The sequence below is a fragment of the Nicotiana tabacum genome, chromosome 8 (genome assembly GCF_000715075.1).
Source record: "Nicotiana tabacum cultivar K326 chromosome 8, ASM71507v2, whole genome shotgun sequence".
Classification (NCBI taxonomy): Eukaryota; Viridiplantae; Streptophyta; class Magnoliopsida; order Solanales; family Solanaceae; genus Nicotiana; species Nicotiana tabacum.
This window is the reverse complement of record NC_134087.1, coordinates 157,960,286-158,032,374: the sequence shown is the minus strand read 5'-3', so window position 1 is coordinate 158,032,374 and position 72,089 is coordinate 157,960,286. Positions and strand designations below refer to the sequence as shown.

At 38.3% G+C, this 72,089-nt stretch overlaps 1 protein-coding gene and 1 pseudogene across 1 annotated transcript; both read right to left on the bottom strand.

Annotated features, from left to right (window-relative positions):
* Nucleotides 1-23,799: 23,799 nt before the first annotated feature.
* On the bottom strand, nucleotides 23,800-32,360 carry LOC107828799 (putative late blight resistance protein homolog R1B-17; annotated as a pseudogene).
* A 1,938-nt stretch (nucleotides 32,361-34,298) lies between these two features.
* On the bottom strand, nucleotides 34,299-42,572 carry LOC142162842 (protein BUNDLE SHEATH DEFECTIVE 2, chloroplastic-like). Its single transcript, XM_075219819.1, has 5 exons — nucleotides 42,355-42,572; nucleotides 41,309-41,398; nucleotides 35,369-35,432; nucleotides 34,669-34,765; nucleotides 34,299-34,535 (listed from the first exon to the last, which is right to left on the bottom strand). Exons 2-5 carry the CDS (start codon nucleotides 41,381-41,383, stop codon nucleotides 34,457-34,459), a joined length of 315 nt encoding a protein of 104 aa, XP_075075920.1. The 5' UTR covers nucleotides 41,384-41,398; nucleotides 42,355-42,572; the 3' UTR covers nucleotides 34,299-34,456.
* Nucleotides 42,573-72,089: the final 29,517 nt, after the last annotated feature.

Below are 72,089 nucleotides of genomic sequence, written 5' to 3'. Positions count from 1 at the left end.
ACTAGCAACTCCAACTCCAATACTACCAACTCCACCACTAGTAGGTGTAGGTGGTATCTCATCTTCTATTCCAATTTCATTATCTTCTATTCCAAAATCTTCTTGTAATTGTTCATAATCTATATCTACATTATCATTAGGCGATGATTCAGAAACATGTGTTAATGGGTCATTACTATTACTATCAGAAGCTCCAGGACTACCTCTTTTTTTATTTTCACCCCTACCAGTAACTTTTCTACACGCTCTTTTAGCAGCACTAAACATATTGTAAAAATTAAAGTATAAGCTAAAATTAAATATGCAATTAAAATATTAAATAAGAGAAAGAGTTGGAGGGAGTGCACCGAATTCGACAATAAATTGAGGACTTGATTACGCAATTCCGGTGTTACCACGAACAAACATCAAGCAAGTATATCAATTTTGAACTTCAAACTTCAAATTTCTGAATGACAACTTCCGATAAATTAAATTCAAGAAAAGAGAGTCAAATAAAAATTATAAAATTAGAAGATGAAATCTTGCAAATTGAAGGGAAGAGAGAAATTGAGAAATTGAGAATTTGAGAATTGAGATTGAGATAAGATTTTTGAGTGAAAAAATGAAGAGGGGGGGGGGGTATTTATAGATTTTTAAAAGGGTTAATTTTGTAAAGTACTAAATACAAAAAATTAAAAAAAAAAATGGCCATTTATGCAACAAATCCATTGGCCAACGGATATGTGATAAAAAATCCGATTTTCCAACGGATAGTGGGCCCCACGCTGCAGGAAAGTACAAAACAAATAAAATAAAAAAAAATTCTGACAGTTAACCGGTCCGGGTTAACCGGTTCGGGCACTGTTCATGCCAACCGGGTTACCCGGGCCCGGTTAACCGCTTGCCCAAACGAACCCCTCCGTCCCCGGCCTAACCCCCTACCCAGCCCACCCGGCCCCCTATGAACCGGGCCGGTCCGGTTCAGGTTTAAACCGGTCTGGGCCGGTCCGGTTCCGGTCCAACCCGGCCCGTTAGCCACCTTTACTCTAAATACAGTATTATCAAAAGGCGAAAAGCACAAAAAAACTCTAAGGTCTATTGGGGCTTTAAGCGTAAAGCGCAAATAAAGCGTGAGTTTTAATGAAAAAGGGCGCAACTAGAGAAAAAATAAAAATATGTATATGTAGTCCAAGACTAATAATTATAAACATGAATAACAAATATATGGACAAAGAAATTAAAAAAAATTATGATAAAGTGAAATATCAATTGCTTAATGTCGTCTTTCATATATATATATATATATATATATATATATATATACTTGAAAGTGTAATTTATGGGTGGGAGGAAGAGAAAAAGAAATAAAAACGAATATAAGCTGAGAAAACTTTTTCCAGCTAAAATTTAAATGCATCATTTTTTCCCGGCGTGGGAAGGTTTTCTGATAATGAACTTTTCCCCCCAAATTTGAGTATATTTTGCTTTGCTTATGAATAGAACTTTTTGAGAGTTTAATTTGTGTGTGAAAAGAAAAAAATGAAAGAAAAATGGTTAGACAAAGTCGCCGGTGAATGAATATCCGCCGGAATTAGAGAAAAAACAAAAAAAAAAGTAAAAGAAAAAAGACAAAGAAAAAGGAAAAGGAAAAGGAAAAGGAAAAAAAGGTAAGAAAAATAGTAAAAAAGAATAAAAATTAATCTGAAAATCATTTTTTCTTGCAGTGAAATATACACACTCTACCACATCAGCGTTAAGGGTGCAAATAATTTCATTTAAAATAAGTTTAAGGGGGTAATAAGATTCCCGCAAAGAAAAAGTGTGTAGTTGGGTATCCGGGTAGGTTATTATACTTTTTCCCTAATTTTCAAGTTAAAATGCACAATTATGCACAATTTAAATGGATTGCCTTATATTTAAAATGAAATATTCCTCGGTAAAGGAGTCATGAAAAGTATAAAGTGACTTTTTCACAAAGTACAAAAGAATATTTGGGCTCCTTTTATTTCCTTTTAAAACTTATGAAACTGACTTTTAGTCATATTTTAAATCTATTATCATGACCGTGCGAAGCGCGGATAAATATATTAGTATATTATAAAAGAGGAGCAAAAAGTGTTGACATGGCACCTCTCAAAATCCTGGATTCATATTTATGTTTTTCAGATTTTTTTGCTTTTTCATTCATTTTTTTTATTTATCTGCTAATCCCTCCGTCTCAAATTATCGGTCATATTTCTCTTTTACATGACCCTTAAGAAACATTAATTATAAGGGATTTTTGACTATCTACCCTTATTTATGTCTTGATATGTAATCTATTCTTATTGAATATTTATTCTAAAATAACGAATAATTTGAGACTAACTATGTTTAGAAACCACAATGGATAATTTGAGAAAGAGTGAGTACATAAATAATAAACTGAAAAGTTGTCACAATTAATTCGTATGTGTTATGACCTTTCCATCTTCTTGTAGCGGTTATCATTCCATGGAAGAGTCTATTTAAAAGTTCTTCATTATTACCGAAGTTCATGACCCAAGTTTTCAAATTGAGCATGACGATTCTTCTTTTACTTAGCCAATATTTTTTGGATCTCAGGAATCTGACATTCAAAGCCTATGAGTGTTCAAATGAATCCAAACTTCAACGCCTATGAGTGTTCAAGTTCTTAGTTTCTCATTACTTTGTATTTACATTAATAACTGGAGTATTCCATATGTACTATAGGCTTAATTGATGCTTTTATATTTCATTTTTTGTTTCTCAAAATCCCCAATCTTCCTTCTATTTACCTTCTATCATTGTGCTCAATGTACTATAGGAATGTTTTCTCAAAATCATATCACTGAATGCAAAGCTTTAAAGAATTAGATTAATATTATCCATCTGCTTTAATTTAGTTTAACTGGATACGCAATTTAAGAAAGTAGGAAAGTAAAATTTTTGAAACTTGTGATCTTGCACGTACCATAATATTTGAGTGGATATAAAAGTTTATCATTAAAAATAAAATAAAATATTCATGTTTATTAAGCTTCTCCAATCCTAGAAGCACTTTTTTTTGTCTCAACTTAAAGTGTTTGGCCAAGCTTTTTGGGAGAAAAAAAATGCTTTCCGGAAGAAGAGGAAGCAGTTTCTGAGAAGCATAAAAAAGTATAAGCAGAAGCAGTTTTGACATTTCTTCTTAATTACCAAAAATATCCTTAACAATATATAGTATAGACCAATATAACCTTACTTATTTTAAAAATAATACTTAGGATATTAACGTATAAGTATTTCTTTTTTTCAAATTAAAAGTATTGTTAATTTTTAAACGAACTAAAAAAAATAGTGTTATTCTTTTTGGAATGAAGAGAGTATAAAAAATATATTTGAACTCAAAAAAGAAAGAAAACTTGCACCACAAAAGTTCTCAGATGCTAATAGTTTAGTTAATTAAAAATAATTTTACTCATGTGATGAATTTGAAAAAAAAAATTAATTTAATTTTTTGCTAATTAGTTAATGTAAAGATTTAGTTGTTTCTTTTTCAACATTAAAGGTAACTTAATTTAAACACTTGATTATATTTTCCTCAACATTAAATGTAATAACTTAAGTTTCATTATTTAAATTTTAAATATTAGCTCATTACAATTTTTTATAATTTTAACTGCAATTATTATTTTTTCTACTAAGCATGCTACTCTCAAAGAATAAAAAATTTGATTTGACATTTTTCTTTTGAATCTTTATTTTTATTGACTCTTGCCAATAACGTTTTTTTCTCTTTTTCTCTCTAACAAATTTCATCGATTTGTTGATTTCCTGCTAATTCAACTAATTTCATCTTTTAGTAATAAATGAAATAAGTTAATTCTAAAGTTATAATACTAAAAAAATTTAATGCGGAAGGGTTCAAATAAGGCAAGGTTACAGGTAAGTTGAAATGTTTTACAAATTTTAAGGTACTAAATTGTAGAACGCTTATGAGCTATAAAATTAAAAAATATGGAGCTTGGCTGTTCTAATGTGAAATTTTCCCTTCTTACAGTGCTACTTTCTTACTAAGAAATAAAGTCCTGGCTGTGTAAGGGAAAAATCGCCTTACCTTTTTCTTTCTTTCTTTTTCTCTCTTCTAAATACGTAATCTATATATATATTAAAGCAAGAAAGTTACCATATATAATTGACATTATGGTTAAGCCAAGTGGCAAGCTAATAAATGTCAATAGTATATGGTAACTTTATTCTATATTTGACTATTTTAGTTAAATACAAATATTTTATATATATATACGAAATATAAATTAAAAGATAATTTTGAATTTGTAGATAAAGTTCTATGGAATTTAAATTAAAAGATAATTTTGAATTTATAGATAAAGTTCTAAAATTTGAATTTAAATTAAAAATAAAATTTATCTTTTTTTATCATGTTATCATACTTAATTTGGTTAATGATCATATGCAATCATGTTAGGAACTTTTGTTATTTTTTCTAATTATTTAAATACTACTTTGCCTCTACCAAAAAAAAAATACTCCATATAATTATAAAACTCTTTCATATTTAAAATCCTATAAGTATAGTTCTTTGAAACACTGTAGCTAGATTTGAATAAAATGAAATTCGTTTAAAATAAATGTAATATATAGGCTACACGTCTATGTTTATCTAAATAACAAAAAAGAGTTTACAAAACCAAATAAAAACTTACTTACATATATAACAAAGTAAACATACATGCTGGAGAAAGAAACATCACAAAATCAGTCAATATTAAAAATAAAAAAAAAAAAGGTTATTTCTTTTTTCTTCTTGAAGAATATTTGTTTGAAAAGTCAATTTGCATAAATGGACTTCAAACAAATAACAAAATTTTGGTTATACAATTGCTATCATTAATTTCAATTTAGCACATTCAAGGAATTGAAAGGTATAAGTTGAAACCCCTTCATTTAGCTATAGTCAAGCCAATATTGCAAGGGTATAATATTTTTTTGGTCAAAGAATATTAGTTTTGAATCTTTAGATTATGTGAAAGTTTTTTTTTCAAACTCAACAAGAGATAAATTAGTTTATAATTGATAGTTTCTATAGTGACTTTTAAATGTAACAAAGAGTATATATAAAGAAAAAATTGGTATGACGTGAAATATTTTTTTTAAATGTAAATAAATTATTTCGGAAAAACTCTTTACTTTTTTTAATTCAAAGATAATAAAAAGATAAGATATTTTTGAACATTAGTAGAGAGTTTTAAAATTATTATAATAGAAGTTATATAATAAATAAACTCAAAAAATCGAAATCTTATGGAATATTTACATAATATCCGGTCATATTTATTGTTTACTTTTTATAGCTAATATAAACAGATAATATACTGACAATACACGATTATACACATTATATATGGATTATATAAAAATTACACATCATTCAATTTTTAAATTTAAGTGGTTAGGCTGATTAGATAAAGCCAAAAGAAAAATATGAAATAATTTCAACCAAAGACTAAAAATGTAATTAAAGTTCATACGTAGACAATTTTTATTAAAACTGATCCTTTTATAGTGAAATAAATTAATTTTTTGTAACAAAAGAAATAATGACATAAAAAATAAGATAAAAGAAAATATATATTGAAAAAATGTTAGAAAAATCTAAAATCGAGAAATAAAAGATGACAACAAATTTCTTCTTATGTTTCATCTTTGTTGAGTATAAAAATTTTGAAAGTTAATCTCATCGATTTCAAATATTTTTTTCAACTCAAATACATAGATTATAAGATAAAATATCCTAAAATATTTTTTTAATTTACATTATGTGTCGTTTTTAAAAAATCACTATTACTAACAAACTGATATGATATTCGAATTTGAATTGGAATGCAATTTGAGTAGTTTGTATTGAGGTTAAGCCAAGTATGGTGTCGAAAAATAAACTACTTGACAATTTTAAGACAATACATGTAATATTTTATAATAATAATAATAATCAACTAATTTAACGTTTAATGATTTGAGAACTGGGTCCAAGTCAGTGAAGCAGCCTCGTCTGAACTGTCTAACTCATAGGTGTGCCACCACTCATAGGCGGCTCCCCAAAGTTGGAAAGCAGTGAAAGAAACTCCGCTCGATCCGATAATACCCATAGTACGAAGAATACGGTGGCAACCCTATAGAAATCCCAAGGCATCATCTGTCGCTAGTCCACTGAAAACCGGAGGATCATACTTCTTGAACCTCTCGAGTCTCCGCTGCTCATCCTCAGAAGCAGCTGCCCCATCCTCGGGCTGAACTAGAACTGTAGTCTGTACAGGAATGATCTCTGGGACCTGCTCAACCTGCACTCGCTGCTCAGGAGTGCGGGCGGCGGGAGTCTGTGCCCCTCCCCCGGCCTGGGATGTGGCTGCAGCAAGGGGAAGCAACCCTGCCTGAGCCAGCGTGGTGTACATACTCATAAACAGTGCCAATGTCTCCTGAAAGGCTGGAGTAGTAGTGGTTGTAGGCGTGTTGGGTGCCTGAACTCCGGCTGGATCTGCTGGCGGTACCTCAGCGGCAGCTCGTGCAGGTACTCTGGCTGCACCCCGTGCACGTCCATGGCCTCTGCCCCGACCCCTACCTTTGACGGCTGCAGGAGGGGGTGCGGGTGCCAGATCGTCCCGAGTAGCACGTGTCCTTACCATCTGTGAGAGAATAGAAGACAGAAGTTTAGAATTGATGTCAAAAATATCGCACGACAAGGAGATCAATGAAGTGAAGAATTTTTTCCTAAACAGTTACATAGACTCTCGTAGATAAGTACAGACGTCTCCGTACCAATCAACGAGACTCTAATAATCCGGCCTGTGTTCCGTGACTCCTATGAACCTAGAGCTCTGATACCAACTTGTCACGACCCTAGTTTACCAACCGTGAACATGTCATAACGGCACCTGGTCTCCGTGACCATGTAAGCCTAACACTTACAGAAAAACATAATAATTGTAGAAAAATAGAATACCATATCTAAATAAATAAATAAAAAGAAATTGTATAGAATGCCTCTCGGCATGAACAACTCAATATCTCAAGACTAAAACAATCCCAAAACCCAGAAACTCACGGGAAACACAGGCTACAGAATATGTATAGAGAGGCTCCAAACTCCAGAATATCTAACAAACGGAAGGAAAGAGAACTAAATACTAAAGATGGAATAAAGAGGGAGACTCGTCGGTCTGCGGACGCAGCAGGTCTACCTCAAAGTCTCCGTAGTCCTCCTACCTCACTGATAGTGCACCTGAGTAGAGGTACCTGGATCTGCACATGAAAACATGCGCAGAAGAGGCGTGAGTACACCACAACGGTACTCAGTAAGTGTCAAGCCTAACCTCGGTTGGGTAGTGACGAGGAAGGTCAGGGCCCTACTGAGGTTAAATAAAATATAAAGATGACAGGATAAGATAAACAGTGGAATTGAGAATCTACAATAAGAATCTATACAGGATAATAAGAGTACAATAACGGAAACAGAGGTGAAAGCAAACCATAAGGGAAGTAACCGGGGATCTCTAAGTATCCCGAGGATCTCTTAGTATCCTCAACATGTACTAGGGATCTCTTGGTATCCCGAGGATCTCTTGGTATCCTCAATATATGCCAGGGATCTCTTGGTATCCCGAGGATCTCTCGGTATCCTCAATTTACACCAGGGATCTCTTGGTATCCCGAGGATCTCTTGGTATCCTTAATATATATGCGAGGGGATCTCCCGGGAATCTAGCCCGTAGTCCCAAAGTAAAAGTGCAGGGGAAATCTCCCGGGATATCGTCTCGTAGTCCCAATTTAAAACACAGAGCAGCAACACAAGAATATTAAATTAAATGCTAATTCCGTACCAAGTAAACATTTACTTCTAGCCTAACATGCTTCACGTAATGCAATTCAGGAAATTTAAGCAAATAGGCAATTAAGTCAACTAAACATGCCTTCCTAAACTAGCAACATGCTAAATTCACAAGTAGAATAAAACAGGGAAAAAAAAGAACTCAATTGAAATACTTAAGGAAAAACTGGATTTTCAACAATTAGCTCAAGTACGCGCTCGTCACCTCACGTACAGGGCATTTCAATTATCAAATATAGCACATCCTAAGGGGAAAGGTCCCCCACACAAGGTTAGACAAGCCACTTACCTCGAATGCTCCAAACTCAACTCACGCTTCTAGAATAGCTTTACCCCTCGAATTCACCACCCCACCGCTCGAATCTAGTCACAAATTACTTAAATGCATTAATGAATACTATTGGAACTAACCCCAATGCATAAAATAGTTTTTACAAGGTTTTCCCCCAAAAAAGGTCGAAAATACCCCCGGACCCACATAGTCAAAACTCGAGGTTCGGACCAAAACCCGGTTACCCATTCCCCCATGAATCTAAATATATGCTTAGTGTTGAAATCGGACCTCAATTTGAGGTCCAACTTCCCAAATTTAAGAAAACCTAAGTTCTAACCAAAACCCCCAATTCCCATTTATGAAAATCCTTGATTCAAGTTGAAATCATGTTAAAAGATGTCAAGGAATAAAGAAATTAAGTTAGAAATCACTTACCAAATCATTTTGGAGAAGAAATGTTGTTTAGAAAATCGCCTCTTAGGTTTTGGGTTTTTGAAAAGTGGAAAAATGACTGAAAACCCCGAGTTTATATACTTTGCCGAGGGTTGGCGCAGACCGCACAGAAATGTACCGCGGCCGCGCCGAGGGAGGGAAAAAGTGGGCTCTCTCTGAACCCACCCAGCGCGGACCCCACTGATTTGGTGTGCGGCCACGCTGGTCGACCTAGCTACCGACCCCTCTGAACCCCACCACGCATACCGCACAGAAAAACACAGCGGCCGCGTGGCTGCCAGCGCGGACCGCGCGGAAATGGCCGCAGCCGCATTGGGGCCTGCAACACCTGAACCTGCAATCTTTTTTAAGTCTAAGACCTCCCGGGCCCCACTCAAAACTCACTCGAGCCCTCGGGGCTCCAAACCAAACATACATATGATCTCGAAAATACCTTACGGACTTACTTGTGCGATCAAATCGCCAAAAATAACATCATAATCAAAGAATCAAGCCTCAAAATCATCGTTTCCAATTCAAACTTCTCAATCTTCTAACTTTAGACATTTAGGTCCGAAACACGCCAAACGACGTCTGATTTCGACCAAACTTCACAGAAAGCGCTTAATGCATATTTAAAACCTGTACCGGGCGCCGGAACAAAAATACAGGCCCGATACCTATATTTTCTAACTCATTTTCATTTCAAGTTTTCATATCATTTTCAGTAAAACAATTTCTTTCAAAAATTCTTTACTCGGGCTCGGGACCTCGAATTTCGATTCCGGGAATACGCCCGAGTCCCATATTTTCCTACTGACCCTTCGGGACCGTCACATCACGGGTCCGGGTCCGTTTACCTAAAATGTTGACCGAAGTCAACTTTAACAATATTTATATCAACATTCATCAAATTTTTCACATAATTCGCATATTTCAACATAAAAGCTTTCCGGCTACGCGCTCGGATTGCGCACACAATTCGAGGCAACTAAAAGCAAGGGTTTCAAAGCCTAGGAAGCATGGAAAAGGAAGGAATCCGGTGATGACCCCTTTGGGTCGTCACATCCTCCACCTCTAAAACAACCGTTCGTCCTCGAACGGACAAAAGAAAAAAGTACCTGAGTCGGGAAATAGATGAGGATAACGGCTCCGCATATCAAACTCGGACTCCCAGGTCGCCTCCTCGACCGGCTGGCCCCGCCACTGAACCTTTACCGAAGAAATGTTCTTTGACCTCAGCTTTCTAACTTGTCTGTCCAATATAGATCCTTGTCCAGCCAGACTGAACTGAAATCCAACACGTACGACGGGTCACCGTGATACCTCCGGAGCATCAAAACATGAAATACTGGGTGCACTCCTGCCAAGCTGGGGGGTAAGGCAAGCTCATAAGCAACCTCCCCAACTCACCTCAATATCTCAAAAGGGCCAATATACCTCGGACTCAACTTCCCTTTCTTCCCAAATCTCATGACGCCCTTCATAGGCGAAATCCGAAGCAGAACTCGCTCACCTACCATATAGGAAACATCACGAACTTTCCGGATTGCGTAACTCTTCTGTTTGGACTAGGTTGTACGGAGTTTGTCTTGAATCACCTTAACCTTTTCCAAGGCACCCTGAACTAAGTCCGTGCCCAATAATCTAGCCTCGCCCAGCTCAAACCAACCCACCGGAGATCTACACCGTCTCCCATATAAAGCCTTATACGGTGCCATCTAAATACTGGACTGATAGTTGTTGTTGTGCGCAAACTCCGCCAATGGCAAGAACTGATCCCAAGACCCTCCAAACTCAATCACACACGCGCGGAGCATATCCTCAAGAATCTGAATAGTGCGCTCGGACTGTCCGTCCATCTGAGGGTGAAATGTTGTACTCAACTCTATCCGAGTACCTAACTCGTGGGGAACGGCCCTCCAGAACCGTGATGTGAACTGAGTACCTCTATCTAAAATGATGGAAACCGGGATACCATGCAGACGAACAATCTCCCGGATATAGATCTCCACCAACCTCTCTAAGGAATAAGTAGTACACACAGGAATAAGGTGAGCGGACTTGGTCAGTCGATCCATAATCACCCAAATAGCATCGAACTTTCTTAAAGTCCGTGGAAGCCCAACTACAAAATCTATGGTGATCCGCTCCCACTTTCACTCCGGAATCTCTATCTGCTGAGGTAACCCACCTGGTCTCTGGTGTTCACACTTTACCTGCTGACAGTTGAGGCACCGAGCTACAAATCCAACTATATCCTTCTTCATCTCCCTCCACCAATAGTGCTGCCTCAAATTCTGATACATCTTCGTGGCACCTAGGTGAATAAAATACCGCGAACTATGAGCCTCCTCCAATCTCAACTCCCGAATACCATCAACATTGGGTACACAGACCCGACCTTGCATCCTCAATACCCCATCATCACCAATAGTCACATCTCTGGCATCACCATGCTAAACCTTGTCCTTGAGGACAAGCAAATGAGGGTCATCATACTGCCGTTCCCTGATATGGTCAAACAAGGAAGACCGAGAAACCACACAAGCTAGGACTCGACTGGGCTTTGAAAGGTCCAGTCTCACAAACTGGCTGGCTAAGGCCTGAACATCCATTGCCATAGGCCTCTCTGATGCTGGTAGATATGCCAAACTCCCCAAACTCTCTTCGCCCGGCGACTCAAAGCATCGGCCACCACATTGGCCTTGCCCAGGTGATACAAGATAGTGATGTCATAGTCCTTCAGCAACTCTAACCACCTCCTCTGGCGCAAATTTAGATCCTTTTGCTTGAACAAGTGCTGCAAGCTTCGATGGTCAGTATAAATCTCACAAAGCACACCGTATAGGTAATGGCGCCAAATCTTTAGGGCGTGAAAAATGGCGGCTAACTCAAGGTCGTGAACAGGGTAGTTCTTCTCATGTATCTTCAACTGTCTGGACGCGTAGGCAATCACCCTACCATCCTGCATCAACACCGCTCTGAGGCCAACCCTCGAGGCATCACAATAGACTGTATAAGACCCCGAACCTGTAGGCAGTATCAAAATTGGGGCTGTGGTCAAGGCTGTCTTGAGCTTCTGAAAGCTCACCTCACACTCCTCCGTCCACTGAAATGGAGCACCCTTCTGGGTCAACCTGGTCATAGGGGCTGCAATCGATGAAAACCCCTCCACAAAACGACGGTAGTAGCTAGCCAAACCAAGGAAACTGCGGATCTCGGTAGCTAAGGATGGTCTGATCCAACTCTGCACGGCCTCTATCTTCTTCGGATCCACCTGGATACCTTCACTCGATATCACGTGGCCCAAGAATGCCACTAAATCCAACCAAAACTCACATTTCGAGAACTTAGCATATAACGTTTTCTCTCTCAGAGTCTGAAGCACAGTTCCCAGGTGTTGCTCATGATCTTCCCGACTCCGGGAATACACCAGAATATCATCAATAAAGACAATGATGAACGAGTCAAGATATGGCCGGAACACACTGTGCATCAAATGCATAAAGGCTGCTGGGGCATTGGTCAGCCCAAATGACATAACAAGGAACTCGTAATGGCCATACCGAGTCCTGAAAGCAGTATTCGGGATATCTGGTTCTCGAATCTTCAACTGATGATAACCTGAGCACAAATCAATCTTAGAAAACACCCGTGCACCCTAAAGCTGGTCAAACAGATCATCAATACGAGGCAAAGGATAACGGTTCTTAACTGTAACTTTGTTCAACTGGAGATAATCAATATACATATGCATAGAATCATCCTTTTTCTTTACAAACAAGACAGGAGCACCCCAAGGCGATACACTAGGCCAAATAAAACCCTTGTCAAGCAATTCTTGCAACTGATCCTTCAACTCCTTCAACTCAGGAGGAGCCATACGATATAGGGGAATAGAAATGGGCTGAGTGCCCGGCAACAGATCAATGCCAAAATCAATATCTCTATCAGGCGGCATGCCTGGAAGATCAGCTGGGAACACATCGGGAAAATTTCGTACTACTGGAACTGAATCAACCGAAGGAGTATCAATACTGACGTCTCTCACATAAGCTAAGTACGCGGCACACCCCTTTTCAACCATACGCTGAGCTTTAAGAAAAGAGATAACTCTACTGGGAGTGTGATCTAAAGTACCACTCCACTCAACACGCGGAATATCTGGCATAGCCAGCGTCACGGTCTTGGCGTGACAATCAAGAGTAGCATAATGGGGTGACAACCAGTCCATGCCCAGAATAATATCAAAATCAACCATGTTGAGCAACAATAGGTCTGCTCTGGTCTCAAAACCACGAATAGTGACCAAACACGACCGATAAACGTGGTTCACAACAATAGAATCTCCCACAGGAGTAGATACATAAACATGAGAACTCAAGGAATCTCGGGCTACACCAAAATGTGGAGCAAAATAAGAAGACACATAAGAATAAGTGGAGTCTGGATCGAATAGAACTGATGCATCTTTGTGACAAACCAGTATAATACCTGTGATGACGGAATCGGAGACAATAGCCTTGGTACGGGCAGGAAAGGCATAGTATCTGGCCTGGCCTCCCCTTCTAGGGTGACCTCTACCTCCCCGACCTCCACCTCTAGCTGGATGAGCAGGTGGGGTAGCAACTGGAGTTGTAACCATAGCCTGAGAACTCTGCGGGGCACGTTGTGGCTGAAAAGTCTGTGGAGGTGCACCCCTCCCAAGTCTAGGGCAATCCCTCACCACGTGGCGTGTGTCACCACACTCAAAACAAGCTTTGGGCGGACGTGGTGGCTGTGACTGGCTAGGGCCAGGTCTGCTAGACTGACCTCTGAAAGCACCCCGCGTAGGAGACGCGCTAGAAACTGGAGGTGCATAATATGGCTCCTGAGATCTGGGAGGAGCTAGAGCATTGCTGGCTGCTGGAAGAGCTGAATGAACGGGGTGACTCATATAGCCCCTACCATGATGACCTGCAGCTGGGGTACGAGCACCAGAAAAATGGCCCGACTCACGAGACCTCTTGGCCTCCCTCTCCTCTCTCTCCCTAGCATGCATACCCTCAACCCTCCTAGCAATGCTCACTACCTGCTGATAAGAAATATCCATCTCCAACTCACGAGCCATACTAGATATGATGGGAGGAATAAGCCCCTCAACAAACCGGTAAACCCTCTCGCGAGAAGTAGCAACCAAGGCTGGTGCATGCCTAGTCAATCTAGTGTAACAGATGGCATACTCTGAAACAGTCATAGCACCCTGGCGCAAATGCTCAAACTCTACACGCCATGCGTCCCTAAGGCTCTAAGGGACGAACTCTCTCAAAAACATGTCTGAGAACTGGGTCCAAGTCAGTGAAGCAGCCTCGTCTGGACTGTCTAACTCATAGGTACGCCACCACTCATAGGCGGCTCCCCAAAGTTGGAAAACAGTGAAAGAAACCCCGCTCGATCCGATAATTCCCATAGTACGAAGAATACGGTGGCAACCCTGTAGAAATCCCAAGGCATCTTCTGTCGCTAGTCCACTGAAAACCGGAGGATCATACTTCTTGAACCTCTCGAGTCTCCGCTGCTCATCCTCAGAAGTAGCTGCCCTATCCTCGGGCTGAACTAGAACTGTAGTCTGTACAGGAATGATCTCTGGGACCTGCTCAACCTGCACTCGCTGCTCAGGAGTGCGGGCAGCGGGAGTCTGTGCCCCTCCTCCGGCCTGGGATGTGGCTGCAGCAAGGGGAAGCAACCCTGCCTGAGCCAGCGTGGTGTACATACTCATAAACTGTGCCAATGTCTCCTGAAAGACTGGAGTAGTAGTGGTTGTAGGCGTGTTGGGTGCCTGAACTCTGGCTGGATCTGCTGGCGGTACCTCAGCGGCAGCTCGTGCAGGTACTCTAGCTGCACCCCGTGCACGTCCATGGCCTCTGCCCCGACCCCTACCTCTGACGGCTGCAGGAGGGGGTGTGGGTACCTGATCGTCCCGAGTAGCACGTGTCCTTACCATCTGTGAGAGAATAGAAGACAAAAGTTTAAAACTGATGTCAAAAATATCGCATGACAAGGAGATCAATGAAGTGAAGAATTTTTTCCTAAACAGTTACATAGACTCTCGTAGATAAGTACAGACGTCTTTGTACCAATCAACGAGACTCTAATAATCCGGCATGTGTTCCGTGACTCCTATGAACCTAGAGCTCTGATACCAACTTGTCACGGCCCTAGTTTACCAACCGTGAACATGTCATAACGGCACCTGGTCTCCGTGACCATGTAAGCCTAACACTTACAGAAAAACATAATAATTGTAGAAAAATAGAATACCATATCTAAATAAATAAATAAAAAGAAATTGTACAGAATGCCGCTCGGCATGTACAACTCAATATCTCAAGACTAAAACAATCCCAAAACCCGGAAACTCACGGGAAACACAGGCTACAGAATATGTATAGAGAGGCTCCAAACTCCAGAATATCTAACAAACGGAAGGAAAGAGAACTAAATACTAAAGATGGAATAAAGAGGGAGACTCGTCGGTATGCGGACGCAGCAGGTCTACCTCAAAGTCTCCGTAGTCCTCCTACCTCACTGATAGTGCACCTGAGTAGAGGTACCTGGATCTACACAAGAAAACATGCGCAGAAGAGGCGTGAGTACACCACAACGGTACTCAGTAAGTGCCAAGCCTAACCTCGGTTGGGTAGTGACAAGGAAGGTCAGAGCCCTACTGAGGTTAAATAAAATATAAAGATGGCAGGATAAGATAAACAGTGCAATTGAGAATCTACAATAAGAATCTATACAGGATAATAAGAGTACAATAACGGAAACAGAGGTGAAAGCAAACCATAAGGGAAGTAACCGGGGATCTCTAAGTATCCCGAGGATCTCTTAGTATCCTCAACATGTACTAGGGATCTCTTGGTATCCCGAGGATCTCTTGGTATCCTCAATATATGCCAGGAATCTCTTGGTATCCCGAAGATCTCTCGGTATCCTCAATTTACGCCAGGGATCTCTTGGTATCCCGAGGATCTCTTGGTATCCTCAATATATATGCGAGGGGATCTCCTGGGAATCTAGCCCGTAGTCCCAAAGTAAAAGTGCAGGGGAAATCTCCCGGGATATCGTCCCGTAGTCCCAATTTAAAACACAGAGCAACAACACAAGAATATTAAATTAAACGCTAATTCCGTACCAAGTAAACATTTACTTCTAGCCTAACATGCTTCACGTAATGCAATTCAGACAATTTAAGCAAATAGGCAATTAAGTCAACTAAACATGCCTTCCTAGTCTAGCAACATGCTAAATTCACAAGTAGAATAAAATAGGAAAAAAAAGAACTCAATTGAAATACTTAAGGAAAAGTCGGATTTTCAACAATTAGCTCAAGTACGCGCTCGTCACCTCACGTACAAGGCATTTCAATTATCAAATATAGCACATCCTAAGGGGAAAGGTCCCCAACACAAGGTTAGACAAGCCACTTACCTCGAATGCTCCAAACTCAACTCACGCTTCTAGAATAGCTTTACCCCTCGAATTCACCACCCAACCGCTCGAATCTAGTCACAAATTACTTTAATGCATTAATGAATACTATTGGAACTAACCGCAATGCATAAAATAGTTTTTACAAGGTTTTTCCCAAAAAATGTCGAAAATGCCCCCGGGCCCACATAGTCGAAACTCGAGGTTCGGACCAAAACCTGGTTACCCATTCCCCCATGAATCTAAATATATGCTTAGTGTTGAAATCGGGGCCTCAATTTGAGGTCCAACTCCCCAAATTTAAGAAAACCTAAGTTCTAACCAAAACCCCCAATTCCCATTTGTGAAAATCCTTGATTCAAGTTGAAATCATGTTAAAAGATGTCAAGGAGTAAAGAAATTAAGTTAGAAATCACTTACCAATCGTTTTGGAGAAGAAACGTTGTTTGGAAAATCGCCTCTTAAATTTTGGGTTTTTTGAAAAGTGGAAAAATGACTGAAAACCCCGAGTTTATATACTTTGCTGGGGGCTGGCGCGGACTGCGCAGAAATGTACCGTGGCTGCGCCGAGGGAGGGAAAAAGTGGGCTCTCTCTGAACCACCTAGCGCGGACCGCACTGAATTGGTGCGCGGCCGCGCTGGTCGACCTGGCTACCGACCCCTCTGAACCCCACCACGCGGACCGCATAGAAAAACACCGCGGCCGCATGGCTGCCAGCGCGAACCGCGCGGAAATGGACGCGGCCGCACTGGGGCCTGCAACACCTGAACCTGCATTTTTTTAAGTCTAAGACCTCCCGGGTCCCACTCAAAACTCACCCGATCCCTCTGGGCTCCAAACCAAACATACATATGATCTCAAAAATACCTTATGGACTTACTTGTGCGATCAAATCGCCAAAAATAACATCATAATCAAAGAATCAAGCCTCAAAATCATCGTTTCCAATTCAAACTTCTCAATCTTCTAACTTTAGACATTTAGGTCCGAAACACGCCAAACGACGTCTGATTTCGACCAAACTTCACAGAAAGTGCTTAACGCATATTTAAAACCTGTACCGGGCGCCGGAACAAAAATACGGGCCAGATACCTATATTTTCTAACTCATTTTCAATTCAAGTTTTCATATCATTTTCAGAAAAACAATTTCTTTCAAAAATTCTTTACTCGGGCTCAACCCGAGGAATTCGTTACTCAGATAAGAAAAATCATGTTTGCTTTCTTAAGAAATCTTTATACGGTCTGAAACAGTCGCCTAGGCAGTGGTATAAAAGATTTGATACATTCATGATTCAAAATACATTTTCTCGAAGTACATATGATAGTTGTGTGTATTACAAAAAGCTTGAAGATGATTCTCGTGTATATTTGTTGTTATATGTGGGTGGCATCCTTATTGCTGCTAGAAGCATGTCACATATTATCAGATTGAAGAAGCAGCTAGGTGAGGAGTTTGAGATGAAGGATTTGGGTGCTGCAAAAAAGATATTGGGGATAGAGATTGCTCGAGATAGAAGGGTTGGAAAGTTAATGTTGTCTCAATTGTCCTATATTGAAAAGGTCTTCAAGAGATCTAACACGATGTGTCTTTTCCTTTTGCTTCCCATTTCAAGTTGTCTGCAAACATGTCACCAAAAACAAACGAGGAGATGTAACATATGTCTAGTGTTTCATATTCGAGTGTTGTAGGTAGCATTATGTATGCTATGGTTTGCACTTGCCCTGACATTTCACATGTTGTTAGTGTTGTGAGTAGATATATGGCATGTTCCGGTAAAGAACATTGGCAGGCAGTGAAGTGGATCTTCCGATATTTGAAAGGTACTCACATGTACGCTTGACTTTTTACAAAGACAAGTTGAGTGAATCCTTAGTTGGCTATGTTGATCCAGATTATGCAGGAGACTTAGATAAGAGAAGATATCTGACTGGTTATGTTTTACTCTTTCTGGTAGTGTCATCAGTTGGAAGGCGACTTTGCAGTCTCTTGTTGCTTTGTCTATCACAGAAGCTGAGTATATGACAATTACGAAAGTACTAAAAGAGGCTATTTGGCTACAAGGTTTGGTAAGTAATCTTGGACTAGCTCAGAAGAAGATACCAATATTTTGTGACAGTCAGAGTGTCATTCATCTTACTAAGAATAAGATGTTTCATGAGCGGATGAAGTATAATGAAGTCAGACATCAATTTATTCGAGATATTATATCAAAAAGGGTTGTTAATGTGGAGAAAGTTTCTACGCATGATAATCCAACTGATATGATGACCAATGCAGTCCTGGCCAACAAGTTTTGGCATTGCCTAGACTTGACTGGTGTGTGCAGTACTTAATAGAGCCCTCACAAGGGTTAAGGGCAAGGTAGAAAGACGTTGTTCCTGTTAATAAAGAGAATTCAAGGCAAGGAGAAGATTTGTTATTTTATGGCTTGAATTATTTTCTTGTATTTTTAGGAAACTCATAATCCCTATAGGTTTAGGAAAACACATTCTCCTAATAGATTTGGAAAAGGAAAACCTATTGTTCTTGTCAAAGTGGGAAACCTTTCTCTTATAAGTTTGGGACTATTTGGGATATATATATAGAGGTTGTAATTGGGATTCTAGAGATTGTACTGTGCTTTTCTTCTCATTCATAGTGAAAAACTTTCTCTACTTCTGCCCCAAGGATTAGCCTTAGCCGAACCTCGTTAAATCCTTGTGTTGATTTTTCTTCTCTATTTGTTTTGTGTGGGATTGTGTGCTAGTTAACCCACAATCTTCCGCAACACACCCAATTTGTTTTTCCTTACATCTGATGAGAATGAGCTGATATTTTCTCTATTTAAAATATACTGATTGGTGTCTATTTGGAGACTCTGTGGAGAAGTGTGATGTTTATTTGCAATGTAAATACAGTGGAGATGAGAAAAATGTTCAAAATGAAAAATGCAAGAGTGCCACTCGTTTTTTTTTGTTTTGTAACATTTTGGTTAAAAAATTATCACTCAATAAATGGAAAACGAATCTAGCCTTTAAAAGATCTTTTGTCCACGTGGCATTCATCAAGAGGACTATTGAAAAATACTGGAGCTAACGTTACTGGAGCAGAGCCTATCCCGGTATTGACCATACTATTGCTTAATAATCTTGCATCTTCACAAGTTTGTTGTTCCAAAAGAACATACACTTCTGTAATCACTAACTTGCTTAAAATGCTGGCATTAGCAAATAGGTTTGCCAAAATGTAGGTCCTTTGTCATATAACACTAATTTCTTAATGCAAAGCTTCTTCCACTTACATTAGAGAGAAGCTTCTACTCTTCTACAATATAAAGCTCAAGAAATCTTGAACATGTGAAACTGGAACAGGAAAATGATAATGTAATCTGTTTATCAAATACTTTATCGGAAACAACCTTTCTACTTCTCACAAGATAGGGGTAAGGTCTGCGTATGCCCCATTCTCTGCAAACCCTACTTGTGGGATTTCACTGAGTACGTTGTTGTTTGTTTATCAAATACTTCGTTGTGCTTCTCTTGGGATCAATGGTGGCAACCCACCTAGGAGCAGATGGATCATAACTTTTATGATTCAACTAAATTCAATATTTTAAATATGAAGCATGAATATGTATGTGAAAAATCACTAATATTCAATAATTATTAAATTCTAAATCTATAATCTCGAAGATGAAATGAGTTCAATGCAAAAATTTTAAAGATTGAACCCATCAAAGTATACATTCTGGATTTGCCTCTGAACCTACCCGAGAATAGTGCATATGAAGTCTACTCATCGAACGTACTCATAAATCCACCAAGAAATCCAGCAACAATGCAGTCACCACATAACATATCGTTTTTTACCTCTGAAGAAAGAAAATGCAAACATGAAGGATATGATTAATCGTCAGACGTCGTTGCAGCATCTTCTTGCTTAAGAACAAAATTACAATGTTAAACCATAGTCACCAAAAGCACAAAGGATAGAACAAGTACCTGCACAACCAACATAGTCCACCGGCTTTGAACCGCCCGTTGAAATGATCTACAGAGTTAACCCTAGTGCCTTGACATTGTGAGCAGAACAATGCACCTGAGAGCAATATAGTGTATAAGAAGCAGAAAATGTTGAGCTAAATCAAAGTCCAAATGGATGATTTCAGGTTTGTGTAACCAATATGTATATATCTATTTCTCAAATAATCATGGACATAAATGATGAGTATAAGCAAGAAAAAGAACCATAAAGGCAAGTTTGAAGTATGTAACCGGCAAAGAACCGGTAAGGCTGCAGCATCAACAAAAGTTCTCTCAACTAGGAAATTCTCGCCCAGATACAGTGTAATTGTCACATAAAATTTGATGTATAATTTTGACAGGAATTTATAAAAAAGCGGTTCTTCCATCTAGTTCTCAACATCAAGAGTCAAATTACACTACACCAGATGCAAATATAATTTTAATAAAAGAAGTTCAAAGCAGAGAGGAAAAACAAACATTATGATGATGTAATGCATTCGCTGGTACCTGGAGCTTACAACAAGAAGTTGTTTAATGTAGGAGTTCCACAAAATGCTTGGTTTCACGCACGCACTCTCACCAGAGATGCAAATAAATGAAAGATTTTCTTAGAAAACATAATCTTTATGATCTTTCATTTGACTGTAGATGCTGAGTTCAGGAACACAAGATTAGAAAGGTTAGAGAGTTTAGCAAAGGATTATGCCAACCCAGAACCATCAACTCCCCGTCTCAACTATGTGTGTTACTTAGAGGAACCATCATACAAGGATTTTCAAGCATTTATTTGCCACTTGTTACAACACATACTTTGCGCATTCAACTGGAGATCGCATGACAGGGAGAAAGGCCAGTAATGTGTTAATTGAGGCCAAATACATAGACATCCCCTAAAGTAGGCTTCAATTTTCATTTTGATACCTCAATTAAGGCTAGTACCTATTAGACAATTTACCAAAGTTGGCTCCCCTTGGATGTGATGCGTCAGTACATCCATCGCCCAGGCAAACAAAAAAGGACCGAGTGTCGATCCCTGGTGCAACCCCAACATGACTGGGAAGTGATCCGAGTCCCCTCCTCCTATGCTCACCCAAGTCTTGCTCCATCATATATATCTTTAATCACCCTAATGTATGCAACAGGTACACCTCTAGCCTCCAAACATCTCCACATAACCTCCCTCAAGACTTTATTGTAAGCCTTTTCTAAGTCAAAATATTTGAATAGTTCTCCTTAGAAAATAGTTGGTAGACATAAAAATTCTCTATTAGTTAAGCCACCTTTTTCTAAAAAGGATTGTGGTAATTCTAGTTTGACACTATTTGGAATGACTCTATCAGATTGAGCCTCAGCTCCTATCACAACCCCTGAAAATTGGGCAGTCACTCTAAATTCCAAGCAGTCTTTTTCAGTTTTATTTGTTTAAATAAAAAAAGAGTAAAGAAAGTCCCGAAGAGCGGAACGTCCGTCCAACTCCCCCAAATACAAGGGAGCGTCCAGGTCTTATTGTGAAAAAAAAAAGCCGCCCGCCACACCAGTTCATGTCTTTATTTCGTGTGTTCCTGGGAGGAATTCGATCTCGAAATACCGCCTAAATAACTACGGCCAGAGAGTCAACTAGGTCGGGAAGAAAGAGTCTGGAGATCATTTTGATCTCCAGTCATTACCATCTCTTTCTCAAACTGAACACTGTTTCAAGGCCTGGTTGCCATTTTGTTGTGCATACTATTGCAATGTTTCAAAGGTAAAAAGAAACAATGAATTCGTTGGGGCTTTCAATGCAAAGCACAAATACAACACGAGCTTTAAGGAAGAAAGGCACAAATGAAATAAAAAAAAAGTATACATGTAATAAGTATAAGCACAAATAACAATTGTATGAACGATGGAACTAAAAGATACAATCAAGTTAAACAGCCATTGTTAATTAATGCATTCCTCAAGACAGATTTCATGAGTAAAGAGATGCACACCTTAACCTAAACCGACGCATAACCTAACTAAGGTGCCTGGACTTTAGCGTGCCTCAAACGAACCTCTAACTATATTATTGTATCAATGTGATTTATCCTGGAAAATTTTCTCTTTCAAATCGTCCAAATCATGCACTGTAGAGATAATTTGTATGCTTTAGTCAGCTTCTTGTGCATAACAAGATTTCATTACCTTACCTCAGTCCAAATAGTTACGAGTTATAACCTGTTTGGTTTCTACCTATCACATCCCAAATGTAACATGAAAGGCACTCGTAGGCCTAAACATCAGGCGAAGGCTGAATACATATGTAGCCCCCTAAACTTGCCTGTTTTTTTCCATTTGGGCACCTAAACTGAAGGTTGTATTAATTGGACACCTAAACCTAATTGAAACTGTGTCAATTGAACACAATTTTTACAACGAGCAAAACTAATTCATGCGTGACGGCCAAATGCTGCTGATGTGGCCATGTGACAAATAACAAAATGACATATCAGTAAGGAGAAAAAAAAAACCCTTTTCTTCCACCTCCCTCTTTTGACTCTTCACAAAATCCCCCATTGCACACATAAAAATACCATGCCGCCTTGTTAAATATAGCATCCAGTCTTCCAGTTAAACCTGGTGATCCCAGATGCAGTGCCATCGCCTTATAAACTCCGACAAAATTGCAGGGGTCGGATGTAAAATCATTCAAGCTTTTACGAATTGCTTGTAGTACTAAGAAATCAATAGAGTCAAGCACACCATAAAGCCAAAAATAAAAACAGTAATTTATTCTTTATTTATAAGAGCCTCATTATTGTCACCATGGTGGTTGTAAATAAATGAAGAGAGGAATGTAAAAGGGGTTTATATAGAATAATACTGGAGACTCTTGAATATTTCTTTTCCGTGAGAAGCTATAACGAGTTCTCATGGGATATGGCCAACTGGTGTTCTTGAACGCTTTAATGGCGACGACTTCAAAGTAGAAGTTGATATAAGAAGAAAACGAGTGGCTTATGAGAAAAAGCAACAGCTAACAAATGGAAAGAAAAAAGTTCTTTTCATAAAATCTTCTGTTGAATAACATAATTGGAAGAACAAGAAGAGACCAAAATTTATATTAAGCTAATTGGCTCCCTTCTTCCTTGGTGGGTATCCAGTATAGCTGCTACAGTTGTCATCATTAGCCGTGGAACTGAGCCACCAATTATCTCCCTTCGCGGAACAAACAAAAGAAAATAGTTTGACCAAAAATAAAAATATTTGATTACAAAACTAATTAAAATGTTAATTTTACTGTCAAGGTGGTCAAGATGGTAGTGAAGAAGGTGAGAATGGTGGTGGCACATTGAGGTTGAAGGAGACAAAAGTGAAAAAATATATTACTGCTATAAAAGAAAGATTGGGGGTTTTCACTCTCTTACAGGAGAGTGTAATACACATGTTATGCCATATCAGCAATATGTGTTCAATAGACAAAGTAGAACTGGAGTTCCGGTGCCTAATAGGTACAACCTTCAGTTTAGGTGTCCAAATGAAAAAAATGGTCAAGTTTGAGGGAATGCATATGTATTCAGCCTCAGGCGAACTATAACATTTTAGACAGCCTCAAGCAATCACTACTAGTATCAAATGAAAAATCAGATGAAACGTTCCCTGTAAGACTATCCGTAATTTAAAGTCTCAGCTAAACTTCACGTAACAACATGCATCAAGAGTTACCCATTAGTTATATGTACCAACATCAAATTTATAATATCAATAAACCATAGATGAAGCACAAAGTTTTGGATATGACCCCAATATATATAGCCGAAACAAACCATAGTATTAATTACTATTACAACCCAAAGGAGTCCATGGAGTAACTCTAAAGTTCAAAACAACATGATTAAGCAAAAGAAACTCCAAATATAGCACCCACATATGAGAAATGGGGCTCACCAAAACAGCCTTCTCAAACCAACAATGCCTCAACCGCCGAGTAGCGTCTCAACAACAGGAACTTTCATACCTTGATATAATGTAGAGATACATAGGTTAGGTAGCTGCCTATAGCCTTGATAACAGTCATACTTACGGCTTCTCCTAAGTTAGCCTTGATTATAGCTACCTAACAGGTAACACATATGACATATCCTTTCCTTGACAAAGATATATATCTTTTAGGGAAGGAGTTATAGTTATTTTACATCATCCAAATATAATAAATCGCACAGACATAATTATTGTTTTGATTATTATATATATATATATATATGTGCGATTTATTATTAAAAGGTATAAAAGATGCATGATCAACATTTTGCGTAGGTGCTTCGTGCTTTAATAATAGTGAATGTAGTTTAAAATATTATATAAAAATTTGATGATCAATATAAGATATTGTTTGAGTAGGAAAATAATTCAAATATAATATGAAAATGTACTGTAGTTCAAAGGTAACACGAATATATTATAGTTTTCAAAGAATGTTTGGTTAATATTTTTTTTCACTTGCTAGGCTCCTTAATATTTCAGATTTTAAAGAAATTTAGAAAATTGAAATCAAGTAATTAGCACCGGTTGGCTTAAAATTTTGAAAAATTTCCTATTATAAAAAAAATTAGAACTAATTGCAGCCATGTTAATATCGGTTGGGTTAAAATTGAAAGTACTCTTCGACATATAAACACATGTTCAAGTCTTTTGAAATGAGACTAATCATTTACAGTCTACATTTATAGTTTTATTCAAATAAGAAAATAATTTATATAAGGTAGTATATTAATCGATAAAAATCAAAATTTCAATTGAGTTTCTAGTCATAAATACGAGGAAAATAATTAAATTTACAATTTTGTCCAACGTAAAATAAGTTTTAAAAGGTAAAAAGGTGAAAGACATTTTGCTTAGGGCCTTTGGTGCTTTTAATATAATATATTAATTAATATAGATAAACTACTTAAGTTTTTTCAAAAATTTAGTGAAACCTCCAAGGCAATAATGAATTATTCGACTACAATATATACAAGCCTTGAAAATATTTATTCTTTACAATTACTATTTTATTACTCATTTTTTATTACCTATTCCGAAAATAATTTGATTCACGTAATCAAAGCATCCAGTTATCCAAATGTTACAATATTAATCAAGAATATACAACAACATACCTGGATGGATTTAGGATACGAATATCCACGGGTTTGTTTCCGTTATCTTCTTGTTCTTGTTGAATTTGTGCAGCAGAAGCCTCGAGTTTGGGCTTACAGTTGCATAACACAATTCGTTGTAGTGAGCTGATGTCTGCAAACTCAATGGGTATCTCTTCCAAATTAAAGCAAGATCTAAGCACAAGGCATTCAAGGGCAGGGAAATTGTCATCCGTGGCTTTCCAGTAGTTGAGACGTGTCCAATCAATTAGCAAAAGCTTCAACTGAGTAAAACCCCCAGCAACTGTATACCATTCATTGTCCTTCATAACACTTAGCACTTTTAGCACCTCAAGGTTAGGCAATTCACTTATAATGTTTATGTCCTCCCACCTTAGACAAGTTCCATTCAACTCTAACTTCTTGAGCGTTGCTGGAAAAGCTTCTGCACTTGGAATAGTCGCTTCTCCAAACTTCCACGTGCTATGAAAATCAAACCTCAAATTTTCAAGTTGATGAAGATGGACAAGATTGTCGAAAAGTCTAGAATCTTCGAAGTCATCTTTATCTCCATAAATTCCTAACTTTTTAACATTTTCAATCCCTGAAATAACCTCCTTTGTGCAACTAAATGCAGACAACAAATAAATAGTTTGTACGTTTGAAAGGGCCAAGTGCGTCCCCTCTTCCTCAGCAGATACACTTGGAGGATTTGGTAAATAAAATGCATTCAGTTTGAGATGCCTTAATTGCATTAGTTCCCAAATTTGCTCCGGAAACACTATACATTCCGAACTAGACCCTTCAAATATGAGTGTGTGCAGATTCCATAACCTGCAAATTTCTGGAGGTATGTCAATGAAACGCCCGGACAACGCTAGGTACCTCAACCAAATGAGGCATAGTATTTGTGAAGGGAAAGACTCCACCTCTATGGGACTCAAGTCCAAGGTTCTGAGTAATTTGAAATGAATAATCTCTGATTCCAGAGTAAAACTTGGTAAAGGACAATAATTGGAAAGAGAGATAATAGAACGAATTCGTTTCAAGAAATAATTGCTATCATCAACATCATCATCTCTCTGCCCCCTTATCAAATGATGAAGTTCAGGGGTAAGAAGGGCCCTATAGTAACCACAGTGAATATCATCATGTTCAGTCCATCGTTTACAGGGCCCTATTTTATGCCTGCTAAGATGACGATATTTTGGAGGAACAGGATTTGGTTCATCATCAAGTTCAAGTACAATGTCGTGACTTTGAGCTATTTCATCCGAACCATCATTTTCATCCAAATCGAGGTAATGAAATACAATATCATTCATGATAAAATTTTGGCTTTGAGCTTCTCTCAAGCATAGCTCATATATTAGATCATGAACCTTACATGATTTAATTTCTGTTTCATCCCATTTTTTCTCACAGGCAAGAATTAGACATCTGTCGACAAGATCTTTTAAACACTTCTCAGCCTCCCCTTCAAAGTCTTTTTCCAACTTCAAAAACCCCTCAGCTAGCCATAATCTCACCAACGTCTTCACCGAAATCTCTCTGTCTTCTGGAAAAGCTCCAAAATACAGAAGGCATGCTTTTAGGTTACTGGTCAAGTGATTGTAACTCAACCCAAGCACATGTAAACATTGTTTATCAGGATCATTTGTGACAAACGACATGACATCTTGAGCAACATTTTCCCAATCTTCTATTGTCCTTTCAGATTTGGATAGAAGCCCAGCAACCACAACAATGGTTAGCGGTAACCCTTGGCATTTGTCGACAATTTGCTTCCCAATAATCTCATATTCAGATGGCAATTCTTCATTTGCAAACGCCGCACTTTTGAAAAGGTTCCAACTCTCATATGGATCCATGAAACTCATCTGTAAAGAAAAATTCTCTGTACCAGCATAACAAGCTACATCAGTGTCACGGGTAGTCAACAATACTCTGCTCTCATTGTTTTCACTTGGAAAGCATTGTCTCACGTCATCCCATGCTTTACTGCTCCACATGTCATCCATGACAATTAAATATCTCCTGCTTTTTAAACTCTTTTGTAGCATATCTGCTAGCTCTGCCTCATCTTCCATGTAAAATGTGTCACCCATTCTAGAACGGAGAAGGCTTAGCAAGATTTCTTTTACATTGTGATGGCTAGATACAGTAGCCCAGGCACGAACATCAAAATGAGATCGAATGGATACGTCATTATAAACTTCTTTTGCTAAAGTTGTTTTACCAATGCCCCCCATCCCCAAGATCGGGATGACTTTCAGTTCACCAGAGGAACGTCTTGTCAGATCTTCTAACAACCTTTTCCTTTGATCATCACGTCCCACCATATTCTTCTTAACATTCAAAACATCTTTTGCTGAACTCGAACCTCGAACCAAAGATTTCTTTTGATGCTTGTTTGCCTTTGTGTTGAATCTTCATGGACTCTTTCTGGAGATGACTAATGTCCTCAGCTACTTGTTGCAAGCTATCACAAAACATCTCGTGTGCCGTTACTTTCTGCATTTCATCATTTGCCATTGCAGCTTCTGTTAGTCTCAGCTGAATTGTGTATTCAACTGCATTTGCAACTTCTTTTATCCGTGCTTCCAAATCTGTCATTTCCTCAGACACATTGCTTCTCTCAGAGTTTTTGAGGAAAACTTCCAGGGAACTAACTTTTTCATGAAGAGTGAGGATTTCTTCTTTGTGATCACGAATTAGAGATTGTATTGGTGATTTCGACGTCAAGAACAGTTTTATCGTTCTCATAAGAGAAACAATACTAGCATAAGCCATATCTACTGTATCTGTGTCCTATGAGATTATGACCTGAAAGCTGCATGTTGCAAGAAGCAAGTGGCGTTACACATAACATGATATTTGCAATAGGGAGGCAAAAACAGCAGATCAGATAAATTTCAGGCTTCACTTATCTCAAGTTCTCAATTTCCTTTGCGTACTGATCTAGACTTGTATAATTAATACTATAATATTTATAGCTTTTATGGACATCGTGTCTTATTTATTTTGATGTTCAGGTCACGTATGTTACTACACACGAGTTTACACTTTTGCGGTACAGCGGTATATAATCTTTAGACTTTACTCTCTAAACCTGGAGAAGGGTATGTGCAATTTGCCATGCATCTATTGGTTTGGTGTAAATACCCTGTGTGGGGTAAGTTTTTATGTAAATAGAGTAATAACCTTTGGAAGTACCTAATACCTATATTTACTGGTCATTAGTATACATGCAAACTATATTTTCATTTGTGAAATCTCTTATAACTATATGTATCCTATTCCAACTTTTTTTATTGTGAGTTCGCGTCTCCCCAAGAGCAATGTGGGAAGTTCTTGGAGGGAAGAATGCCGGGATCTATTTGGAAACAGCTTCTCTACCCCAGGGTAGGGGTAAGGTCTGCGCACACACTACCCTCCCCAGACCCCACTAAGTGGGATTATACTGGGTTGTTGTTGTTGTTGTTTTCCTTCACCGCTCAATTTTTTAAATACTTTTGTACTGTTTCACAGAAAATTAAATGCTGTGATTCTGTAATACTTTGAACATGAAATTCTCTACTTTTCTTTAAAAAAAACAAAATCGATCAATCAACTATATATGTCGCAATCCCAAACTGCTTGAATCGGCTATATGAATCCTCCGTATTCATTCTGCTCTATTTGAAACATTTTTATTGGAATACAGGTAAATAAGTTGTATATTAAGGCAAACTAAAGGCTTATAACTAGAGATATCATAAAGCTCACACTTACCTCGAAAAGTAACACCACAACTCCTAGGAAATATCAGATTAAATGTAAGTACAATAATGACAAATCTTTAATTTCTACTTAGGTATATATCATCTACATGGATCTTTACTTCAATAGTGTTCTATGCTTGGCTAAATCAACTTTAATGTTTGAATACCGTAGTGATTGGGCCACATATGAGTTCCGAATTTTTCCTATACAATTACAGAACGGTTGACTTTGTTTGTTAGAAGAACCATCACATTAAAAATTGAAGTTGGATTAGCTAAATGAATTTGAAATCCTGAAAGTTGTATAAGTCATAGTATATATAGACTAAGATGATCAGTTAAATGTTTTCAAACTTCTTAGTCAAAATATGGAAAAGGTATGTATCACGATAATATTGTTTATCGTGAAGGTTTTATTTTTCACAATATAAAAGGTTTCAATTATTGATTTATTCCATATTGCTTTAGGGCATTTCAAAAATTATTCTGTTGCCGCTCTTTAGTGGGAAATGGTAATAATATTCTGGAAACGGCAAAAGGAAAAAGTCTAAACAGCAGCAAGTTTTAAATTTAAAATAAAAAGGACGGAATATCTCTAGTCAATCGCAAATATAGCTTTTAGAAAAAATTACTCTCTCTATCAGATGGAACAATATTCCTACCAATTCAGGCCTATATTTTATCTTCTTATCCAGAGGCGGATCCAGGATTTTAAGAGGATGGATACACTATTATAAATAAACGGATTTAAATTTAAATTTGATATTCAACCTTTGGCTTACGGAAACCATTACACTATTGAAATTATAAATTTACAATTTTTAGACATTTTCATGATTTTTCCAAAATACATCTATACTCCATGTCGAAAATTTGTTAGTCGAACCTGTTAATTGCTCTATATTACATCCTCAATTACTACTAGTTTTAATATAAGACATGTCGTTTAATTATATAAAATTTTATTATTACATAAGAAGAACAAAGATAGACTTGGGGATTTTAAAAAATAAACCAAATAAAGAAAGAAAAACAAAGAACCAAGTTCTTAATCAAAAAGCAAGATGGACAAGAAAATTAAATCCTTGACCGCACTTGGTGCACCCATTAACCATTGCACCATATGACTCTCAAGAACTTAGGTGCACACACATATATTTGTATTATTTTAAAGTAATATAACATCTATGCATGGTTCAAGGAGGAGAGCATGGGTGCACGTGAACCTGCTTTCATCCCCGTAGATACGCCCATGTTCTAAGAAACGGATCCAGAATTTAAACTCTATGCGTTCAACCTTTCAGATTTTTAGTAATGAACCTATTAAATTTTTAAAGTACTGGGTTATAACTTTACTGGATTTTTATACATAAACTTGTGTCCTGTGTCGAAAGTACTGGGTTCGGATGAATCCAGTATTCCTAAGATGCATCCGCTCCTGCCTGTTCTTATTCGGTTTGGCTAACTTGATTTTTTTCATTCCTTGGCCCAATATTAGAGACTCGTTTCTAATTTGAAAATTTGAGTTGGATCTTCGAACTCGAAGAACACCGAAGCTTCATTATTAAAATCTTTATTGCTGGATTAGAAGAGTGGATCGAAATTCATGGTTAAAGTAGCTATTGGATTTACGAGTTTTGTTGGGTTTACTGATATTTTGAGGTACATTTCATTGCTGAAAACGTAAGGTGAACACCTAAGAAATTAGAAAACCTCCATTGTTGGAGTTCAAGTTTCTCAAATCAGTAAATTTTACAAATTTTTGTGCAATATGAGTATGACTTTAATAGTAACCCATGAAATTTTCTCTAGTTTTTACTATTCTTTGTGATGAAAAACTTTCTAAAGTACATCGATAACAAATATAGTATTAATATCGACATAATATTAAAAAATTTATGCCACATAATGCACCCTAAGTTCTCTTTAGGGGCACTTTCAATTAGTAATATTCAGAAATGGAACTATATGCGAAACTTCAGGCCAAATTAAATCTCCAAATAGAAATCAGTGTTTTCAAAGATGAAAAGCGCAAAAAAGATTTAAGGTCTATTGGGGCTTTAAGCGCAAATAAAACAGGGGCTTTAATGAAGAAAGGTGCAAATGGAGAAAAACTACACATATGTATGTGTAGTCCAAGACTAATATGTATAAGCATGAATGTCTTATATATGGACAAATAAATTGAAGAGAATTAATTACGGTAAAGTGAAATATCAATTGTTTAGTGTCGCATCTTCAGGATTACACTCATTTGCAAAGAAAAGTATGTCTTAGAGCCTTGATGACAACATTGAAGTGCCCGCTAAGGGCGAAGCGCTCAACATGTTTTGAGCCTCGCTTCAGGGCTCAAACGCTATGCTTTCCTCAGCCAAGAGTCCATTGGAAACAGTTTCTCTATCCACACAAAATAAGGGTAAGTCTCTGTACGCACTACCCTCCCCAGACCCCACGGTGTAGGATCAGACTGGGTATGTTGTTGTTGTTCAGGGCTTAAGCGCGCTTTAAGCTCGCCTTTAATAACACTGATAGAAATTAAGCAATAGATTCCACGTTGAAATATTAGTAAGATGCTAGCTTATGTTATATTCCAATAATGATTTGTTTTTGTTTCAGAAGTGAATTGCAAATGTTGATGTATTATTACTAATTTTTAGGAACTTTTGTCAATAGATTAAAAGAAACAAATACATTGCAAATAAAACCATAACAATATTATAATAGACGAGCAACAGAAACTCTATAACAGTCTCAAATCACAAATCTATTATTTTCCCGCTTTTATTTCCCGTTAACATCTTGATATAACCTTTAGGGCCTCTATGTTTATGCATTTCCAAAAGGGACTGGAAAAGTTGCTACTATTTGACCAGGAGATCATGAGTTCTAGCTGTGGAAACAGCCTCTAGCAAGGATACAAAATAAGACTGCATACAAGAGACCCTGGTTGTACGGTCCTTCCCCGGACCCTAAGCATAGCGGGAGCTTAGTGCAGGACGGCCCTTTTAACGACCATTTAAGCATTGAACTTGTACTATATATATGATATATAGCGCAAGGAGACAAAACATTAAACAAGAGTAATTAAGGGCAACTAACCTTTCAATGGCAGATCAGCAATACAGGAGAGTTGGGAAGCAGCAAAATCACTTCAACAAATATACACAATTAATATAATGAATATCAACAAACAAATGGGTAAGCACACTAAAAATATAGTGTGTAACCAACATAAAATCAAGAGAACAAGGAATTGAGAAAACAAAGGAGAATAGCGTACCTCTAAAGGGCTGCAATGATTTAGGCAACCAAGTTACCAAGTGAATTCTATATAAAGAACAAAAGAGTTGACTTTATGTGAATTTCATGACAACTTCAATTAGGGAATATAATATTATACCAAATGGGCATAATATATTATAAGCCATGATGGTTATAAGTAAAGGCAGATCCACAAGTTGAAATTTATGGATTCTCACATCGGCCTTAAATTAATATATAATAATAGGTCAGTTCAAAGTCAAATATTTATAGATATCTAATAGATTTCTCAAAACATATACATGGTCTGATTATATAGCACATTCACATTAGCTGATCTATGAGGATTGGAGATTAATAAATCAAAGAAAGATGTGAGATAACAAAGAAGATGGCATACCTCTGAGTTGCTAAAATCGTGTCTACGTTCATGTTACCATCAAGTAAATTTTATATAAGGAAAGAAAGACTTGACTTTGTTAAATGGGATGACAACTTCAATTAAGAAATATAATATTTATGAGCCACATGGGTGTTAGTATTTTATAAACCAGGTTGGCATGTTATCAGTTATCACCAAGTAATTCTATATAAAAAAGAAAGACTTAACTTTATAAAATGGGTGACAACTTCAATTAAGGATATACAATATTAGGCCACATGAGTGTTAACATAAAGAAGGAAACCTTGGTGCAACGGTAAAATTGTCTCCGCGTGACTTCTAGGTCACGGGGTTTGAGTGGTGGAAGCAGCCATTAGTGTTTTTATTAGGATAGGTTATTTACATCACACCCCTTGAGGTACGGTCTTTCCTAGACTGCGTAAATACATGATACATTGTGCATCAGGCTGCCTTTATGAGTGTTAAATACAGGATACCTTGTTGGTTTGAAAGTTTATGGCTTCTTGTTTATTATATCTAAATTATTTATGAATACTCTTGAGAAGCCATTTTCCTTAATTTGCGTACCAAACACCGGAAAATGAATAAGATTACTACTTTTTTCCGAGAAAATATTTTCTTGGAAAACATTTTCTGTTATACCAAAGACACCCTATATTGGAATCTCATATGTAAAATATTGGAATTCCAACATATTCATATTATGCTGCAACTTTTTCGGATTTTTAAAATTGTGACTATATTTCAATTACCATTTGTAAATCTGGTTATTTCTAAACTTTTTCGCCGAGTTAAAGAAATGCTTTAGGTTGAAAATTCAGAGTCGCAATTTAGTTGGTAAAGCTTTAATTTTCTCTGAACACTATAAAAAATCTTTATTTTTAGCTAGCAATATCCAATTATCCGGATATTTTCCAACTAAGAGTTCAACTTCATTGCCCGAACACGATTGGTAATATCCAATTATCCGGATATTTTCCAACTAAGAGTTCAACTTCATTGCCCGAACACGATTAGTACTAACCACACTAGGCGCCACCAATCTAGATATTTTCCTACTAAGAGGCTAACTTCATTACCCCGAACACGATTGGTGCTGACCACACTAGGCGCTACGACGATAGCAAGAGGGGGTGGGAATAATCTTGCATCTTCACAAGCTTATTGTCCCAAAAGAACATGCACCTCTGTAAAATCACTAACTTGCTTAAAATGCTGGCATTAGCAAATAGGCTGGACAAAGTGTAGGTCCTTTGTCATATAACAAAAAATTCTTAACGCAAAGCTTTTTTCACTTAGTTCAGAAAGAAGCTTCTACAATATCAACATGGGTGAATGCATCATGGGAGTGTCGGGTTCAACTGAACTCAGTACTTTTGACGTGGAACATAAATTTAAGTGTAAAAGTTAACCAAAACTATAAAAACTACTATATGAACCCATAACTTTAAAAATACAATAAGTTCAATGCTAAGAACATCAGAGGTTTAATCTATAGAGTTCAAATCCTAAATCCGCCTCTGAATATAAAGCTCCAGAAATCTTGAACATGTGAAACTAGAATAGGAAAATGATAATACAATCTGTTTATCAAATACTTCTTTCTGCTTCTCTTGGGATCAATGGTGACAACCTATCTAGGGGTGGATGGATCATAACTTTTATGGATTGAACTAAAATCTAGTATTTTTGACAAGGAGCACGATCATATATGTGAAAAATAACTGAAATTTCAATAAATATTAAATTCTGAATTCATAATCTCAAAGATACAATGAGTTCAATGCAAAATTATTAAAGATTGAACCCATCAAAGTGTATATTCTGTATCTGCCTCTGAACCTACCCGAGAATAGTGCATATGAAGTCTACTCATCGAACGTACTCATAAATCCACCAAGAAATCCAGCACCATTGCAGTCACCACATAACATATCTTTTTTACCTCTAAAGAAAAAAAGTGAAAACATGAAGGATATGATAAATCAGACGGCGTTGCAGCATTTTTATCGACTTGCTTAAGAACAAAATTACAATATGAAACCATATTATCAAAACAAAAAGATGATAGTACAAGTACCTGCACAACCAACATAATCCACCAGCTTTGAACCGTCCATTGAAATGATCTACAGAGTTAACCCCTGTGCCTTTGCATTGTGAGCACGACACTGCACCTGAGAGCAATATGGCGTATAAGAAGCAGAACGTTCTGAACTAAATCCAAGTTGAAACGTATTATTTGAGGCCTCTGTAATCAATACGTATATATCTATTTCTGAAATAATCCCATAAAGGCAAATTTTAGCATGTAACACGGCAAGGTACCACTAAGGCTGCAGCAGTAACAAAAAAGGTTTTTGAATCCAGTACGCTGTAATTCTCAGACAAAACTTTGATTAATAATTTGAGGGAAGTTCGTAACAAAGGTGTTTTCCGTCGAGCACTCAACATCAAGAGTCAAATTACTAATTGAAGCAAATATTGTTTTAAGAAACGAAATCTCAAGTAGAGGTAAAGCAAACATTATATTGATAAAAGATATAATAGCTCTCGTACTAAAATCTAGGAGTACAAGATTTCTCACGAAAGTACTGCTTCCGTTACAATGCTCTCCATTGCCACAATTCGATAACCATTGAATAAATAGAAAGGCAAAATTACAGTATTAAGCAATATTAGTCACTTGAGACTCAAAACAGTATGAGAGTGTTTGCCGAGAGAAACACTGAGCCTTAACATCAATGACGCGAAAGAAAGTTTACAAGCAATCCACTTACCATTTCCATCACAATTTTGACAGACAATGCTCCTTACTTTCGTGTCTTTGTCAGTGTCAGTGGCCTGGAAAATAGAGAATAATGTCAAAGCTCTGGCATAATTCAGCCAACTCAAGGAAATAGAAGCAAAGATGATTTAGAGTTGGATCACAAAAAGAGGTGAAAGAAAAATTCTAGGAGAAAACCAAAGTTTCAATAGAACTACAGCTAGCATTAAGCCTAGGAGTTTCACATTTACAAATGAGAGACGAAAAAAGAAAGCGAGAAAAAGGTTACTGATCCCATCAGGAATGAAATTATGCCGCCTGACGCCGTTCATATAAATAGAGAGATAATTGGTATAATGCTGATGCTGTTGCGGAAGCCAAATGTATATAGTGTGAATAAGTCACAACTACTATACCAAAAATTATGACAGCCACCAAATAATAAATAAGACAATAAAGCAACAATAAAGGGAACACCATAATTTACGAGGTTCGGCTAATTTTGCCTACTCCTCGGACACAACTAATATTTTATTTCACTCCAAAAATACAAGTGAAATAATACTAAAGAGAGAAGATACAAATGCCTTAAACAGATGAGAAAGCAAATGAGAGGTGTGTTTCAATCCTAAACATTAGGCCTTCTTTTATAGGGGAAAAATCCCCCCAAACTTAACTCCCAACCAATGTGGGACTTTGGCATTTTGCCAAACTTCAACAAATCTCCACCTTGGCAAAATTCCACATTTTCAATTCTCTCTCAATAACAAATTTTGGTTGTGTCTTCATCTTCAATCTTCAGTGTTCAACAATGTTGATCAAATCCAAACAATGTTGAAACTTGACCGCAGTCACCACCTTTGTCAGCATATCAGCAGGATTCTCTGTAGTATGAATTTTCTTCACCGTGACTCCACCTTCTTCTATGATTTCTCGTACGAAATGATACCGAACATCAATGTGCTTCGTCCTTGCATGATAAACTTGGTTCTTCGCTAATTGAATAGCACTTTGACTATCACAAAAAATTGTGATACCTTTTTGTTCAACACCAAGCTCCTTTAGCAATCCTTGAAGCCAAATTGCCTCTTTCACAGCATCTGTAATAGCCATGTACTCTGCCTCTGTTGTAGACAAAGCAACTGTTGACTGCAAAGTAGACTTCCAACTAACTGGTGCCTTTGCAAAAGTAAACACATAACCAGTAGTTGATCTTCGTTTGTCCATATCACCCGCAAAATCTGAGTCACAATATCCAACTACAAACTGATTGTCTTCCTGCTCAAAAACTAACCCGACATCTACAGTATTATGAATATACCGTAGAATCCACTTCACAGCTTGCCAATGCTCCTTCCCTGGATTGTGCATATATCTGCTAATAACTCCAACAGCTTGTGAAATGTCAGGCCTTGTGCAAACCATTGCATACATCAAGCTACCAACAGCATTTGCGTATGGTACCTTTGACATATACTCTCGTTCAGCTTCATCCATTGGCGACATAGTAGTACTTAGCTTAAAATGGGAAGCAAGTGGAGTACTAACTGGCTTAGTCTTGTCATCTATGCCAAAACGTTGAAGTACTCTCTTCAAATATTCCTTTTGAGATAAACAGAGTTTCTTTGAACGTCTATCTCTAATTATCTCCATGCCAAGAATTTTCTTTGCCTCACCCAAATCCTTCATCTCGAACTCCTTCTTCAGTTGAATCTTCAACTTATCAATTTCTTCCGAATTCTTGGAAGCTATCAACATATCATCAACATATAGGAGAAGATATACAAAGGAACCATCTTTAAGCTTGTGCAAATACATACAATGATCGTATTTGCTTCTCTTGTACCCTTGCCGCAACATAAACTCGTCAAATCGCTTGTACCATTGTCTAGAAGATTGTTTCAATCCGTACAACGATTTTTCAAGTTTGCACGCCATATTTTCTTTTCCAGCAACTTCGAATCCTTCTGGCTGAGTCATGTAGATTTCCTCCTCCAAGTTTCCATGTAAAAACGCAGTTTTTACATCCATCTGAACTAGTTCCAAATCCAATTGTGCTACCAAAGCCAACATAATTCTAATGGAGGAATGTTTTACAACTGGAGAAAACACTTCATTGTAATCAATTCCCTCCTTTTGAGCATATCCTTTGGCCACCAATCTTGCTTTGTGGCGAACATCTACTTGGTTAGGAAATCCTTCCTTCTTTGCAAATACCCATTTGCACCCAATTGCTTTCTTTCCCTTCGGGAGATTGGCCAATCTCCATGTATGATTCTGATGAAGGGACTGTATCTCATCATTCATGGCAATCCTCCACTTATCTTCTTCTGAACTTTGAACAGCGTCTTTATAAGTAGTAGGAACATCATCAGCTACAATTGAGGTTGCACAAGCAACCGTCTCTATGAGACGAACAGGTTTCGTTATTGTTCTTTTTGGCCTGCTGGTTGCTATTGATTCAAGTTGTTGTTGAGATTCCTGAGTTGGAATCTCCTCTACTGGCTCTCCTTCCAGAGGGTAATCTTCATTTGTTTCCTCCTCTGCTTCTTGTGTAGGAAAAATAAATTTTCCCTCAAACTCCACCTGCTTAGAAGCACCTTCATTTTGTTTGGTATCTTCTGTTACCTTATTTACCATAGCAAATTCATCAAAGGTAACATCTCTGCTGAATATTACTTTCTTTGTCATAGGACACCATAAACGATATCCTTTGACTCCAGAAGTAATTCCCATAAAAATAGCCTTCTTTGCCCTTGGATCCAATTTTGACTCCGTCACATGATAATATGTAGTTGAGCCAAACACGTGCAAAGAGTTATAATCTACAGCAGGTTTTCCGTACCATTTTTCAAATGGTGTTTTGCCATCAATAGCAGCAGATGGTAGACGATTAATGAGGTGGCATGCATATGTAATTGCCTCAGCCCAAAATTCTTTGCCCAAGCCAGCATTGGACAACATACACCGTACCTTCTCCAGCAAGGTCCGGTTCATACGTTCTGCCACTCCATTCTGTTGTGGTGTATGTCTAACAGTGAAGTGTCGGACGATGCCATCATTTTCACAGACCTTATTGAAATGATCATTTTTGTATTCACCTCCATTGTCTGTGCGAATACACTTGATCCTCCTGCCTGTTTGATTCTCCACCATCGTCTTCCATTTGAGAAAAATTCCCAGCACTTCATCTTTGTTTTTCATTGTATACACCCACACTCTTCGAGAAAAATCATCAACAAAGGTTACAAAATAGTGCTTCCCACCCAATGAAGGTGTTTTGGAAGGACCCCAAACATCAGAGTGTACATAATCCAAAATGCCTTTAGTATTATGGATCGCTGTACCAAATTTAACCCTTGTCTGTTTCCCTTTGACACAATGCTCACAAAACTCCAAGTTGCAAGCCTTTACTCCTTTTAACAATCCTTGATCTGATAGAGTTTTCAAGGATTTTCCTCCAGCATGTCCCAAGCGCATGTGCCATAGCTTGGTTGCTTCTGCCTCTTTGTCGTCACTGGATGTCACTGTCGCTGTCCCAATAACTGTACTGCCACGATAGCGGTACATATTATTATTCTTCCGATTAGCCTTCATTACCACTAGTGCACCGGAGCATACTCTCATCACTCCATTTTCTGCAATGATTTTGAACCCTTTTGATTCTAGGGCTCCCACAGAGATGAGATTCTTCTTCAAATCCGGTACATATCGAACATCTATCAATGTTCTGATCATTCCATCATGGTTCCTTAATCGTATTGAACCAATGCCATATGAGGTAAGAGGGTTGTTATCCGCTGTGTGGACGACTCCATATTCTCCTTCTTGAAATTCCACGAACCAGTCCCTGTTGGGACACATATGATAGCTACAAGCCGAGTCCATCAACCATATGTCTGATGATGTTGATGACTCTGTTGTAACTAATGAGAAGTCTGAATCATCACAATCAGCTACAATTGAATCCATAATGGCCTTTCCATTGTTATGTTTGGCCTTATTCTTCAACTTCGGACAGTCTTTCTTCCAGTGCCCTTTTTCTCGACAAAAGGCACATTCATCTTTGCTGGGTCTGGATCTTGACTTGGATCTTCCCTTCTTTGTCCTCGTTTGATTTTGAGGACGACCCCTCACAAATAGTGCTTCTCCTTCTCCGCCCTTCTGTTTTTCTCGCTTTCTTTGTTCATAGCTATACAAAGCCGAACAAACTTCTCTGAGAGAAACTTCGTCATTTCCATGGAGTAGAGTAGTTTCAAGGTGCTCGTACTCATCAGGAAGTGACGCCAACAACATCAAGGCCAAGTCACCATCATCATAAGTTGTATCCATATTTTGCAAATCTGTAACCAACTTATTGAAACTGGTGATATGTTCATTCATCGTGGTACCAGGAACATAGGTGAAGTGAAACAGTCTCTTTTTCATGTACAATTTATTTTGACTGTTTTTCTTCAAAAATTTATCCTCCAGTGCTTTCCATAATTTACTTGCAGAAGTTTCCTTTGTGTATGGATATTTCTGCTCTCTAGCAAGGTAGGATCGAATGGTACCGCAAGCAACACGGTTGATAATTCTCCAATCTTCTTCTCCAATAACATCTGGTTTCTTTTCTTCAATAGCCAGATCTAGCCCTTGTTGAAAAAGGACATCTAGAACCTCGCCTTGCCACATCCCAAAATGTCCGGACCCGTCAAATATTTCGACCGCAAATTTCGCATTTGACACAATTCTTGTCATAAGCGAAGATGCCAATGATGACGTATTGTTGACACTTGATGTAGATTCTTCTTGTTTATTGTCTCCCATCTTTGACACAAATATTATTTAATAGCTGACGACACAAATCAAGATTATTTCCTTTCTGGTGTGGAAGATCATACTAAGCTGCAACCACAGAGCATACTTAGACAGAACCTTGACTCAGTTACCAAGATAAATCTTTTCTGATGTGGAAGATCAGACTATGCTGCAACCACAGAGCATACTTAGACAGTACCTTGGCTCTGATACCAATTGTTGCGGAAGCCAAATGTATATAGTGTGAATAAGTCACAACTACTATACCAAAAATTATGACAGCCACCAAATAATAAATAAGACAATAAAGCAACAATAAAGGGAACACCAGAATTTACGAGGTTCGGCTAATTTTGCCTACTCCTCGGACACAACCAATATTTTATTTCACTCCAAAAATACAAGTGAAATAATACTAAAGAGAGAAGATACAAATGCCTTAAACAGATGAGAAAGCAAATGAGAGGTGTGTTTCAATCCTAAACATTAGGCCTTCTTTTATAGGGGAAAAATTTCCCCCAAACTTAACTCCCAACCAATGTGGGACTTTGGCATTTTGCCAAACTTCAACAGATGCCATCACATTAACAGAGGCAGAGCCAAGATGTCAACTTTATGGATTCTGAATTTTAGACCGGCGGCAACTTTATGGTTCTTAATTTAGTATTGTGCACATATTTAACGCCTTTCTTAACACAAATAAGTGTTTGAGCAAATGCTACCGGGTTCGACCGAACCCATACCCGGGGTTCTAGCTCTGCGCCCCTGACCACATAGTTTTCAAATTCCCACGAACAAGTTTATTTGGCGGTTTACTTAGCCAAGTAGTGTCACCACAATACTGGACCAGTTTGAGCACAAAAACTTCTTAAGAACATTCATTGCTCCCGTCTCAAGCCAAGACTATGAGCACACAAACTTCTTAAAACCCTCCTCTCCATTCTCAAGTCAAGACTATAAGTCCATGAGCCCCCTTTAGTCCACCTAGCTCTGTACCGCCATCACGCTCTGAGTTATATATGTCTAAAGTCATACTGGATCTTAGCCTTAGTGTCTAAACATTAAAGTCAAAAAATGTAGCCATTGCATATCAATTGAGCACATTTAACTGCAAATTTTCACAATTATCTAATACATAGAGGTCCAAAATTACCTTCACTTCCACAACTCTTGGAGCTGTAGGTAACATCTTTGATCCATTGAATCTTTCCTCCGGTGCAATTCCCATTAATCAGATTTAGACCTGACAAGAATATAAGATATCCCAATTACTACACACAAAAAAGAAATTTGAACCTTTACAACCGAACACATTAGCATTCTACACTTGCAGACCCATAAACAAACACAAAGAGTGACAATTATGCGTAAAGTCACTGAAATTTATCCACTGTAACAGTAAATACAAGTTTTTCACTACATTGAAGTAACCGCTACATGGTGTTCCTATCGCCTCGTTTTTCTTATTATCTTGTTGTTGTTACTCCTTCATGCTACTGCTTTCTTTTCATCTTTCCTTGAGCCGGGAGTCTATCAGAAACAGCCTCTCTACCTTCAAAGTAAGGGTAAGGTCTGCGTACACACTATGCTCCCCAGACCCCACTTATGGGATTATACTCAGTTTGTTGTTGTTGCCGGTGCTGTTGAAGTAACTAAACATTACCAACTATAATAGTTATTGAACTTTATCCCATTAACAGTTTAGCCACATTAATGTACTTGAACTTTAACCACTATAACAATAAAATTCAGCTTCTTTTAAGTGTCAAAATATACTTTTGTGACTAGATTGTTATAGAAGGTGAAAAAGGGCAGTCTGGTGCACTAAGCTATAGTGGTCCGGGGAAGGACGGACCACAAGGGTCTATTGTATAGAACCTTAGACTGTATTTCTGCAAGAGCCTGTTTCCACGGCTTACCCGTGACCTCTTGTCATGGTAATAATTTTACTAGTTACGTCAAGGCTTCCTTCGAGATTGTTATGAAAGGTAAAGTAACTAAAGTTTAACCACTACAATAGTTACTGAACTTTACCCATTTATAACAATTTTAGTCACATTAAAGTAACTAACTTTATCCATTAAAACAATAAAACTCAGCTTCATTTATTTAACAAACCATAATTGACAGAAAATACAACTACCTATTAAGCAAAAAGGGATAAATAAATTACAAGAACAAATAGAAGCCGGAATTTACCTGGTTTATTGACAGAATTGAATGAAGCTAAAGGTGAGAAACACAGAGTTTGCCATTAAGAAAATGAAATTCAGCTGTTTCTTGAATTAGTTGAAGTAACAATTTTGAGATGGAAAAAAGAAGTGAAGTAGGGAAAAGTGAAAGAGTTGCTAATTAAAGTGCTGGAAAATGTTAGGTTATAACGAAAACTACATGCAGCCGCAGGTTTACTACATAAGGATTATTCCTTTTTTGGTCTCTCCCCTCCGTTGATCTAGACTAAAATCTAAAAGTAAAATGACTAATATAACCTTCTCTCCAGCAGCCAAATAAGCAATAAAATATCTTCCATCCCATTCTTCGTGTCGTTTTATCCCAAAAAATACTTTAAAATATCTGTTGTTGTAAAAAATACTTGAGAATGTTATGAATAGTTTGTACATTAGATGCTATATTGGATGCCTATATTGTGAATAATTTAAAGATTAAATCTCCTACTTTATGTCCATCATCTTTACTTTTTATGCCTATAAAAGGCCATGCAATTGCAATAGAAAGATACACCAAAGTGAAAGAAGAAAACACTTCTCCCTTCTTTCTATCTCTTCTTATTTACATCTTACTGCATTGCTTTCATTTTATAACACGTTATCAGCACGAAACTCTAATTTTATTCTTAAGTCCCGCTAAGTTGAGCCATATTTTATTAAGGTGTGTATCATTATAATCATTTTATTTATGGCAGTACATATCATATGTTCACTGTTTGCAGATTACTTGTGCGCTTGGGCATCTTAAATAGTTTAAGTGCATTGCAGTGATAAAATAACTATTTTTTTCCGTGCTCAACTCTTAGAGGACCTCAAAGTCATCAAACTAGCTATGCACTAATGTCATACTTATAATATTCATGGACTCCCTGGATCAAAACATATCTTTAAGGTATTTTGAAGAACTATGAGAAATGAATTGACAAGTATTAATTTTATAGTTTAATTACTTTATATTTATTGGAACATATAAATAATGTTAGTCACGATCAATTCTATTAACACATATATATATCAAAAATATAAAGTGAAATGAAACAAGTATATAATTTCTACTTTATGGCAAGAATAAAATGAAATAGTAGATTGTTAACATGATATAGCTCTATTTTCATTTCTTTTACCTTAATCGTTTTGTTTTCATTAATTGTTTATTATTATAATTATTTATCTAACTTATTTATCTTTTATGATAGTTTTCATTATGTCAAATTTATCAAAACTTGAATTTGTGGCACTTGACATCACCGGGAGGAACTATTTATCATGGGTCCTTGATGCTGAAATTCACCTTGACGCTAAAGGTCTTGGAAATACTATTATACAAGGAATGAAGCATCAAATCAGGATAAAACGAAGGCCATGATTTTCCTTCGTCATCATCTAGATGAAGGGTTAAAAACTGAATATTTAATCGTAAAAGATCCACTTGAATTGTGGATTAATTTGAAGGATCGGTATGACTACCTAAAACTTACGGTATTACCGAAAGCTCGGTATGAGTGGATACATTTAAGGTTACAAGACTTTAAAACCGTAAGTGAGTATAATTCTGCTATCTTTATAGTAAGTTCTATATTAAAATTATGTGGAGACATTATCACAGATGAGGACTTATTGGAAAAAATATTTTCTACTTTTCACGCTTCAAATGTGGTGCTACAACAACAATACCGTGAAAAAGGTTTTAAGAAATATTCTGAGTTAATCACATGCCTACTTGTGGCAGAGCAGAATAATACTCTATTAATTGAAAATCATGAAGCCCGTCCCACTGGGTCTGCTCCATTTCGGGAAGTGAATGCTATAGCAGCATATGATAAGTTTGAAAGAAAACAAAATAATTACCTTGGTCATGGACATGGTCGTAAACGTGGACGTGGCGGGGGGAGAAACAATTATCGTCATTATGGTGGAAATAAATTGGAGAACAATAAGAGTTCTCAAATTAATCATTCAAAAAGTAAAGCTAGTATGTGCCACTGATGTGGTATGAGAGGTCATTGGGCACGCATTTGTCGTACGCCAGAACATTTTGTCAAACTTTATCAAGCTTCCCTCAAGAAAAAAGAAAATAATGTGGTGACATACTTGACCTTTCAAAATAATGATGATGAATCAGGTCCCTCAAACAAATATGACTAAGGTACATCTTGCATATAAAGATGATGATTTTGAAGGCCTAACAAATATTACTCATTTTGAAGTTGGAGACTTCTTTGAAGATATTGACTGAAGAACTAATCATCTTACTGGGGAATGAAGCTATAAAAGTTCTTATTTTTATGTTTGCAACTAGTTTATTTTTCTTTAGTGTATTTTCCTAATGCATCACGTGTTGCTAGTTTCTACATTCCTAATGTATTTCTTAACGTTGTTTTCCTGCTTGTCTTTCACATTTCTTATGATGTATTATTTGTCTTTTTTTTATGAAGAATATGAAAATTCCCCAGTCTCCAATTGGACTCAAGATTAATAAAGATGATATATGTCTTTTGGATAGTGCTACAACATACACTATTTTAAAAGATAAGAGATATTTCTCTTATATGGTAATGAAAGAAGCGAATGTTAATACAATATCCGGTAGTACAAGATTAATTGAAGGTTCTGGAAGAGCCAATTTATTACTACCAGGAGGAACAAATTTGGCTATTGATGAAGCATTATATTGTAGTAAATCTCAAAGAAACTTATTAAGTTTCAAAGATATTCGCCAAAATGGCTATCATATTGAGACTACAAATGATGAAAATATTGAATATCTTTATATTACTACAATAATGTCCGGTAAGAAATATGTGCTTGAAATGTTACCTGCTCTTTCCTCCGGCTTATACTACACAAGTATTAGTAGGATTGAAACACATGCCGTAATAAACGAGAAGTTTACTAATCAAGATAATTTTATTATTTGGCATGACTAGTTGGGCCATCCTGGTTCTAATATATTGCGTAAAATAATTGAGAATTCACATGGACATGCAATGAAGAATCAAAAGATTCTTCAATTTAATGAATTCTCTTGTGTTGCATGTTCTCAAGGATAATTAATTATTAGACCATCAACTATTAAAGTTAGGATGGAATCCCTTGCATTTCTGGAACGTATACATGGTGATATATGCAAGCCCATTCACTCTCCATATGGACCATTCAAATATTATATGGGTTTGGTAGATGCATCTACAAGATGGTCACATGTGTGCTTACTATCAACTCGCAATATGACATTTGCGAGATTGTTGGCTCAAATAATAAAGCTAAGAGCACAATTTTCAGATTATGCAATTAAGACAATTCGTCTTGATAATGCTGGTGAATTTACATCCCAAGCATTTAATGATTATTGTATTTCAACTGGGATAATAACTGAGCATCCGGTTGCTCATGTTCATACACAAAATGGTCTAGCAGAATCATTGATCAAACGCCTCCAATTAATTGCTAGACCAATGCTTATGAGAACAAAATTTCCTATTTCAATATGGGGTCATGCTATTTTGCACGCAACAACACTTGTGCGGATAAGGCCCACAAGTTATCATAAAGTCTCCCCATTACAATTGGCTTTTGGTCAGGAGCCAAATATTTTCCATCTTAGGATCTTTGGTTGTGCGATATATGTTCCAATTGCTCCACCACAATGCACAAAGATGGGTCCTCAAAGAAGGTTGGGGATATATGTTGGATATGAATCTCCTTCTATTATAAAATATCTAGAGCCGATGACTGGAGATTTATTTACGGCAAGATTTTCTGATTGCTATTTTGATGAATCAATATATCCAACATTAGGGGGAGAAAATAAGTAGCTGAAAAGAAGATAGATTGGAATGCATTATCACTATCTCATTTAGATCCTCGAACAAATCAATGTGAACAAGAGGTTCAAAAGATTATTCGTTTACAAAATATTACAAATCAATTGCCAGATGCATTCACTGACCTACCAAGGGTGACTAAGTCACACATTCCAACTGCTAATGCTCCAATTCGAGTTGATATCCCAACAGGACAATTAATTAAAGCAAATGAGTCTAAGCCATGCTTGAAACGTGATAGACCAATCGGTTCTAAAGATAAAAATCCTCGAAGAAGAAAAGGAGCAAGTGATCAAAGTAAACATAACACAGAGGTAGTGGCTCAAGAAGAGCCCCAAGATGTAACAAATAATAAGACCTTAGAGGAGGTCCAGGTACCTGAAAATAATAAGAATGAAGAGATATAAATAAGTTACGTCTCAACCAGGAAAAGGTGGAATCGAAATAATATTGTTATAGATAACATTTTTGCTTATAACATTGTTGTTGAAATAATGCAACAAGATGAGGATCTTGAACCAAAATCTGTCAATGAATGTAGACAGAGAAATGATTGGCCAAAATGGAAAGACGCTATCCAGGCAGAGTTAACTTCACTTGGAAAACGTGAAGTCTTCGGACCCATAGTTCGAACACCTGAAGGCATAAAGCCAGTAGGGTATAAATGGGTTTTTCTGCGAAAACGAAATGATAAAATGAAGTCATTAGATATAAAGCGCGACTTATGACACAAGGGTTTTTCCAAAGGCGTGAAATTGATTATATGGAGACATATTCTCCTGTAGTGGATGCTATCACCTTCAGGTATCTCATAAATATAGCAGTGCAAGAAAAACTTGATATGCATCTAATGGATGTTGTTACAGCCTATTTGTATGGATCATTAGACAATGAAATTTTTATAAAAGTATCTGAGGGATTCAAAGTGCCAAAAGCATATAAAAGTTTTCGAGAAACTTGTTCAATAAAGCTTCAGAAATCATTATACGGATTGAAACAATCAGGTCATATGTGGTACAATCGCCTGAGTGAATACCTGTTGAAAGAAGGGTACAAGAATGATCCAATTTGTCCCTGTGTCTTTATAAAAAGGTCTGGATCTAAATTTGTTATAATCGCCGTGTATGTTAATGATTTAAATATCATTGGAACTCCTAGGGAACTTGCAAAAATAGTAGGCTGTTTGAAGAAAGAATTTGAAATGAAAGATCTTGGAAAGACAAAATTTTGTCTTGGTCTACAAATTGAGTATATGAAAGATGGAATATTTGTCCATCAATCAACATACACCAAAAAGATTTTAAAGTGATTCTATATGGATAAAGCACATCCATTGAGTACCCCGATGGTTGTGAGATCACTTGATATAAAGAAAGATCTATTACGACCTCATGAAAATGATGAAGAGTTTCTTGGTGCCGAAGTACCATATCTTAGTACAATTGGGGCATTAATGTATCTTTCCAATAATTCCCGACCAGATATAACTTTCTCAGTAAGCTTATTGACAAGATTTAATACTTCGCCAACACAAAGACACTTGTCACGACCCAATCCCCGAACCCGGTCGTGATGGCACCTCTCGTGAAGACAAGGCCAGCCAGACCCAAACGGAACACCTCTTTTAAACAGTTAATCATCATAAACAGTAATAAAATATAATATAGCATTCATAAATTGCGAAATTTAACGATAATAACAGCAGGAACCATCCCGACACAGCCCAAACCGGGGTGTCACAAGTTATGAGCTACTACAGAATCTGCTATAGGTCTACAAAGTACGGAATCCAATACAACAGTCTGAAGAAAACATAAATGATAGAGGATAAGAGAGACAAGGGGCTCCGGACGTCAACAGCTACCTCGTAACTCCAAATCATTGCCTAGCCTGGAATGAATCAGCGCTCAGGAATAGACTATGCGATGCCTGAATATGCACACATGGTGCAGGGAGTAATGTGAGTACTCCGACTCAGTGAGTAATAATTACAAATAATGGCTGAAAGTATGAAAATACATAAAGTCACAAAGCAATTCCATATCAAGCAGTAAAATCACTTTAAGCAGTAAATCAGTGAAGAAATCAAATGATATTCCTTTTGAAAACAAGTAAAACAAGTAATTTAACAGGTAAATGACAAGTAAAAAATCCGCCCCTCGGGCACAGTATCAATCGCTCGACATAGTATCAGCCCATCGGGCTCACTCTCAGTGCAGTATCAGCCCCTTGGGCTACCTCACAATCACTCAGCATAATGGTCAGCCATTGTTACCTGACCAAATTGCATCATACAGTATCATTGTTACCACTATTTCAAATCACATGGGTACTCGCGCTCACTGTGGGTGTGCAGACTCCGGAGGGGCCCCTTACGGCCCAAGCGCTATATCAATCCACCTCGTGGCATCATCACTCAGCATATCCTCACATCACTCCATCCACCACGTGGCATATAAAGTATCTCAGGCCATCGACCTCATATCACTCAACATATCCTCACATATGGCCCTCGGCCTCACTCAGTCCGAAATTCCTCACAAGCCCCTCGGGAATTAGTAAAATAGTAGTTCTCAGCCAAAACATCATTTAGAAATATCATTTAAATTTCCAATCTGAGTAAAAGTGGATGAGTTTGTAAAACAGTAGAGATAAACAGGATTGAGTTCATGTAATAAGTCAAAACAGTGAGGAAATAATGATAAAAATCCCCGAAGGGTTCAATTAGTTAGCACGAAGCCCAAATATGGCAATCAGCCCAGATCATGATGATAACAAATACATTTCAGTCAAATATTCGGTAAAATCATCAATCGGGATGGACCAAGTCACAATCCCCAGTAGTAAAAGACCCCACGCTCATCATCCAGCACGTATCTTGCCTCAATATAGTACTACGATGTGCAAATCCGGGGTTCAAACCCTCAGGACATAATTTACAATCATTACTCACCTCGAACAGGTGAAATCTCTAGCTCGCAACGTCTTTGCCCCTCCAATCGGCCTCCACGCGCGTCGAATCTAACCAAAATTAGAGCGAATACATTACAATATGCTAAGGGGACAATACCTAATCGAAAAATATCAAGAATCTCGAAATTAGCAAAACCCGAGCCCCGGGCCCACATCTCGAAATCAGGTAAAATTTACATTTTCAGAATCATCATGCCCTCACGAGTCTAACCATACCAAAATTATCCAATTCCGATACCATTTGGTCCTTCAAATCATCATTTTACATTTTTGAATGGTTTCACAATTTTCTTCGCAAATTCCATTTCAAATCACAAATTAAATGATGAATTCAGTGATAGGTTCATGTATTCTAGCCAAATCTGAGTTAAAATCACTTACCCCGATGAATTTCTTGAAAAACCTTTAAAAAATCGCCAAAATCCGAGCTCTCTAGGTCAAAATATTAAATAAAACCCAAAACCTCATATTTATAGAGTACCCCTCGGATACCGACACCGCTGACCGTACAAAAATGACCGCGGTCCGTGCAAAACCAGCGGGGTCCACGCAAAAACGACCGCGGCCGCACATGTCTTGCTCTGCAGGGACATGCATTAGTATTTTGGCCACAACTTTCGTTTTTGAATCACCTCAAAATTCCTTGTAGATCAAAAGATATGAGCTTCCGAAGTAGGACCAGCAACCTGCAGTCTTCACGACCGCGGCGACTTTGACGCGGCCAACACTAGGCCAGTGCACCAGCGCGAAAAGGAGCACGGTCCACGCCAAAATTGCTGCTCCCTCCATTTTTCTGAGTTTCGGGGTGTCCGTACTCGCTCAAAACTCACCCGAAACACACCCGAGGCCCCCGGGACCTCAACCAAAAGCACCAACGCATCCTAAACATTATTCAACCTCGTTCCAATCATCAAAACACCTCGACTAACACCAAAATCACCAAATCACATCGAATTCAAGCCTATGAATCTCAAGAACTTCCAAATTCCATTTTTGATAAAAAAAAAACCCAACCAAACTACGTCCGAATGACCTCAAATTTTGCAGACAAGTCCAAAATGACATAACGAAGTTACAGAAACTCTCGGAATTCCATTCCGGCCCTCGGATCAAAATCTCCCTATCAATCGGAATTCGCCAAATTACTAACTTCGCCAATTCAAGCCTAATTCTACATCGTACCTCCAAAACTACTTCTGATCACTCTCCTAAGTCACAAATCACCTCCCGAAGCTAACCGAACCATCGGAACTCACATCCGAACTCTCTAACACATAAGTCAACATCCGATTGACTTTTCCAACTTATGTCTTCTTAAAAGAGACTAAGTGTTTTATTTCTTATTAAAACCACTTCAAATCAACTCGATTACACAAGATATGGATAATGAAACATAAGGAAGCTAAAAATGGGGAAAATGGAGTGGCAACTCATGAGACGGCGGGCCGGGTCATCACATCCTCCCCAACTTAAACAAACGTTCGTCCTTGAACGAGTCAAGAAACATACCTGAAGCCTCAAACAGATGAGGATATCTGCTCTGTATCTCCCGCTCGGTCTCCCAGGTAGCCTCATCCATGGGCCGACCTATCCATTGCACCTTCACTGAAGCTATATCCTTTGACCTCAACTTTCGAACCTGGCGACCCAAAATAGCTACTGGCTCCACATCAAAGGTCAAATCATCATCCAACCAAACCGTGTTGTAGTCCAAAACATGAGACGGATCCCCACTATACTTCCGGAGCATAGAAACATGAAATACCGGATGCACACTCGACAGACTGGGTGGCAAAGCAAGCTCATAAGCCACCTCCTCAATCCTCCGAAGCACCTCAAAAAGTCCAATGAACCGAGGACTCAACTTGCCTTTCTTCCCAAATCTCATAACACCCTTCATGGGCGAAACCTTCAGCAAGACCTTCTCATCGACCATGTAGGACACATCTCGAACCTTCCGGTCCGCATAACTCTTCTGACGTGACTGCGCTGTACGAAGCCTCTCCTATATCACCTTCGCCTTCTCTAAGGCATCCTGAACCAAATCTATCCCTAATAGTCTAGCCTCGCCGGGCTCGAACCAACCAACCGGAGATCTATACCGCCTCCCGTACAAAGCCTCATATGGAGCCATCTGAATACTCGACTGGTAGCTGTTGTTGTAAGCAAACTCTGCAAGTGGTAGAAACTTATCCCACGAACCTCCAAAGTCAATAACACAATCACGCAACATGTCCTCCAATATCTGAATAGTACGCTCGGACTGTCCGTTTGTCTGAGGATGAAACGCTGTGCTCGGCTCTACCTGAGTACCCAACTCTCTCTGCACGGCTCTTTAAAACTGCGAAGTAAACTGCATACCTCTATCTGAGATGATGGAAACAGAAACGCCATGCAACCGAACAATCTCCCGGATATAAATCCCTGCCAACCGCTCTGAAGAATAAGTAGTACACATAGGAATGAAGTGCGTAGACTTGGTCAGCCGATCCACAATCACCCAAATAGCATCGAACTTCTTCAAAGTCCGAGGAAGTCCAACCACAAAGTCCATCGTGATTCTCTCCCACTTCCACTCAGGAATAACCATCTACTGAAATAAGCCACCCGGTCTCTGATGCTCATACTTCACCTGCTGACAATTGAGACACCGAGCTACGAATCCCACAATATCTTTCTTCATTTTTCTCCACCAATAGTGCTGCCTCAAATCCTGATACATCTTCGCGACACCCGGATGAATGGAATACCGCGAGCTATGGGCCTCCTCCAGAATCAGCTCTCTAAGCCCATCCACATTGGGCACACAAATCCGACCCTGCATCCTCAACACACCATCATCACCGATGGTCACATCTCTGGCATCATCATGCTGGACTCTGTCCCTAAGGACAAGCAAATGCGGATCATCATACTGGCGCTCTCTGATGCGATCATATAAAGAAGACCGAGAAACCACACAAGCCAACACCCGACTGGGCTCCGAAATATCCAACCTCACAAACCGATTGGACAAGGCCTGAACATCAACTGTAAGAGGTCTCTCCCCAACTGGAATATATGCCAAACTCTCCATACTCACTGCCTTTCGGCTCAAAGCATCGGCCACCACATTGGCCTTTCCCGGATGGTACAAAATAGTGATATCATAATCCTTAAGCAACTCCAGCCATCTTTGCTGCCTCAAATTAAGATCCTTTTGCTTGAACAAATGCTGAAAACTACGATGATCAGTGAACACCTCACAAGATACGCCATACAAGTAATGTCTCCAAATCTTTAATGCGTGAAATATGGCAGCCAACTCCAAATTATGAACGGGGTAGTTCTTCTCGTAGGGCTTCAACTGACGAGAATCATAAGCAATAACTCTACCCTCTTGCATCAATACACAACCAATCCTAACTCTCGAAGCATCACAATACACAGTATATAAACCCGAAGCTGATGGCAAAACCAGTACTGGAGATGTGGTCAAGGCTGTCTTGAGCTTTTGAAGGCGCTGCTCACACTCTTTCGACCATACGAATGGAGCACCCTTCTGAGTCAACTTGGTCAAGGGCGATGCAATGGATGAAAATCACTGAACAAACTGGCGATAATAGCCTGCTAACCCAAGAAAGCTACGAATCTCTATGGCTGAGGACGGTCTGGGCCGACTCTGAACCGCCTCTATCTTCTTCGGATCAACCTGTATACCCTTGCTGGACACCACATTCCCCAAGAAAGCCACTGAACTGAGCCAAAACTCACACTTGGAGAATTTTGCATAGAGCTTCTCCTCCCTCAATCTCTACAACACAACCCTCAAGTGCTCCGCATGCTCCTCCTGACTAAGCGAGTACACCAGAATATTGTCAATGAATACAATAACGAATGAATCCAGATAAGGCCGAAATACACTGTTCATCAAATGCATGAATGCTACTGGGGCATTGGTTAGCCCGAAGGACATAACAAGAAACTCATAATGACAATATCTGCCTGAAAACAGTCTTAAGAATATCTGAATCCCTGATCTTCAACTGGTGATAACCCGAACGGAGATCAATCTTGGAGAACACCCTCGCTCCCTGAAGCTGATCAAATAAATCATCAATGCGAGGCAAAGAATACTTGTTCTTGATCGTTACTTTGTTCAATTGCCTATAATCAATGCACATTCTCATTGTGCCATCCTTCTTCTTCACAAACAAAACTGGTGCACCCCAAGGGGACACACTAGGTCGAATGAACCCCTTATCTAGGAGTTCCTGGAACTGTTCTTTCGATTCCTTCAACTCTGCTGGAGCCATACAATAAGGCGGAATAGAAATGGGTTGAGTGCCCGGCACCAGGTCAATACCAAAATCAATATCCCTGTCCGGTGGTATGCCCGGTAGGTCTGCAAGAAAAACATCGGGAAAATCCCTCACGACTGGGACAGAATCAATACTATGAGTCTAAGCTCCAACATCCCTCACAAATGCTAGATATGAAAGGCAACCCTTCCCAACCATACGTTGGGCCTTCAAGAAAGAGATCACTCTACTAGGGATATAATCAGTCACACCATGTCATTCAATCTACGGTACACCCGGTATAGCCAAAGTGACTGTCTTAGCATGACAGTCTAGAATAGCACGACACGGAGATAGCCAATCCATGCCCAAAATGACATCAAAATCCACCATGCTCAATAGCAATAGATCCACTCGGGTCTCCAGGCCCCCAATAGTCACCACACATGACCGGTACACATGGTCTACAACAACAGTATCGCCCATTGGGGTAGATACATGAACAGGTAAAGCAAGAAACTCACGGGGCGTACCCAAATAACGAGCAAAGTATGATGACACATAAAAAAAGGTAGAACCGTGATCAAATAATACAGAGGCGTCGCTGTGGCAGACTGAAACAATACCTATAATGACAGCATCTGAAGCAATAGCATCTGGCCTGCCAGGAAGTGCATAGAAACGGGCCTGACCGCCCCCGATATACCTCCCCCTCTGGGGCGACCCCTAGCCGCATGACCTCCACCCCTAGCTGGTTGGGCGGGTAGTGAGGTAATTGGAGTAGTAGTCGAGGGCTGACTCCTCTGCTGAGATGAACTAGCCATACGATGAGGACACTGCCTCCACACATGTCCAAACTCTCCACACTCATAACAACTCCCAGGTGCTGGAGAAGAGGACTGAAGGTAACCCCTCGAATCAGAGTGACCAGCTGATGCACTCGGCATAAAAGAACCCTGAGCTGACGGGGCACGAGATGAACTCTAGGCTGGAAGGGCACTAAGTGATGACTGGCCCCGCTGAGATCCATGATCACCATGACCCGAAGATGCCCCGCGATACTCTAGGCGGGCTGACTGAGCATGCCTGAAAGAATGGCCTCTACCATGTTGAAACTGGCCCCTCGAAGAAGCACCACTATAACTGCCAGATGCTCGAGGCCTCTTGGCCTCCCTCTCCTCCCGATCCTGACGGTGAACCGTCTCAATCTCACAAGCTATATTGACCACCTCCTTGAACGTAGCACCCAACACCCTCTCTCAGGTCATAAGAATACGGAGGTGACAGTTGAGGCCATCAACAAATCTCCTGATCCTCTCATGATCTGTCGGAACCATCCAAATGGCATGACGGGACAACTCAGAAAACCTCAACTCATACTGTGACACAATCATATCCCCTTGTCGCAACCACTCAAACTGTCTACACAGCTCCTCTCTGCGGGACTGCGGCACATACTTCTCCAAAAAGAGAGTGGAGAGCTGCTGCCAAGTAAGGGGCGCTGCTCCAACCGGCCTACGCCTCTCATACGCCTCCCACCATGTGAAGGCATCCCCAGTAAACTGAAATGTGGTAAATGCCACACCACTAGTCTCAAGAATCCCGGTTGTACGGAGCATCCGTTGAAACTTATCAAGAAAACCCTGGGTATCCTCGCCCTCGGTACCACTGAATGACGGAGGCTGGAGTCTACCAAACCTCTCAAGACGACGCTTCTCACCATCCGGCATAACCGGCACAACAAACTCCTAAGCTGGTGCAACCGGCTGAGATGGAGGTGCCCCCGGTGTCTGTAGTCCCTGCACTACCTGCTCAGGTGTGCGAGCAGCGGGGGTCTGATTGCCTCCCCCGGCTTGTGAAGTAGCTGCTGCTGTAGTGGCTGAAACTGCCTGAGCCAGGCTAGTGCAAACTGATAAGATCTATGCCAAGGCCTCCTGAAGACCCAGAACCACGATAGGCACAGCTGGTGCCTGAACTGGTGCTGCTGGAGCATCCATAGCAGGAGCCTGATCTGGAGCCGGGGCAGCCGACACATCAACAGGTGTTGCCCTCGCTGCTCTGCCTCTGCCACGTCCACGACCGCGTCCACGGCCTCTGGTGGCCTCAGTGGGTGGAACTAGTGGTCGTCCACCTCGTCCGGTAGCTCGCGTCCTCACCATCTGTGAGAGAATGGAATATCAGAAGTTTAGTACTCGGACCAACTAGTTCGCACGACAAGAGTTTCAAGAAAATAAAATTTTTCCTAAAGGTTTTGCAGCCTATCGAGGATAAATATAGACGTCTCCGCACCGATCCGTAAGACTCTACAAAACCTGCTCATGACTCGTGAGACCTAAGTAACCTAGGCTATGATACCAACTTGTCACGACTCAATCCCGAACCCGGTCGTGATGACGCCTCTCGTGAAGATAAAGCCAGCCAAACCCAAACGGAACAACTCTTTTAAACAGTTAATCATCATAAACAGTAATAAAATATAACATAGCATTCATAAATTGCAGATTTTAACGATAATAACAGCAGGAACCATCCCGACACAGCCCAAACCGGGGTGTCACAAATCATGATCTACTACAGAATCTGCTATAGGTCTACAAAGTACGGAATTCAATAAAACAGTCTGAAGAAAACATAAATGATAGAGGATAAGAGAGACAAGTGGCTGCGGACGTCAACAGCTACCTCGTAACTCCAAATCACTGCCTAGCCTGGAAGGAATCAGCGCTTAGGAACAGACTCTGCGATGCCTGAATCTGCACACATGGTGCAGGGAGTAATGTGAGTACTCCGACTCAGTGAGTAATAATTACAAATAATGGCTGAAAGTATGAAAATACATAAAGGCACAAAGCAATTCCATATCAAGCAGTAAAATCACTTTAAGCAGTAAATCAGTGAAAAAATCAAATGATATTCCTTTTGAAAACAAGTAACAGGTAATTTAACAGGTAAATGACATGTAAAAAATCTGCCCCTCGGGCACAATATCAATCGCTCGGCATAATATCAGCCCCTCGGGCTCACTCTCAGTGCAGTATCAGCCCCTCGGGCTACCTCACAATCACTCAGCATAATGGTCAGCCATTGTTACCTGACCAAATTGCATCATACAGTGTCATTGTTACCACTGTTTCAAATCACATGGGTACCCGCGCTCACTATGGGTGTGCAGACTCCGGAGTGGCCCCTTACGGTCCAAGCGCTATATCAAGCCACCTCGTGGCATCATCACTCAGCATATCCTCACATCACTCAAGCCACCGCGTGGCATATAGAGTATCTCAGGCCCTCGGCCTCATATCACTCAACATATCCTCACATATGGCCCTCGGCCTCACTTAGTCCGAAATTCCTCACAAGCCCTTCGGGCATTAGTAAAATAGTAGTTCTCAGCCAAAACATCATTTAGAAATATCATTTAAGTTTCCAATCTGAGTAAAAGTGGCTGAGTTTGCAAAACAGTAGAGATAAACAGGATTGAGTTCAAGTAATAAGTCAAAACAGTGAGGAAACAATGATAAAAATCCCCGAAGGGTTCAATTAGTTAGCACGAAGCCCAAATATGGCAATCCGCCCAGATCATGATGATAACAAATAAATTTCAGTCAAATATTCGGTAAAATCATCAATTAGGATGGACCAAGTCACAATCCCCAGTGGTAAAAGACCCCACGCTCATCATCCAGCGCGTATCTAGCCTCAATATAGCACTACGATGTGCAAATCCGGGGTTTCAAACCCTCAGGACATCATTTACAATCATTACTCACCTCGAACAGGTGAAATCTCTAGCTCGCGACGTCTTTGCCCCTCCAATCGGCCTCCACGCGCATAGAATCTAACCAAAATCAGAGCGAATACATCACAATATGCTAAGGGGACAATACCCAATCGAAAACAATCGAAAAATATCAAGAATCTCGAAATTAGCAAAACCCGAGCCCCGGGCCCACGTCTCGAAATTGGGTAAAATTTACATTTTCAGAATCCTCATGCCCTCACGAGTCTAATCATACCAAAATTATCGAATTCCGATATCATTTGGTCCTTCAAATCATCATTTTACATTTTTGAAAGGTTTCACAATTTTCTTCCCAAATTCCATTTCAAATTTTGAATTAAATTATGAATTCAGTGATAGGTTCATGTATTCTAGCAAAATCTGAGTTAAAATCACTTATCCCGATGAATTTCTTGAAAAACCTTCGAAAAATCGCCAAAATCCGAGCTCTCTAGGTCAAAATATTAAATAAAACCCAAAACCTCATATTTATAGAGTACCCCTCGGATTCCGACACCGCTGACCGCACAAAAATAACCGCGGTCCGCGCAAAACCAGTGGGGTCCACGCAAAAACGATCGCGACCGCGCAGGTCTTGCTCTACAGGGACAGGCTTTAGTATTTTGGCCATAACGTTCGCTACAGATGTCCAAATTGTGATATCTTTAGCTTTCTGGAAACTAGACACGAAGGGCTACAATTTTCGTTTTTTAATTACCTCAAAATTTTTTGTAGATCAAACGATATGAGCTTCCGAAGTAGGACCAGCAACCTGCAGTCTTCACAACCGCAGCCGCGGCCACTTTGACGCGTCCAGCACTAGGCCAGCGCGCCCAGTGCGAAAAGGAGCGCGGTCCGCGCCAAAACTGCTGCTCCCTCCATTTTTCTAAGTTTCGGGGTGTCCGTACTCGCTCAAAACTCACCCGAAACACACCCGAGGCTTTCGGGTTCTCAACCAAAAGCACTAACGCATCTAAACATTATTCAACCTCATTCCAATCATCAAAACACCTCGACTAACACCAAAATCATCAAATCACATCGAATTCAAGCCTATGAATCTCAAGAACTTCCAAATTCCATTTTTGATCAAAAACCCAACCAAACCACGTCCGAATGACCTCAAATTTTGCAGACAAGTCCAAAATGACATAACGAAGCTACAGAAACTCTCGGAATTCCATTCCGACCCTCGTATCAAAATCTCCCTATCAACCGGAATTCACCAAAATACTAACTTCGCCAATTCAAGCCTAATTCTACATCGTACCTCCAAAACCACTTCCGATCACTCTCCTAAGTCACAAATCACCTCCCAAAGCTAACCGAACCATCGGAACTTACATCCGAACCCTCTAACACATAAGTCAATATCCGGTTGACTTTTCCAACTTAAGCCTTCTTAAAAGAGACTAAGTGTCTTATTTCTTATTAAAACCACTTCAAATCAACTCGATTATACAAGATATGGATAATGAAACATAAGGAAGCTAAAAATGGGGAAAACGGAGCGGCAACTCATGAGATGGCGGGCCGGGTCGTCACAACACTGAAATAGTATTAAACATATATTCAGATACCTCCAAGGGACCATTAATATGAGTTTATTTTATTCAAATGAATCCAAGCCATCATTGATTGGTTATGCAGATGTAAGATATTTGTCTGATCCACACAAAGGTCGATCTCAAACAGGCTATTTATTTACAAGTGGAGGTACAACCATATCATGGCGTTCGACAAAACAAACTATAGTTGCTACTTTTTCAAATCATGCAGAGATAATAGCCATTCACGAAGCAAGTCGAGAATGCGTTTGGTTGAGATCTATAACTCAACACATTCAGCAAACACGTGGTCTTTCTTCGAAAGAAAATATTCCAACAATATTGTATGAAGATAATGTTGCATGCATAGCTCAATTGAAAGGAGGATATATCAAAGGAGATAGAACAAAACACATTTCACCGAAATTCTTTTTCACTCATGATCTTCAGAAGAATGATGAAATAGATGTACAACAAGTTCGTTCAAGTGATAATTTGGCTGATCTGTTCACTATGACATTACCAACCTCAATATTTGAAAAGCTGATATATAAGATTAGAATGCATCGTCTTCGAGACATTAAGTGATTTTTCATCAGGAGGAGTAACTACACACTGCACTCTTTTCCTTAACCAAGGTTTTGTCCCACTGGGTTTTTCTGGTAAAATTTTTAATGAGGCAGCAAGCAATGCATATTATAAATAACTATGTACATCCTAATATTTTTTTTGTAAGTTCTTAATGAGGCACATTATCTTACATGGACATCCAAGGGGGAGTGTTATGAATAGTTTGTACATTGGATGCTACATTGGATGCCCATATTGTGAATAACTTAAAGATTAAATCTCCTACTCTATGTCCATCATCTTTACTTTTTATGCCTATAAAAGGCCATGCAATTGCAATGGAAAGATACACCAAAGTGAAAGAAGAAAACACTTCTCCCTTCTTTCTATATCTTCTTATTTACATCTTACTGCATTGCTTTCATTTTATAACAGAGAAAGCGTTCTTTTCATTTTTTACACAGCATTTTCTTTAAAGAAAACTACAAATATAGTTTCCCAGACTGTAGGAGAATATTTTGGAATTAATGCAAGCGTAATTTGAACCTCTGTTTTAAAAGACAGAATTGGGACTCGTCCGGGGCTCGCTCCGGGGCGGAGCACTCGTAAAATGCCCCTGGACTTATGTGTGGGACTTAGTTCCATGAGACTTACGCCCCGGACACGCCCATCGCCCAGCGTACTGGGTTCGCCTAATAGAAGTTTATGTAATTAACTTTGTAAATCATCAAATTTTCTTAATAAATCGTTGACTATTCAAAATTATTTTTTTCCTAATTGTAAATTATTAAGTTGAGAGTATTTTATGTCATAATTAAAATAAAAATTATTGCACGTTATCTACTAAGACTACTATGATAGTTAATTTTAAGTAAATCTTTCATTTAAAAAGTATTTATTTATTAACTTTTGTTATGTCTTTACTATATAATAGTCCATAATTTTTTTATGATTATTTTTCTAAATATTATTTTTTTCACGTTTACGAGATACAATACTTGTTAATTTGATAGCTCAATATTAGCTAGTAACTATTTATAGATAATTAGTTATCATGGTATTATATGGTGAATTATGTGTCACTTTATTAACTTGTTGAAACTTACAAATGAATGGTGTTTTAGAATCATATTTAAATTGTGAATTATGTTTTTATATAAATTCTTTTTTAAATAAAAAGTATATTAAATAAAAAAAGTATTTAAAAAAAATAACAAATTATAATATTGAAATTCTTTCAAGATTCATTACTCTTTACGAGATACATAGAAAATTTCGTATCGGATATATTGCTTTTGATGTTTGAGTTGTAACGACGTTGCAGCAAATTTGCATATTATGATATATGTCATACTTTTCGTATTATTCGTAGTTGAATTATAATTTATAAATATTTTAAATAGATTATTTGTTATATTTTTGTGATTTAAATGTAATTTTATAATTATTTTTTATTTTGTACTGTCTTAAAGTTCTTGAAATTAGTAAAATTTAAAGATTCATGAGACTTACGCCCCATGTCTCAAGGCTTACGCCTCGCCTCGTCAGAAATAAAATGCCTCGCCTCACGCCCCCGCCTTTTAAAACATTGATTTGAACTTTAAACTGAATAAATTGTAATTGGGATGCTGAATTTATGGATAATTTGATCCAATCTGTCAAATGCTAGTGAAACTAATCAAATCCATTCACCCCTCTATTTAAATTATTTCTAACTAGCCTTAACATATGCGTATTGTGTGTAACTTGTTTCAGTTAATTATTTTTTTTAAAATCACATAAATATTATATTAAAAATTAGGATTGATTTATAAAATAAAAGTTTATGCACATGAAATTGATGAATAAAATAATTGAACACAAAAAACATTTAATTAGTATAATCCATTTGTATCAAAAAAATTTGATAATAACAATTAAAACTCAAAAATCTATTTACACAATTGAGAATGAAAGATAATAAAAGCTTTTAAAGGATATATTTGTGCATGTAATACAAATGAATAATATTTTCGGTAAAAATATAGAAGTATTTATAATTTACATTATATATGCTTAAAAACTTTGCTCAATTATTTTGTTCCAATAGTATATGCGTGAAAACTCTTTTTTATTTATTTTATAAATAAATTTTACTTATTCTATAGGTAAGTCAATAATATAGAGTAAAAAGAGAAAAGTCATAATATTAAAAAAGTATTAAAAAGAGATCAAAATTGATAATTTAGAAGGTAAATAGGTATTTGGCTATCAAAAGTTTGAGAAATCTAGTTAAGTGACTTTCCGAGTGCTATGGAAATAGTTAAGTGACCATGTTACAAACAAAGGAAACATGATTTTACTAGGTGATTTTGAATAATTGAGTGACCAATTGAGTAATGGACGTAGTGTGAAGAGTCCTATATCGATGGTTTAAGGGAAGGGTGGTTTCTTTAATATGATTGGATAATCCTCTATGTCTTAAGCTCGCTTTTGAAATTAAGTTAGACCCAATGCCCAATTTTTTTATACTAATCTTATTTTTTTATGCACGATTATTCGTAGGTACATTTTGTAGACATGATAGTGTACTAATTCTTTTACATCATTTAGCTCAACGGCTTATGTAGCCTCTTTTTGTAGTTTCGTTCAACTGAACTCAATATTTTGACATGAAACATAGAAATATATGTAAAGACCGATGAAGTTTCAATAAATGTATAAAATTGTGAGCCTATAATTCAAAAAAATATAATATTGGTTGAACTCATGCAATTTTAATTTTAATCTCGCTCCTCAATTAGTTAAATGACTTATATCCGATTAAGGATTATCAAGTAAATGCTTTGATGCAACTCAATATTAATGGAGCATAGTTTCCTGTGACCTTTCGTCACGTCCATTTTGTACTAAAGTAATTCTTTATTTATGTCATTCTTTTTCATGATCTGATCAAGAGCCAGAGTGTTATGTGTAAACGGATATTAAATGCCTTGCCTCCATATATAAGTGACTTATCTTTTCTTTGGTGTCCCACTCGATGTCCGGTACTCGTATTAGAGCCCGACTATATCCGGATTCGCATCGCATAAGACCCCATTCGAGGGAAGCGCTGTTGGGATGTACTATTAACCATGTGGTTTAGACATAGTTTTATATATTATTCTTTATGAAATAATTATTTATTTAATTTATTCAATTCAATAAGGTACTATTTTAAATAGATCATTTTTTACATGTGTGTCATTTTAGTTATGTAGTAGACAATTTAGTATATGGAGTCTTAGCTCATGCACAGAAGATTAAATTGTTGGTTCGCATAATTAATAAACTATGTTCACAATCAAAGATATTGTTGGACAAAATATCTTGATGATTGTAGCACAAGATTATCGTATAATTTGTCTTGATTATGGGAGTAGTTTTACTCCAACTCCTTGTGCTAGTATACTCAGTGTATATTGAACGGACCAAGTAGAGAAAATAACGAATAACATTTGTGAATAATAATTAGTTGATAGAATCCATGACTCGATTTTGGGTTTGATGATACCCTTTTATGTAAGCTTATAAGTTTTCATGTGAAAACCCGACCGGTGAATTTTGTATCTGTCACATGAAATAGTTTAAGCGGAATTATAAAGGATTTAATTAGTTAATTGAATTACATTTTCAGTGATTTAATTTAATTAACTGTTATTTGAAATCTTAACATGGGGAGCTAAAATAAGTATTAATGAATTTTCGAAATTCATATTGAGGAGTTCAATTGCAGTTTTTAGTGGAATAAATTGCAATTAGTTATAGTAAGAATTAATTCATGCTAATTTCGAATTAATACTATAATTAGTAGCCTCTTATTATTTCTGTTGTCCCTGCTATACCTAGTAAAAACCTGGACATACTTGGGTAAAAAGTAGCTTGGGAGAAAAGTTATCCTTTTGAGTTAGAGTAGGATTCTACATACAGAATCCTACACGTTTTTGAGCCCCTATTGTGGCTTAATTTCGGGTCTATTAAAGGAAGACTAGTTTTACCTAATAACTTACCTTTCAATTGTATTGTTCTTGCCCTGTAATGACCCGACCGGTCGTTTTGAGTTCTAATGCGCCATTCAGCAATTTAAGGCCATGAGCAGCTTCACTTTAGATATTATGACTTATACACGTGGTCGGAATTGAATTTCGGGAAGTTCGGAGTTGATTTGGAAAGAGAATTCTCATTTCGGAAGCTTTAAGTTGGAAGAAATTAACTAAGATTGGATTTCAGAGTAAACGACCTCGAATCGGGATCTGAAGGTTCCAGCAGGTTCGTATGATGATTTCGGACTCGGGCGTATGCTTGGATCGGGTTTTAGATGACCCGAGAGCGTTTTGGCGCCTATTGTGGAAGTTAGCATTTTTGAAGAAATTTCATAAGTTTGGCTTGAAGTGTATTTCAGCGTTATCGATGTCCGTTTGGGATTCCGAGTCTAGGAGTAGCTCCGTATGCTAATTCTAGAGTTGGGAGCGTGATCAGAAGTCAATTTGGAGGTCCGTAGGTCATTTTGAAGTTATTTAGCTAAAGATAGAAAATAAGAGGTTTTTAAGAAGTTTGATCGGAAGTGGACTTTTTGATATCGCGGTCGGAATCCCATTCCGAAAGTTGGAGTAGGTCCGTAATGTCAAATATGACTTGTGTGCAAAATTTGAGGTCAATCGGACATGATTTGATGGGTTTAAACATCGAACATTGTAGTTTGAAATTCTGAAGTTCATAAAGCTTGGATTGGAGGTCGATTCATGATTTTAGCGTTGTTTGTTATGATTTGAAGCCTCAAGCAAGTCTGTAACCTGTTTTGGGACTAGTTGGTATGATTGGTTGAGGTTCCGGGGGGCCTCGGGTGGATTCCGAGTGGTTAACGAATCGAATTTGGAAAAATAAAAAAGGACTGAAGCAGCTGATATCTGGTATAACCGCACTTGCGAAGTTTTGGCCGTAGGTGCAGAGCCGCAGAATCGGCCAAAAGAGCGTAGATGCGGTTGAGAATGGAGAAGGCTGGGACCGCAGATGCGGCCGAGTTGCCGCCGAAGCAGGACCGCATCTACGGAAGAAGAAGCGCAGAAGCGGAAATGGGGAGACTAGAGGAAACCGCAGAAGCGGTAGGGTTGCTCGCACCTGCGGAACCGCAAAAGCGGCCAAGGGACTGCAGGCGCGGAAAGTGCTGAGGTAGTGTGTTCATTTCAAAAAATCGAGAGATGGTCATTTTTCTCCCATTTTTCATTTGGTGTGGATGATTTTGGGGAGCTTCAAGAGGGAATTTTCATCATCAATGATAAAGTAAGCTAACCCCACCTATCTTGAGTTAAATATATTGATTATGTACGGATTTAACATGTAAATTGGTAGAAACTTGGGGTTTGAGGGAAAACCTAGAAAATTGATATTCTTGGAATTTGACCACGATTTTGGGTATGGAATTAAGAGAAAATCATATATTTGAGTTCGTGAGTTCATGGGTAAACTTTATCTTCAAAAAATTTAGAAATTCGGGCACGTGGGCCCAAGGGCAATTTTGTCAACTTTTCGATCGGGGTTAGGAATTGCTATGAATTGGATTGTAATGAGTAATTGATCATTTATTAATGGTTTTTCATCATCAACAACAAGTTTTGGAGCATTTAACATTGATTCGAGTCTTCGGAAGGGCGTGGAATACCGGTTATGGATCTTCGGAGCGAGGTGAGTCTCCTTTCTAACCTTGTAAGAGGGAATTGTCCCCATAGGTGTGTTATTTGGTTATGTGCTCCTATTTGTGGGGGCTACATACGCACAAGGTGATGAGAGTCCGTGCGTAGCTACTATTATGCTATTGTCCGGGTAGTCTAAGACCCAAAAGTATGCTATACTTGGATTATTTGTAAACTTATTGACAACTTGAATTGCTTAAATCACATCGAATTAGTAACTGAATTTCTAAAAAGATTTAAACTTCATTTTCTTAAATTGTTAAAAGTGAATTGGCTTTTCTTTGGATAATTATTCCATGTTGTCTTCTCTATTTATTGTCCGTGTGTGTTTAATTTTGGAACGGGCCGAACTCCTTGGTAGATTAAATAGATGCATCTATGGTTCACGCCGTTCGACCCTCGGCAGTGCACAATTTATTTTCTATTGGATCAGACCATACGTCCTCGGCATGATTTGCGCATGCTTGTATTGTTTGCCTTGAAACTTATTGAAGTTGTTATTGCCTCTTCCCGGCTTATGGTGAAGAGAAATTTGGAAATTTCCTATAAAAGAAAGAATTGTCTACTTGCTTCAACCTATTGAATTGCAAACATGTTTATAAATATCCGATTTAATATATTATTGATATAACATTATTGGACCACTAGTAAGTGTCGAAGTTGACCCCTCGTCTCTACTTCTTCGAGATTAGACGGGATACTCATTGGGTACACGTTGTTTTCGTACTCATACTATACTTGCTGTACATTTTTGTTGCACAGGTTCATATGTGACTAGTGGCTTAGCGACATAGCGGCATGGTTGATACAGATTTAGGTAAGCTGCACTTCTCGAGACGACCCGCGGCTAGCAGAGTCTCTTCTAGATTACTGTATTTATTTTCTGTCCGATATTGTATTCTGGACGGTTGTTGTGTTACATTATCTCTTAGAAATTGCTCTTGTACTTGTGACACCGGGTTCTGGGATGTCTATAGGTTTATTCAGAAATTTTAAAAGTTGTTAAGTGTTTCACTACTTATTCAGAAACATTTCCTATGTATTGGTAAGACCGATAAAAAAGTGATTTTGGAAATAACTAAAATTAGAAATTGCTAGTAAATTATGGTTGGCTTGCCTGACAGTGGTGTCTGGTGGCATCACGACCCTGAGTGGATTTTGGATCGTGACAACATGGTATCAGAGCACTAGGTTCCCTTAGGTCTCACGAGTCATGAGCAAGTCTAGTAGAGTCTCGCGGATTAGTACGGAGACGTCTGTACTTATCTTCAGGAGGCTACAGGGCTGTTAGGAGTACTTCCCTTCTTGATTCCTCATCGTGCGGTTTGATTCCTTTGAGGCCTATGCCTTTATTTCCTTCCTATTCAATCTTACGCGACGCGAGCCGCTGGTTATAAATCAAGAATTTAAGGAATGTAATGGTACTACGAATGTGGTGCAGGGTGTTTCTCCCTGCGGGGTTTTTTGAGCTATTATCATCGCCTTGTGGAAGGATATTCTGTCGTTTCAGCTTAGTAGCAGTACTTCTGAGGGCTTTGAGGCTAGGCACAGGTTGCCATGATGCTTACGAACGATTATTCCGCGGTATTGATATGATGGTAGGATGGTTGCCTACGTATCAAGGCAGTGAATGACTTGAATGGAGGTTTACTCAGTGCATGATCTAGATAATTCGGTATTTTATTCCCGGCAGGGGAAAGGCAATCGGGCTGAGAATGTTCAAGTTTGGTTTGATGGAGTAACGAGACTTGGTAGTTTCGAGTGTGGTGGAACTTTCATCTATGACGTGGTATCGTCGCCTTTGATTGAATATGTTGAGATCGCCGGTGTTATGGTTTCCTTTAATTCGCCTATGGGGAGGGATATTGTGAAATAATAATGGAGAGGCGACTGTCAGAGATCGTGATGTGCGGTGGTTCAGGATATAGTCGGTGTTTCTAATGTCGACGACTAGAGAAAAATGATCTCCAGAAAGGTTTGAAGTTAGTAGCGATTTGCGGGTTCAAATGCTACGAAGGTAGATTTTATTAAGGCAACAACTAAGCATACTCTCTTACTTTCTCGCTCATTATTCATCAAGATTGTCATTTAGCTTTATTTTTCTTGCCTTACTTTTCTTGATCTATCTCGAGGTCACTTTGGTTCGAGGTCGAAACTGGTCTACATTCTAGTTTGGTCTTAATTATTCCTTTCATTTATACATCAAATTTTTTGGTTATTAATTAGTATTGAACTAAATCACGTATCTTTAAAACAATAAATTAAATTTAATTATTACTCGTATTTTCGAGGTAAACAATTATCACGACCCCAAAATCAACCCGGTCGTGATGGCGCCTGTGAGCACGTGATTTTTGTCTCACGAAAACTACTCCAAAATAAATCAACAAATGAAATAAGTTTCTTTAGTGTGCAATTTTTAAAATTTGCGTGGTGTTTGTTAAATATTGGTGTTACGTCCGTAAATGTTGACTTTGTCATAATAAATTGAAAAATAAAATAAAATACATGTTGCATGCATATCTAGGATTTAATTATGCATTAATTTAAATAAAATCACAAAAAATATGCGTTGGTTCTATTTCAAATGTTTCACTGTGTGATTAATGTTTTATCTATGTGTTAATGGTTATTAAAAGGTAATTAGTATTTTTGTAATGATAATTTTGTTTTTATGATTTTGATTAGGATTTTATTAATTAAGAATAAAATTGAGAAATGGAAAATAGGCTTCAAATATAAAATAATCGGACCTGGATAGAAATCCAGGCCCAAATAAAACAATTGTCCCACAGCCCAATCCAAATGCCCAGGTCCGGTCCAATTCAGCTACGCCAAACGACGTCGTTTGGTGATCATTCATCAAGGGCCGTTAGATTAGATCAATTCAACGGCTGAGATCTCATCACCCTAACCCATAATCCTTACCCGATCCAATACCCGGTTCAACCCTTTCCCCCTACCTTAAACCAAACGATGTCGTTTGGTTAAGTGAATTGATCTCAACCGTGCATCTTAATTGATCCAACGGATGAGATCAATCCACCCCACCCCTATATAAGGCCCAAACCCCTACCCCGGCCCCTAACTAAACACCCCCTTCTTCTCTACTGTTCATCATCCCCTCTGAAATCACACCCTAACCCTAGCCGCCCTCATTCCCCACCGCCTGAAACCCGGCGGCAACAACGCCGCCCGTCACCACCTTAACACCCATGAACACCTTCTATCCGAATATGATAACCATTGAGTTCGAATCTCCCTGGAGTTTCTCGAATCTTCATTTGAAGATTCGAGACAAACTCAGATCTAAATCAACCAAGCCACGGTTAACACCATAGCACCCCCTAGCCTGCCTCGTTATGGATCCGGTGTTTGTTTGGCTCGAATCACCTCAGAGCTTCTCGAATCTTCATTTAAAGATTCGAGCCAAACATGAACTCACCCAGATCTGTTCTAAACTAACACCAAATCACCCCTAGGCTTCCCTCACCCTTGTGTCGTCTTTGGTTCCCTTCGAATCTACCCGGAAATGTTCGGATTTAAAATCCAAGATCTGAAACCCTAAAATTTCCAATCTTGGAATCTTTTTCAATTCAAACGAAGGATTGAGGTTTAATCGACCTTAGTCAAAGTATTTTCAGTTGAAAATACTTCGACTAAGGTCTGTTTGATTTCAAAAAAAGTCCGAATCCGAGTTGAGTTTGAGTCCGTATGAAGTTTAAAGATTTAGAGGTATTTCTCTTATTTCTTTTGTTTCCTACATGTATAATTGTTTGTTTCAATAACCTGTTAATTTTTCATATTTTTCTTTGATTAATTCTGTCATTTTTGTCTCATACCCGTATGTTTGATCAAATAAATGAATTGTTTCTGTTGGTTATGTTTGTTCACAATTTGTGTAATCAACTAGATTAAATTCGTCGATTAGTTACATTATGAATTCCCGTTTGTGACAATGCTAATTGAAACAATCTGTTTACCTATTGTTTGTGGACAATTGTTATAGATAATCAGTTTGATTAATACTCGTCAGATTAAATCATCCTCGATTATATTTCAATGAGTCTGTCAAAAGAATGCTGCGTGTATGTTGAATTCTAAACCAGTTGGTTCCAGGGCATTGTCAGTATATTGACAATGCTCCTGTATTTGTTTTCTTTTTAGTTCAGTTTTGAATTTCAGTTGAAATAATCCTGCATGTTCTGTGTAATGTTAATGTGTTTTATTCAGGTTCAATGTTCAGTTGAGAATCCTCTGTTTAAATTCAATTCTTGTCAATCAGTTATCAGAAATGTGATATACTGTCTCAAATCATAGGATTGGTTATAGCTGTGAGAACAGATTGTAGAATCTGTTCTGATTTTTTCGTATAAAGACAGTAAAAAACAGTAGGTCAGGGGCATTTCTGGGAATGAAACAGTAAAAACAGTGTGTTAGTGCTAGTGTATTATAATGAAATGTTAGTGGCTATAGTTTAAGATAATAATGGGGAACAAGGGATAATGGGGCTGCTGAAAATCAGGATAAGATCACTTAATAGGATTTAAAGTATTCAAAAGCAGTTTTTAATGGAACTTTCTGATTTTTTAAAAAAGAAAAGGGTCCAGGCAGCACTTAAAAAAGAAAGGGACAGACCTGTATAAATACAGGAAGCAAACAGATTTTTAAGAGATCAGATTTTAAGGACTCAAGATCAGTTTTCAGAGAGAGTTTTTAAGAGAGGGGCAGATTTTTAGAAAACAGATTTGAAACTCAGATTTTGAAGAGAAAGAATATACCTAGAGTGAGATAAAAAGAAAGAGAATTAAGCCAAGAATAAAAGCAGTTCAGCGACTGTGCTAGAACCACGGAATTCGGAAATGCCTAATACCTTCTTCCGGATTAACAGAATTCCTTACTCAGGATTTCTGGTTCGCAGAATAACAAACAGAGTCATATTCTCCTCGATTCAGGGATTAAAACCGGTGACTTGGGACGCCTTAAAATACCCAGGTGGCGACTCTGAAATAATTAAATAAATCTCGTTTCGACTATCCTTCAATTGGAGAAAACTCCCTACGCGCCCCGCGGGCGCGGAAAAAAGGAGGTGCGACAAGCATGGGCGACTCTGCTGAAAACTTATTTAATAAAATCAAGATAATTAAGCCAAGAATAAAAGCAGTTGAGCGACCGTGCTAGAACCACGGAATTCGGAAATGCCTAATACCTTCTTCCGGATTAACAGAATTCCTTACTCAGGATTTCTGGTTCGCAGAATAACAAACAGAGTCATATTCTCCTCGATTCAGGGATTAAAACCGGTGACTTGGGATGCCTTAAAATACCCAGGCGGCGACTCTGAAATAATTAAATAAATCCCGTTTCGACTGTCCTTCAATTGGAGAAACTCCCTACGCGCCCCGCGGGCGCGGAAAAAGGAGGTGCGACAGCTTTGGCGACTCTGCTGGGGACAAAAGGGTTGAAAACCGTAAGCCAGAACCACTGGTTCAGGTTTTAAAGAATTCGAGCTTTAAATAACTGTTATATTTGGCTTTATTTATTATCTGATTTTTTTGATATATGCCCAATGTGCTAAATGACACTTTTACCGCTTTAATATTATTTGAATTATGAATATATACAACTGCTACGAAACCCCCTTCTTTCTGAGTCTTCTAAATTTATGGTGCACACGTGTGTGTGGCCCACCTTTCTGTTAAAGTAATACCAAATAAGACGAAGTTGGGACAAGTAACTAGGCCGGGTAGACTTTCGTGCTCCCGGTACGTTGCCCCCGCTTCGGCTCAAACTGTCCGTTTGGGTAAGCCAGGTTTAGAACAATCAACCTCAGGTTTTTCACCTAGAATAACTCAGCCATGTACCGGATCCCTAGTAGGAACGTCTATTTGCATCATGTACATTTGGCCTTGGAGACTCAACACAGGGGTTGGGTCTTTCTAGGACAGGTGAACCCGAAATAAAAAGACCATCCTGATGCATCCTACTTGCTACCTGCGCATTCATTTGCCTCGAACATGCTTGTTGACCAGCTTAAATGAAATCATGGTGAGGACCGAGGAATAAAATGGGTTGTTTTAAAAATTCCCAAAAAATAGTTTTAAATCTTGAAATAAAGGTTTTTAATAAATAAAAAATTGAAAATAAATTTTTAGTGTATATTTTCAAAATGAGTCTTGACTTTATTAAAATTAAATTTCAGATACAAAATGAGCACCACACAAGACCCCCCCATCCACGAATACCGAAGAGTTTCTATTTCAGCTTCAAATGTGGTGGTATGAATTAGGCGAAGATGGTCAAAAATGGGTCGTCAAGCATTTGGGAAATCTCATGGATATCATGAAAGTTAAACCCCGTGATGATCTGATTGCGGCGTTAGTAACTTTTTGGGACCCTGTTCACAATGTCTTTTGTTTCTCTGACTTCGAGCTTACTCCTACATTAGAGGAGATAGCTGGATATGCTGGTTTTGACGGAAGTCTAAGAAATCAAAGCCTGATATTCACAAAGGCTCCCTCGGTACATCGATTCTTCGGTCTTCTGAACATCAGCAGTCAAATCAGGAAAAGCAATGTCATCAATGGATGTTGTTCTTTTACCTTCTTGTATTCAATGTTCGGAAAGCCAGATGAATTTGAAATTCATGAGAAAGGCCTTACTAACAAGCAAAACAAAGACACCTGGCAGATTCACCGTCGCTTCGCCTTCATGGTGGCTTTTCTAGGAATCATGGTCTTCCCAAACAAAGAGCTAACAATTGATATTCGCACGGCAAAAGTTGTACAGGTCCTCACCACCAAGAAAAATCACACCCTTGTCCCCATCATTCTCTCAGATATTTATCGGGCGTTGACTTTATGTAAATCAGGAGCGAAAGTCTTCGAAGAATGCAAAATTTTGTTGCAAATGTGGGTGATTGAACATCTCCAACAACAGCCCAAGATCATACAGTATGGTCCAAGCAATGATAATGTCATCGAAAGTTATGAGGAGAGAATGAAAGATTATAAGTCCCCAGAA

Bases quoted from the DNA above. Each gene is read 5' to 3' on its own strand.
- LOC142162842 (XM_075219819.1), bottom strand. From the start codon at position 41,383: ATGGGAATTGCACCGGAGGAAAGATTCAATGGATCAAAGATGTTACCT. The intron at 35,433-41,308 runs GTAATTTTGGAC...TCTATTTTCCAG, and splicing joins CAAGAGTTGTGGAAGTGAAG to GCCACTGACACTGACAAAGA. The intron at 34,766-35,368 runs GTAAGTGGATTG...TATTGCTCTCAG, and splicing joins TCAAAATTGTGATGGAAATG to GTGCAGTGTCGTGCTCACAA.